General features: G+C 35.0%; 2 protein-coding genes across 2 annotated transcripts; both read left to right on the top strand.

Annotated features, from left to right (window-relative positions):
- Positions 1-8786: 8786 nt before the first annotated feature.
- LOC132553614 (neural cell adhesion molecule L1-like protein) lies at positions 8787-32547 on the top strand. The gene is given in 15 exon segments (XM_060217872.1): positions 8787-8844; positions 9314-9328; positions 12663-12764; positions 14637-14643; positions 14780-14961; positions 17431-17616; positions 18645-18779; positions 19847-19943; positions 20771-20979; positions 21636-21785; positions 26430-26579; positions 27272-27613; positions 28469-28606; positions 30263-30341; positions 32089-32547. Coding segments are annotated over 15 exon segments (2046 nt in total). The 3' UTR covers positions 32285-32547.
- Positions 32548-40841: 8294 nt separating this feature from the next.
- On the top strand, positions 40842-52149 carry LOC132553609 (polyadenylate-binding protein 4-like). The gene is made up of 11 exons (XM_060217864.1): positions 40842-41335; positions 43013-43206; positions 43412-43527; positions 44047-44206; positions 45106-45186; positions 45453-45686; positions 46544-46747; positions 47970-48147; positions 48841-49115; positions 50305-50529; positions 51053-52149. The coding sequence occupies exons 1-11, from the start codon at positions 41137-41139 to the stop codon at positions 51125-51127; spliced, it is 1941 nt and encodes a 646-aa protein (XP_060073847.1). The 5' UTR covers positions 40842-41136; the 3' UTR covers positions 51128-52149.
- Positions 52150-63092: the final 10943 nt, after the last annotated feature.

Below are 63092 nucleotides of genomic sequence, written 5' to 3' on the forward strand. Positions count from 1 at the left end.
ATTTCCGAGTTTGAATTTGCTGAAATGTAAGTACTTTGTTACCATGACAGTGTTGTTGATTGTAAGATAGGTGTTTAGAATTAAATTTCTTCTAGAAAGTTGTAGTGTTAGGTTGGAATTAGCAGTATTTTTGCATTTTTAGCATTTTTTCAGTAGGTAACTATGACAATCAAATGTTAGAAATCGCAGGAAATTTTTTTTACATAAATTTCATCTCTCTACTGTTAATGTAATTGTTATGTAGTTTATAAATATATATATAAACGTAATGATGTCTTTTTCATAACCAATCTGCTATACCTGTATATCTCAAACATGACAAATAATTTCAGGAAAAATGCAAATTAACTGTTTCCTGCTACCTTTTCTGGCCACATGAATATTCCTACCAAGAAAACAGCTGATGGCACGTAAACACAATTCACCATGCATTTTATATATAGTTTGATTTCATTTACGTCACTGGTATACACAATACAGGCATATTATCACTATTGTGGTAAATCACTTCGAAATATGAGCAGCAAACCAACTCAGACCAAACCACAAACTGCCAAGTACAGGAAGACAGTGACAATCCTGATTATTAAACTGTATTCAAATATCAATGTGCAAATTGCTGCAACTTTGGTTCGAAAGTAAGGAACCGCAATTAAGAGGCCACCTCTCTATAAAGGCCACTTTCATAATTTCCCCACAGTGGCCGTTTAATACAGGTTAGACTGTATATGTCTTTTCAGATTTATTAATTAAGAAATCGATGAATTATTCTGACCCCTGAAACTATGGTTAAAATTAACATTCAAACAATTTTGAAGTGATAAGAAAACAAAATGGGTTGATGTAGATACTAAGTTTATTGCTTAATATGGTTAGCATCCCTTATCATATTGCAGGAATAACAAAAGTATTTGAAGACATTTCCTGTTAGCCATATTTGGCACTTTATGATAGGGCTAGAGTAGTGGACATCAAAGCCATCCATTTACAATTACAGTTCTATGAAGAAGTATTGCAGGGTTGGGTTTTTTTTTAATTTGTTTGTTTTGTTTTTGTTTTAAATTTTTTTGTATATAAATTTCAACACAGTTACTATATTGAAAATAGTATATGATAAAGAAGACTTTAGATAAAGGTGCTTTAATATTAATTGTCATCCATCTATTACTAATGAATAATGGGAGTCCTCCATCACTCAGCTATAGAACATCTCGCTGTACATGAATACCATTAAGAACAATATTGTTGATGTGTATTAAACATTGGATAATCAGTCGTGTTGGCAGCTGTCCATGTCGTATAGCCTCTGGTCATCATTACAGACTTAAATGTGATTACTTCTCAATTTAGAACTAGGAAGTCCACCAAGTGTAATTATATTCCTTCAACTAGACACACTGGTCTGATAGATTTTTCACCCTCAGCTGGGGAGTGTTCATTGTATAGCACTTCAGCATTTCCAGTTTACTAAGCTAAAGGGAGGGACGATTGTACCAGATGTACTGCCTGGTCTATTTATAGAAGAGGTGACACATTTTGCTGTCAATGGAATGTCAGTGTATTGATTTTCCTGGGCCAATGACAAAATTTCTCCCCTCTTGGAGTATGGTAATGTAGAAATATGTATGTCCAAGGGTAACCATTTTGAGAACAGTGCTGTGTAATACGACGTCCACACCACACCATATTGTATTTACGAATCAATACCTGGTTAACACCAATAGAGAGACGTCCTAGATTTGTTGTGGTGAGGCGACTGGATATTTGTTAAAATTTTTGGGTTGAACAAAGCCTGATTAGAAGGGTTCACAGAGGACAACAGAACAGGTAAATCTTAGCTGTGTCTCTAGTTTTTATAGAACACATTTTTTGATGAAACTACAATGAAATTAATTATGATGGGAAAATGAATTTTTTATTTTTTGATACAGATGATGTATTGCTTAGAGTTAAACAGATATTTGTAAGGCTGTTTAGTCATGGTATAATTGAAAGAAAGAATGATATTGAATTTGATCATCAGACATGGTATATGATAATGCATGATTACCAATAGGTAATGCCAACCATTTGCCAAATGTCTCAACCTTCTATCGTTGGAGGTCATTTCTTATGCACCTGTTAGGAATTGACCCCAAAACCGTGACTGGCTTTATAAGCTTAATGTTTCAATAACTAATTTCGTACCATAAAGCTATAAGAGAACAATTTTCCTGGTGAGATCAGCGACACACACTCCCAGTCTAGGAACGTGCCAATGGTGACATTCAGCAGTAATGTTAATGTCAATGCATATTTGGAAATAAATTTAATTTGAAAAGTATTCTTGGTATTTCCAGATAGAGTGAATACATTGGTAGCACTGTTGAATTCTGTTTATATATCAGTGTTTTCTCTATATCAGATATAGAGGTGGTTTAATTCTTATGCTTTTTTGAGGAGGAAACACTACTATGTCGTAACGGTCACCTGTTCAAGCCGAAATTTTCAAGGGTGTCGTACAATAAAGATTTAGAATATTCTCGTATCGTTGTAAAGTCAAAACAGTACATTTCTGTTAAAATATCAAAACCTATCTATTGAATCATCCAATCAGAGCCAAATTGTTTTGAAAGACCGTAATGTGCACATTTTCAAGCCTATTATTTAGCTCTACAGAAAACTGCTGAATTGAGAAGGAATTTTTCGGGGATATATTGATAAGAATGGCTTAAATAGGACATTATTTCAGTTTGGAATGGGGTCTATTATAGGCTCAAAAAGCCCGGAAAAGCCCTTGTATGTAGAAAAGTGATAATTCCAGGATGTATGGTCATGGAAGCACAAAACAACTTTTGTGTCTGAATGTTTTACTCTTGGCTAGAAATCACTGTTTTATGTTACAATTGATATTGTGATGCATGTTTCATGGGGAGATAATTGTCTTCATCGAGTATTCAGATTCACACTTAACTGCAATGTTTTAAAAAGGTCATAGGGTGAACATTAAATTGTAGTGTCTGTTTTTAAGGTATTAGGTCTTTCAATTACATATGACCTTTGAAATATGTGAGCTTATAAAGTTTTAAAGGGGTCGCTGACCTACAACAACAGAACTTAGTTTTTTTTTTTTTTAAAAAAGCAATGTATGTTTACTGTTTGTATTTATTTTGTCCTTTGTCACGCAGGATATCCATTGTCTGTGTCCAAGAATCGATTTTTATTAAGTTCAATTATGGTTAATCTGGGATCTGTAAGGAATTTGACACACTAGTAATTCCAATCAGTCATGTGTATAATTATCTGCTGAACACCCAGCTGGGTACAGATTTTGTCACTCAGTGACCAAGAGAAAGAGATCACCATTCAAGCTTTTGTGTGACTAAGATTCATAGTGAAGCAGATCAAGTCGTGTTCTTCCTACTGTGTAGATAATATGCCCCGACGCGATTAATGCATGAGTAACCTGTGAAACTGACTTCAGCTTGATCAGAAGACAAGTAAGTTTACTGATGGTAAGGTAGTTTACAAATGTAGATAATAAATCGTAATTGTTTCTGAGTGGTTTGAGCGTGATGTATATATTGGTATTCATTTAAATATAACTGTTTTTCTTAAACTTCATTAAATGAGGATCGTGAATTGAGGTTACTGTCTCACATCATTAAGATATGATAAAGTATAGACTAGCGTAGGTATCTACTGGTGACAAATCTGCCTGAAGGATATCTACCATGTGTCTACCTCTTGTGTAAAGTATATGTAATATGTAACAGGTTTATGGCAAAGCTGGCTTCACATAGCAGACAATCACTCGTGCGTCTAAGTATTCAGTACTTCAAGTCACAACCACTCAGGCATAGACAAGGAACATAGTTTTTAAAGAATTAATTTTTTAACATGCATTTTTACCACATTTGTCAATGTTTTAAATTTTGCGTAGGCAATCGGCTGTGTACTGTAAAATCTAAAATGTCTCCATACAATGGGCCATCCAAAACATTTACTGACAATGGTGAGAACTATTGTATATACGTACCAAAGACAGCTCCAAGGGAAAACTGTGCATCACAATTATATTGAATTGTCATATGTAAGTCATATCATGTGATATCTTCAAGGGAAAACTGTGCATCACAATTATATTGAATTGTCATATGTAAGTCATATCATGTGATATCTTCTGAATTGTACATGTCATGTGATATTTTCTGAATTGTATATGTCATGTGATATCTTCTGAACTGTACATGTCATGTGATATCTACTGAACTGTACATGTCATGTGATATCTTCTGAACTGTACATGTCATGTGATATCTACTGAAGTGTACATGTCATGTGATATCTACTGAACTGTACATGTCATGTGATATCTACTGAACTGTACATGTCATGTGATATCTACTGAAGTGTACATGTCATGTGATATCTTCTGAACTGTACATGTCATGTGATCTATACTAAATTATGTAAATCTGTGATATTTTGTATCATCAACTGTCTCGGACAATACAGAATAATGTAGAATTATATCGGTCATGATAATTTAGAATCATAAAAATGCACCAGTTTCATGGCATGGATTTAAAATTTTAAATCCTGTGTCTACCAGCTTTTTTTAACAACATCTGAATTTCAGTAATTGATTCATGATCATACTTGAAATTGTTATGTATTTATAACTTTAAAGTTTGAAGCATATAATTAGCTGTATCTAAGTATATTATAGTCGTGGCTGACAAGTTGTAATCAAGATTACCAGTGGTTAACTTACTCATGGTTTAAATTTGAACAATATTGACATATGCGTAATCACATCCGTTTTCCGGTAAGAGTCTTGAGTCATTGATCTTGCCGACAAATAGGACAGACCTGTAAACTATAGGTAAGAGAACAAAGCAACTTGTACTTCTAGATGTACAAACAGGTATGTACAGAGCTTGTACACAATGTTATATCTTTCAGAATGATATGTTTGGAAATTTTCAGCTGGGTCCTTTGTTTCCCTAGAATTTACAGGAATGTTGATATATATTCAGATTCACACATAATGTATTTAATATTTACATTTATATCATGGCCTTTGTAATAGGCAAACAGTTGACCTGCAGGTTTTTTTCAGGTCTTAAAAATTTTTTTAGAAAATGTTATAGATCTAGATTTATTTGTGAAGAAAAAAATCCAAAATGTTTGGGACTTATTGACCAAAGATTACAAGTTATTGACTTGACTGTCAGATTGGTAGTTGGAAGATGAATGTAAATAAAGATGATAAATATCTAGATATCTGTTAAACTGATATCTTATTCACCATGGAAACATGAAATCTTGATTTAAAATAAAACTGTGTATCCACAGTAAAAGTGACAGTATATGATAAATCTTGATGTTTTGGTTGAATGCCTGTCAGACAACAGATATTCTCAAAGGTGATTTGATACATTACTATAGATAGCTTGTACAGCCCTGTATAAAGGTTATTGCCTCACAGATACTTATGTAACAGTGCCCAGGGCTTCTGTTCATTGTTGTCGATACTGACTAGGGGCCATAATGCAGACCATTATCACTAAAACTGCTATCTGTTATACGTGATCATCACATTGTTCAGTAAAACCCCCTCATCATAACCATATAATGACCTCTGTGGCCTGATAATGAAGATCCTTTGAAAATGTAGTTGTTTTCACTCGGAATGCATTGTCAGCAAAGCATTGATATTTCAACCTTGGGCAAAGAGGTGTGTAGTTTGATTTCTACTCAGACAGGATGTTTTCCACTTACTGTAGTTGGGAAAGGGCTTTTTTTAGGTCATTTTTAGAATAAAATTGATAAGTTGGGAGGGAAATTTTAAGGACTAAACTATATATATTAGGAATTCAGCTATGTTATGAAACAAATCTAATTGGAAATTTGGCCTGTAAAGCTCCTTAGAGTCCGTTGACATATCCTACAATGCTGTTGTTTCCTTTGATAAACACTAGACAAATGATTTAGATGACGTGGCGAGCCTCCCGCATGTGAGTAATTACCAGTTATTCAAGAAGTCCAAGTCTGAAAATGATTCTGGCTGTCAAGATGGGAAATAATCCCAGTCACAAATACTCTGAAGAATGAACTTGTTGGGACTTTTACAGAATTCACACACCCTGGAGTTATAATGTAAAACATATCAATACATTAACAAAATCAGGGTTATTTAAATACAGATTTGGATGTGGAAGAAAGCTGGCATTCCCAGAGAATAACCACCGTTGCCAGTACCTGACAAAATTCCCAAGTAGGCCTCGACATGTAAACCAAAGATTGAGGGAGGGTTAGTGGTAAATATGGTCGCCTATGCCACTTGGCCAGCACAGTCTTGTCTAAGCTGACACTTACTATTCCAAAATAATGTACTATCAGAAAATATAATGTCCTGGGTAATTCAGTTTGAGAGAGCATATGTTATAAATAAGATTGGTGTCTTAGGACATTTTGTATAATCGGACCAGTTGTCTCCCAAGGCTACAGAATTAGATATCACAATGTATGTACATGTATACTTCTGCAGGTCATTTCAGGTACCTCATGTTGTGTGAACAGGTTGAATGTCAAGTTGGAATGTCCAGCTTATGTCAGTGTGATGGCACTAACTCAGCCCTATCACCCAGCAGGTCAAAGGTCATATTATAAAACCCACCAGATAGGATGTTTTTTCATTGCAGAAAATGAAATTAACTTCATGAAAACATTATTTATTAAATTGATGGAATAAAACAAAAAAATTCTATTAATTTATTTAATTTATAAGAACATTAACAGTATGTTACTAAGTTTTCTCAGAAGTAACCAGGGTAATAGAGAATGTTTACAGGCAAATTTGTAATATCTGGTACAAACATTCACTTCAGTTGAGGAAGTTCTAACTTGAGCAGTTGTTTGCACTGCATTTGTCTAGGCAGATGTTTCACGGACCACCTAGAGAAAGAGTGGTAGTATACATGGACACTATGTAGCATGGCAGTCATTGATTTACCAGTATACATGTCTGGCCAGAACCGTCAGCAAACACACATCAATTATGTATAGCCTAGAGTGTATGTAATTATTGACTAATGCAGTCTGTGAAATTTTTAACTTTTTTTTTTAAATAAAAAAAACCGATTCCTAGCAACTAGCAATGGACAGATTGATTTTATTAAAGATTTAGGTGTGGTATACACACACCGAAAGCAAACAACACTCTTATATCTGTTACCTTGTGTCACAGTACATCGACCATGCAGTGAAGTTGTACATCATATCTGATGAAAACGAACATAAAATTTCAAGGCCTATTTACACAACAAGTTCTTACTCCTATGGCATTTGTGACTAACATGTTTCCAAATGTCCAAACCAAATGTTCTGCTTTTCAAATTAGGATTTTATGATATTATATGATGCTTTTACAGTCAATGATATTAAAGGGGAAATGGAGTCGTCCTCGCTTTGTTAGATAACCACAAGGCTGGTTTACAGGGTCAGTACGGTAAAGTTTTTGAATTTATAATGTAAATTAGATGGAAGGAACATGAGTCATCTACTGATTGCATACATTTAAGCGAGATAAAATTTCTGAAGTTAATGATTGTCTGAAAACGTGTTACATATGGAGGTGTTAGAATGTGTCTATAAATATCTTGCTAATGGAGCAGGTATATGCACCATTATATACATGTTTGTTAACCACAAGTGTATTGTGTTTTTGATACAAGTAATACTTTCGCAAGCAAGTGGCTGTTTGAGATGACAGATACATATTTCCTTCTATTTATGGTATTTTGAATGTGTGTCACTGAAGAGGACAGACCTATAATATTAAGTCCAGTACAGGGGATGAGGCATGCAATATTTTCTTGCTCTTCCATCCATACATGTCTTTGGTCAAACTCAGGGTAAGATGTATTTATTTTATAATCACATACAATGGATTCACCCAAAATTGGACAAATCAAATAATCAAAAGATTGCCATGTGACTCTCAGAGGTCTGTAATTTAAGGATCCATGGACACTGGTTATAAACAAGATACCAGTCTTAAATGTCTGGATGTAACATGGACTCTGATTCTGAACTGGATGTAACACAGGTCACCATAATTGCAAATGGTGAATAAAATCATTGTCAAGAGATCAAATTCTTTAAACATTTTTTTATTCAGTTGCAATATAGAAAAAAATGCATTTTCATTCATTAGTATGCCAAATAGTTATTTACTTCAGAATTAGTGGGGTTTTTTGTAAATTGTAATGACAACCTAAAACTGAAGTAGTAACAAATATTCATGGCAATATATTATTTAAATAGAATGTAATTTTTCATAATTTGACAATACTTGAGAAGGAAATAGATTTTCAAATGAACAGTCTTTGGTATCCCGTTACATCCAGGAAGTCATGTAAACAGCTTTTCTCCATCATTCAAAACAGAACTATCTTCTCCTTTACTGGTCAGGATCCAACATCCCTTGATGATGTTAAATCTACCACTCCATGGTGTTTCACCATTTTTTAAAAATGGTTGTTTCGAACATAAACAAATATTTTATGACACCAAAAACTTGCTCTTATCAAGTTTGGGCATCCATTGTCAAACTAAGGATTCAAAATTCTGACTTTATGGGATGAGAATCTTTATACTTTTTTACATGTATTGATAGTAGTGTTGTAGTATTTACTAGCTTAATTCACTGCCTAAAATTCATTACAACCAAAAATAAACTTTGCTGATTGTTGACGTGCACCTTTTGTATTTTTCAGAACAAAAGAATATCTCCTAAGATGTGGTCTCTAATCCTGCTGCTTCTGGGTAGCAGTTTATCATTAGGCCAAAATGAGTGTAAGTACAAGGCTATTATCACTTTCTTTAATCCACCAGCATATTAAACCTTCACAAGAATTGACACATGAATTGATAACCATATTGATAGAAAACAGATAATTTACATTGTACTTCTAGGCGACAGTTCAGACTTAATTCTAATGAATGCTTTACCACATATCTAAATATGATTTGTTATAAAGTTCTTTATGCATTATCACGAGTAATAATTTTACAATATTTCATGTCAGAGAGTCGGTTACCTGAGTTGAGAAAATATTTGTATATTAGGAAATTTCAGGGAGATGGTAACCTGATTTGTTAGAATTTATGTGATGGAATTTGATTTCAAAGTGATAACATACATATTTCTTTGGTACATGTGATTATACTAATATTACATATATTGTCTGTTATGATGAACTTTTGTATTTAAGTGCACAACCATGTTCACAGACAATAGGTTTGTATCTTATTATTTTTATAGGGGAATTGGAGAACTGTAAGTGAAGCACTTTCTTTTATGTTGTGACTCACAATAAAAACGATCACAAATAGATTTTGTCTCTGACATGGAGTCGACAAAGTCATAGGGCAATCTAATGTCGTGTTAGTGATGGGAAATCGGTTAAAAAGTCCATACTTTCTCCTACCATAATGAATTTTTGTGTGTTACTTTGATATAAAATACCCCACTTACATAGAATTTGCTTAGGAATGAATATCATACACAGTTTCTGTCTTTATCATGCATGATATGAAATTGCTGAAACACAAGAAAATATAGAGGTACTGATGATCAATTATGAAAAATTACAATTGATCATCTCATCAGATCAGATTAAGAAATGAGATCAATTATTATATCCAATGTCCACCTATCTATAACAAGTGTTGAACTACAGCTAGTTTTAAAGGATCTTAAAGAGAAAAAAAATTATTGACAATAGTGATCAGACTTGTCAAACTTTTGATAGACCCCTTACTGAGAGAAAAAGTGGCCACATGTTCTCAGAATTTGAATGAGTCCCAAAGGAAAAGCACAACCTGAGGACTTGAATTTCTGAGTCCCAATAATCACTTTAGATTTTTAGCTCACCTGGTCCAAAGGGCCAAGGGAGGTTATGCCATACCGCAGCATCCGTCATCCGTCTGTCCTGCGTCCGTCCACTTTTCATTTAAACAACTTCCTCTGAAATACCAAAAGGCGTAGAGTTATCATATTTGGCTGGAAGGTTCCTTTGATAATGCCCAACAAAGTTTGCAAAAAAGAAATGACCTTGACTCATATTCAAGGTCACAGAGGTCAAATGTGTTAAAACATTTAAATGACTTCTTTTTAAATACTGGAAGGCCTAGAATCATTATATATGGCTGGAAGATTCCTTTGGTGAAGTCCAACAAAGTTTGCAAAAAGAAATGACCTTGACTCATATTCAAGGTCACAAAAGGGGGAGGGGGTGACCAATAGGAGAAATGTAAGTTCTAATAATCCTTCTTAGGTTATTGTCCAAGTTTGGTCTAAAGCATTTCTTTATGAACAGTGAAGCTGACTTCTGTTCGACCACAAGGCCAGTACCCAATAGGGAAACTATTTTGAAATTATTTATTGAATGACAGAATATATAGCTGATACATAAGCCAGGTGAGCAATGCAGGTACCTGGAGCCTTCAGTTCCCTTTTCTACCTGACTTTCAATTTGGTTTGTGACCATATACCATCATCTGGGTAAATTGCCTGTTTTTCTTCAATATTCAATTTGATGTGGATGTTACTGCCTTTTCATTAGAGTACCTTGTATAAGTAAAGTAAGTATGGGCATAATCACCTGAAACCAGTATCTAAATATATTGCAATATATAAAAAAGATATTGTGATTATATCTTGTGTTTTGTTTTAACTTCATTAAATTCAACTAAATTCATTATGAAATGATCCAACTGTCGTAGGGGAGTTTTACCATTTAATTTAACCTGGGTAATAAGTTGGCAACAGCACAGGTTGAAAATTTAAATTGGAAGAAGTAGGGGGTATATTGTGTTCCCCACGTTCATGGGGATTTGGTTTCTGCACCTTAACCTTAGAATGCCAGTAAAGAATTGAATAATATTTTGCAGGTATGTTGAAATCTAAAAAATCTATGCCAAGTTCTATTTTCGCTTATTTCTGGCGATTTCTGCCAGAGTCATAACTCTTTCATGACTTAGAAATGTGAAAACTTTGGCTTCCACACCATAACTGTAGAATGCCTGAATAGAATAAAGTAGTATTTTGCATGAATATTGAAATCTAGGCCAACTTAGACTTTCACTTATTTTTCAGCAATTTTTACCAGAGTTATGACCCTTTTCTTGACTTTTGATACAACTCAGCAAGTTCCTCATTGCGATCCTTAAAAGTTAAGGTCTCTGTGCATTAACTTCCAACAGGGTTTTCTTCAATTAAATGTATATATTCACTACAAGTTGAGCTTAGTTTGAATGAGTTATGCCCCTTGCACTTAGAAAATTTCAAGCAGTGCTCATAATCTTATTCAGACATTTTTATGTGAAATTTGGTATACACATGTATTATGGGGGGAAATGGTCATGTTTTTTAGTTGGGTTGGGTTAAATGATATTAAATAGAGTTATGCCCCTTGGACTGTAAGCGTCAGATCATTGGTACAGAATGTCATATATATACAATTGTACATACATGCATCACATGTCAGTTCTGGATGAAACCGGTCAGCGATACATAATGAATATATATTACCTTACTCCTCCTAGCTTGTTGCCATTGTCATTCTACTTAGCTTATCCAAGTTTTCCAATTACCCTACATACCAGGTAGGTTTCCGAGTAAGGAGTTGAACCATTATGAAAGCAACAGTGTTGGTTTCATACCTTGAGTTGTATGTCTAGTCATCTATTTTGGAGCCCCTGCATCTACTACAGATTCTGCCGAAGGAATAACCGAGTCCAATTGGACTATTTCTTACCAACGATAATGGCAGAGAAAGACTTTTTGTTTAGATCCCTAAATGGTAACAACAAGGAGGAGAACTCTAGCCAAGAACTTAAAAACAAAGGTGGAGGAGTCTATAGAAGGTCATAGGTCACACATGTGACCCCTTTCAGTGTCATCACAATATATGTTTGTCCAAATTTTGAGTAAAATTTTCTTACTTGAGTGTCCTGATAAAGGGCATCAGTTCTTGGCGAAACCGATCAACAATGAATTTATATCAGATTACTCCAAGCTTGTTGTCCTACTTATCTAGTCCCAGCTTTTATACAGATATGTAAATTGTTTTTAGTAATCTGAATGACACATTATTGATTTGAAAAAAATCTACCCATAACATAACAAAACAGTGACATGGGTGAGATTCCCATTTTGCTGTTGACAAAGCAAGTTGCGTATGACTTGTCAGTCAAAGCAAATCAATTTTGTATAAACAGTAGGTCTTGCCTCCCCACTTAAGCAGGAGAGGTGGGTTCCAGTTTGGGAATATTAAGTTCTTCAATTTTTTTTTACAGTACAAGCATATTATTCAGTTTTAGTCTAAAGCAATAAATATTAAATCAAGCATCTGTTTGACCACAAGGCCTTGACCCAATAAGAAATTATTTAAGAAATTATTATTTCTCATATTTGAAACATTTTGTTAAATGACTGAATTAGTCAGGTGAGCAAGGCAGGCCACTTGGGCCTCATTTTCATACTGCAACATGAACTGAAAAGGGAGATAACCCCATGGAAATCACACTTAAAATTACTTTGATATAATATATTGTACAATTAACTAAATTGTAACATTAGTGATTTGATGCCTTTTTCTCTTCTTTAGTGATAAAGAAACCCCCATCAATGACCTCCAGCTTCCAACAAGAATATGCCGTTGCCGATAAAGGCAAGGTTGAGTTCATTGTGAGCTGCCAAGCTAGTGGAAGTTTACCTATCACGTAAGTAGCCTCATGTATTATCATGTGTCACACATCACATGTCATGCCAATTAATGTAAAATACTCTCCAGATCCCTAGGTATACTTACCGAATGAAAAAGTTTATAATAGTCTTACTTTTTGTTGAATTTAGACTTAGAGTATTCAAAGAGTTAAAAAAGAAAAAAATAACTGTTTAGGGATGGAAAGGTCCAATATACAGGGCTAGCTCTGGGTCAAAATTCAGTTTCGCCAAACCAAATTTTTTTTTTTATAAGCGTGCGAACAGATTCCGGAACTCACCCTCACCCGACGAGCACTTAATTTCCTCATATAATAAAAACACATATGCTAATTATATAATTACATTATTTATTCACTGTTTTAACAACAATACATCAAACATAACACAGTATATGGTAAAAGAGTTTATAAACATGGAATTATTACAGGCCTTCTGCATCTCGACAGTTTGCTGTTGTGTTGCCAAAGCAGCAGAGTGAGAGTTCTCATCTGTAAAATTGAAAATAAAATTTAGAATAGAATTGGACATTTGCAGAGAGATACAGGATTACATTGAACCTTATTTTACACCATCAAAGTATTATACTTATTACAGTAACTTCCTAAGTAATATATCTCTTAAAAACACTTCAGAGATAATAAAGACATAATCGTTAAACTAAAAGATTGTGTTTCTAATTCATGTGCCAAGCAGGCTGTAATGAGTAACTACATTGTACCATCCTCCAGGCTGTATAGTATTTCTGAATTACTTAATCTAAATTTGCATAATTTTCTGTTCATAAATGATGAATAGTTGTATATACTGATCCTTTCTCATGCTTAACCAAGCACTTCTTCTTCATGATACTGCAGCCATCAGTGAAACTATTTCTAACTAATGCCTTAATACATATGTCACAAAACATGAGCTTTTGCTCTGGGTCATATTTTAGCCATGGCCTGCCAATTTTCCAACTATCTAGAAACTTTCTTGAACTACTGCCCCTGTTAGTAACCTGATCAGGACTATCATTTTCCTTTTCAATAGATGGTGTCTTAAAACCAAATGATGACAATCTGGGTACTTTCCCATCCCTATCACTAAAGGGGAGTTTACGTTTTCCCATTTTATCTAACGATCTATCTCAGTGAAGGGCCAAATCTGATGTGACCAAAATATGTACAAAAATATAAAACAAAATCGGCAACATAGTGTAAAAACAACGAAATTATATCTTGTGTTTCTTGCTATTTTGATTGTCGATCAAAAAGCCCATTTCGGGCCCTTTCAAATACACTAGTTTACTAAGTTATGTCTGCAGAAATCACAAACTCGTGCCCAATTAACGACATCGACACACCTAATGATCCACCTACCGTAAGCCAATTCCCGATAAAACAACATCTTTCCTTCAGCTAACTTACCTTATTGTTCACGGCAGAGGCTATCTCGGATTGAGACAATGGAGACATCATTGGATAATTGGTGATTTTCTTTTCAGGCGTGTTGCTGTTTAGACAGGTAAACGTTTCTGTCAAAACACAAAAGAGTTCCGATAGCTGACCTTGCCCCAGCTGCGTGAGTCAGTCAACCGTGAACGTGTAGTACACAACGATGTCGGAGCAAAATTTACCTGTGTCACTCGTTACAAATAAGTTAAACGCCAGTGACATCGGTGACTGGAAATGTCTGTAATCGGCATTTTCGCCAATAGAAATTTGAAATCGCCAATCTCATTTCACTTTCGCCAATGGCGCCATTGGCGATCGCCAGCGCGAGCCCTGTTATTATATGTTTGTGAGGCGATGATTTAGCTGTTTAAATTTGATAGGAACAAAGGAAATGATTCAGTCTTTGTTAAAATTTAATGGAGACTGAACGTAACGATTATTAAAACAGAATTTTGAAATTAATTGTGGCAGTGACAATTTATGCTAATTGGTATCCACGTTTCTCCCCAAAGTCTTTATAGAGTACATAATAACTTCATCATATCGTACATTATGTATATTACAGATACACATGGCAAGTGGACGGCAGGGAAATTAATAACCATATGTACAGAAATTTGTATCCAAATGGCACTCTCTTTATCAGTGTTTCCAATGACACTTTTAGTCCCTACGGTGTTTATCAGTGTTTCGCTACAAACTCCTTGGGATCAGCCATGTCCACGAAGTTCACTCTCATGAAGCCTCGTAAGTATTTGATGGGTATCTGTACTATCAACAGTAAACTGTGTTTTATATAGGGTGGTGAATCTGTTACTATACCAGTGTTGTATTTTATAGAGGGAGGTGAATCTGTTACTATACCAGTGTTGTATTTTATAGGGGGTGGTGAATCTGTTACCCTACCAGTGTTGTATTTTATAGAGGGTGGTGAATCTGTTACTATACCAGTGTTGTATTTTATAGAGGGAGGTGAATCTGTTACTATACCAGTGTTGTATTTTATAGAGGGTGGTGAATCTGTTACCCTACCAGTGTTGTATTTTATAGAGGGTGGTGAATCTGTTACCCTACCAGTGTTGTATTTTATAGAGGGTGGTGTTGTATTTTATAGAGGGTGGTGAATCTGTGTACTATACCAGTGTTGTATTTTATAGAGGGTGGTGAATCTGTTACTATACCAGTGTTGTATTTTATAGAGGGTGGTGAATCTGTTACTATACCAGTGTTGTATTTTATAGAGGGTGGTGAATCTGTTACCCTACCAGTGTTGTATTTTATAGAGGGTGGTGAATCTGTTACTATACCAGTGTTGTATTTTATAGAGGGTGGTGAATCTGTTACTATACCAGTGTTGTATTTTATAGAGGGTGGTGAATCTGTTACCCTACCAGTGTTGTATTTTATAGGGGGTGGTGAATCTGTTACCCTACCAGTGTTGTATTTTATAGAGGGTGGTGAATCTGTTACCCTACCAGTGTTGTATTTTATAGGGGGTGGTGAATCTGTTACTATACCAGTGTTGTATTTTATAGAGGGTGGTGAATCTGTTACTATACCAGTGTTGTATTTTATAGAGGGAGGTGAATCTGTTACTATACCAGTGTTGTATTTTATAGAGGGTGGTGAATCTGTTACTATACCAGTGTTGTATTTTATAGAGGGTGGTGAATCTGTTACTATATTAGTGTGTGAATCTGTTACTATACCAGTGTTGTATTTTATAGAGGGAGGTGAATCTGTTACTATACCAGTGTTGTATTTTATAGAGGGTGGTGAATCTGTTACTATACCAGTGTTGTATTTTATAGGGGGAGGTGAATCTGTTACTATACCAGTGTTGTATTTTATAGAGGGTGGTGAATCTGTTACTATACCAGTGTTGTATTTTATAGAGGGAGGTGAATCTGTTACCCTACCAGTGTTGTGTTTTATAGAGGGTGGTGAATCTGTTACTATACCAGTGTTGTATTTTATAGGGGGTGGTGAATCTGTTACTATACCAGTGTTGTATTTTATAGGGGGTGGTGAATCTGTTACTATACCAGTGTTTGTATTTTATAGAGGGTGGTGAATCTGTTACTATACCAGTGTTGTATTTTATAGGGTGTGGTGAATCTGTTACCCTACCAGTGTTGTATTTTATAGGGGGTGGTGAATCTGTTACTATACCAGTGTTGTATTTTATAGAGGGTGGTGAATCTGTTACTATACCAGTGTTGTATTTTATAGAGGGTGGTGAATCTGTTACCCTAGTGTTTGTATTTTATAGGGGTGGTGAATCTGTTTATACCAGTGTTGTATTTTATAGAGGGTGGTGAATCTGTTACCCTACCAGTGTTGTATTCTACACTAGTGTTTGTATTTTATAGAGGGTGGTGAATCTGTTACTATACCAGTGTTGTATTTTATAGAGGGTGGTGAATCTGTTACTATACCAGTGTTTGTATTTTATAGGGGGTGGTGAATCTGTTACTATACCAGTGTTGTATTTTATAGGGGGTGGTGAATCTGTTACTATACCAGTGTTGTATTTTATAGGGGGTGGTGAATCTGTTACCCTACCAGTGTTGTATTTTATAGAGGGTGGTGAATCTGTTACTATACCAGTGTTGTATTTTATAGAGGGTGGTGAATCTGTTACTATACCAGTGTTGTATTTTATAGAGGGTGGTGAATCTGTTACTATACCAGTGTTGTATTTTATAGGGGGTGGTGAATCTGTTACTATACCAGTGTTGTATTTTATAGAGGGTGGTGAATCTGTTACTATACCAGTGTTGTATTTTATAGAGGGAGGTGAATCTGTTACTATACCAGTGTTGTATTTTATAGAGGGAGGTGAATCTGTTACTATACCAGTGTTGTATTTTATAGAGGGTGGTGAATCTGTTACTATACCAGTGTTGTATTTTCCTCACATGTATAATAACTCTCTCTGTATTTCTTAGTCAATTCTAAACTGTATGGATTGGTTGTCTTTACAATGTTGGCATCCATTGATTGCTTTCATTTTCTTAAATGATTTGTCTTTGTTTATTAGGTCCTTTTGGGACCGATCATTGGTCTCATTTCCTGATTGAAATCATTTGATATTTTAACCAGATTTCCAAAATTTGCAATTCATTGTTAGAATTTCCTTCTCAGTTCATTAAGTTTCTTCTGCAAGTGAAGCAAAGATCACTCCATTTTATCCATGTAATTTATTACTTGTAGGGCTGACTGTATTTGAACGCCAGAAACGTCAGGAGAAAGCTGTTACGGAGTATAATTACGGAGTGATTGAGTGTGATAGACCACCTATTTGCAAACCGGATTGGGCTTGTTCTACAAACTGGAAAATGGGCAGTGGACCAACAGACACTGTTAATATCGGTGATCGTATTGCTATTGGTAAAGATGGTGAGCAACTTCTTCTATATATTGTAACTAGTCATGAACAACTAACCCCATTTTGTCCAAATTTGATCTTAAGTGTCCTTGGGGGAAGAGGGAACAAATTTTGTATAAACATTGATCTTAGCCACCTGGGGTGGGAGGGATGGGGTCCAAAAGGGGGAAATCGAGCAATTTTTTTAAAATCCTACTCCTCCTGAAGGAATGATTGCATTGTGTCCAAATTTGGTCTGAAGATTTCTTGAATTTGGGTGAAGGGTAAAGTATTTTGTAAAAACAGTGGGTGTGAGCCCTTTGGGTTGGGAGGTTTGTGGCTAAGATATAGAGTAGATTATTTACAGTCTTTCCTCTGCTGTAGGAATGCCTGGATTTTGTCTCAGTTTGGTCTGAGGCATGCTTGGATGGTCAGGGAATGAATTTTGTATAAAAGGTAGATCAAAGCCCCTCAGGGCAAGAGGGGTGGAGCCCAATAGGAGAAATAGAACAAATTCTTTAAATCCTTCTTCTGTTGGAATAATTCTGTTTTGGCAAAATTTGATCTTAAGCATCCTCAGGTGAAAAGAACTACTTACTTTTGTATAAACTGTGCATTTTATACCCATTGGAGTCTTCAAAGGTAAAAAGATACAAGTCTTTTAAATACTTTTCCTCTAGATTTAATGAAGGAGTTTCCACAAACTATACCAGGTTAGTGATACAAGCCCCATGGGATGCTTGTTTAAAATCCTAATTCTCCAATAGAAATAATTGGAATTTGCCCAAATTGGGTCTAAAGCACTGTTGGGTAAAGACAAGTCAGGTTTGTATAAAAGGTTTTACTGATGATCTTGATAAATTGTCTATTTTATCAAAACTTTGGGTCAATATAATGGTTAAAACTTCATAAAAAACAGTGCAGCTTATCTTCCAGTGCGACAAATATGTGGATTGAATCGGAAAAATTGGTAAAAATCCGCTCTATGGCTTATATACCGCTGCTGTTTATAACCCAGAAAACATGGTATATTGCTTTAAATATTGCTTGTTGTTAACAGGTTCACTTCATTTCCTGTATCTCCTAAGAACCGATCAGCTAGATTCAGGAGAAGCTTATGCCTGTGCAACTAGGAATAATGTTATGACCTTCACTGCTGACGGTAGCCCAACTGCACTAAGCATCACCCAAGTAGGTAAGTAATTGTAAAGTTTCTCACTTGTTCTTGTTGTTATACCAAGGGGGACAACTCTCTCACACTTGTATCTGGAGTTTTATGTGATCAAGTGTAATTCAAGCAATAATTTACTGTCAGGACCATTGTTACGGCTTCATTACATATCTAGTTTAAAGGTTACTGTTGTCAGTTTTTGGTTCAAAATCATTATTATGCAACACAAAAATTCAAGTGAAGAGAAGTGGACTAATGCAAGCTCAAGTAAAGATCCAATGTGACTGGTTTTATTATCCTTATTTGGGATGCTTATGATCTTCAGGAATCTAGAGATCATTAGCCTTTCTCTGCTCTCATGGTGTTGTTTGGAGATCCCTGAGCAAGACATTTAATCCCAATTGTTTTGGATAGCACCATACAAAAAATGCCTGAAGTCTTACATGTAACCAAAAATATACAACACCTTATTTCAAAATATTTTCCACAGTTTGAGGTAATGTGTAACTGTACGTCACTATCAGTGGAATATGTAATTCAGGTATGGTTTTAACCAATTTATCTCTACATTTCTTCTAAACAAAATTATGAATTTGATGACCTCAGGGTTCCCAACTTTTCCCTTGGAAAGGGGGAAACGATTACTATTGTTTTTTTAGGAAAATTACATTATGAAGGTAATTTCTTTTTATTCAAACGAGGTTAGGATCATTAACAGGGGTAAAAGTTAAGGCTGTCCATAGTTTACATATGCAGTAATTGTACAATATAGTAATGGTAATCTTACTTTCTTAATATGTCTCTGGCATTTGATACAAGAACAACAACAGCATTTGGAGAACTTGGGTGACCTTTCAGGCCTTTAGGCCTCTTGTTTTTATTTGGCCTCCAGATGGTACAGTCTGACTTTAATTTAATTCAAAGGGTCTGTTCAACACCTGTCACAGTCAAATAATATGTTCAGATAATCAAGAAAAAGAAAAAATATCCATAGTTACAGATACATATGTATATAAATATCATTTTAGTGCCACTTGTTTTAGATTTTGTATTTAATATTGTCGTTGTTTTGAAACTTTGTATTTTCACAGAAAACAAACCATTCCATAGTTTGAAGGGACGAAATTCTTTTGGAGCAACAGGCACAATAGGGAAGTCGGCTACACTTGAGTGCATCTTTTCTGGCTAGTATGTGTTGATGTGGTCATTTTATAATGTATATCACTAAACATTGATAAGCAGTTGAAAAATACCTGAATAAGGAGAGGTTGCCAAAGGCAACAATGAGTAACCACTAGTGACCATATTTTTCTTCTTACAGTCTCACCTATTCTGGGATGAGGGATATGATGTAACCCTTATCGGTCATTCTGTCATTATTTCATTTCTGCTTGTTTATTTTTGAACAGACCTAGAAGATCTATAAGTTTGTATAAAATCTATAACAGTAATATGCATTTCAAGTTCTGATTTGGTTATGGCCAATTTTTGGGCTATTGAGCTTATGCTATCATCTCACGTCCGTCTGGCCAGTGTCAGCTTTTCCATTCAAACAACTTCTTCTGACAAACCAAAGTCAAAGAATTAACATATTTGGCAGGTAGGTTCCTAGAATGAAGCCTGACAAAGTTTGCAAAAAGAAATGACCTTGTGCCTTTTTTCAAGGTCATAGTGGTCAAATTTGTTAAAACCTTAAAACAGCTTTTTTGGGCTAACCAAAAGGGTCAGAATCATACTTGCTTGATTTGCATAATAGGTTTATGAATGAAGCCCGACAGTTTGTTTTGGTTATTTATTGTTTTTGTTCAGGTAAAAAAATCCATTATATTCATGACATGTAAATGTGAATATTACAAATGATTCAAAGTCTTGATGAAGCAAAGTGTTTTTGGCAGTTCCTTGAACTTTGAAACATTGAAGTTTGACTGTATATATGTGAAACAGACACTACAGATTTAAACGTTATGCCATTTCTCTTTCAAAATATTTCAAAGCATTAAATTTTGTTTTTACAGTCCTCTGCCTTATGCCATCAAATGGTACCGTTCTGATACTGAAGTTGTTCCTGGAAATGATGGAAAGTATGTGTTAGAGAACAGCCAAAGGCAGCTTAAGATCAACGACCTGATATCAGAGGATGAAAGTGAATACTCCTGTATAGGCTTCCAGGCAAGCACAAACGACATAATAAAAAGAACAATGAAGGTGTACCTTAACGTGACAGGTAAGCTATAGACTTTGTTCATCAGTCTCAACATAGCAGTTATACGGGTTGTACAGGTTGTTTTTGGGTTCTATTTTCCCTGGTGAATGAGATAAAATCATGTAACACAGATACCTTAGAATTAAGACTGAATTGAAAGGACATCATATGGCCTGTTTCCTGATTTATATGAAAAATACATTCATTTTGATTCAAGTTTTTTTGTCAAAATTTTCACACGTTTGGATATGCTCCCATACAACTTAGTGACATTGATGCCTAAAGTAAAACAAATATTGTACTCACACTTATGTCCTGAAGAGTAGCAAGTTCCGTCAACAATATTTTAGAATGAATACATACTCGTGAACATTCTACATTGATCTAATATTGATATCTGATAAATGTATTTAAAATCATGATGGGCCAATGACAAGCTTGTATCTTTATTAATCAGCATGGGTGCTGTAGTGATCATTTGTTATTCTTTTGGTTCCTGCCAGCCCTCCGTATAAAAATGTAAACAAACCATGGTAGATTTATGGTTAACAGACAACAGTGTACTTCATTTTAAGTTCGGTTGCCTAATTCTGTATAAATTCTCACTTTCACCTGTGCACCTGTGTAAGCAACCAACATACAGACAGTGGAAAATTAATTAACCATTGTCTTTTCAGGACCACCACAGCCGCTTCCAAATCAGATGCAAAATGTTGTGAAACCTGTGGGATCTGATATCAAGTTTTCCTGTAATACCACCTCTCTTCATAATGAGTTACCTCCTGTTGGTCCTATATGGTACTTCAACGGGAAGGAAATCCCAAACGGTAATGTAAAACTAGATTGTTAAAATTATCAAGTTTCTGGTTGACAATATCTTTGTCAAGTTTGGCAGTAAGATCTTCTAACAGACAATTGGAATACTAGTTCAAATTATTCTGACATTCTATCAGCTTTTCGGTCTGGAGTCGATGAACATCAGAACCCATTAGAAAGTAAGGGAAATATGTGACCCATGCATAAGACAGCATTCAAACAATAATTGTAGAAAGAAATTGTCATTTCCACATGCATATCGTACATGGATGAAAATGCACTTTCTGCACCTATGTGAAAAGAAGTAGTGCTATTTGCTATGAGTCCAGTATTATCCTCTGAACATTCCTGTGGAATTTCTGAAATCTAAGCATTTTTTACAGAAAGGTGTATATGGTGTAATTAAACAACATTTTGTCAGCTCATATATACTATTCTGCACCATATGTGATGGAATTAAAAAATTTGGCAATGTGGAGAATATATATACTTGTCACCACAGATTTAGTTTTCATCTGAAATGTTGTATTAAAGCAAGTATTTTTTGTTACATTTGAAATGTATAGACAAGACTTGCGCTGTCAGTCGTCATAAGCGCCAATCATGAAAATGAAAACTCTATGATGATTAAAAAATGTCAAAAGTGCAAATTGCCAAAATACACTGATATTTCTCTGTCCCAATGACAGTGAAAGGCATGTCAAGCCCTGCCCACCCAGACACCTTAGCACTGCCTTTATTATGTAAAGGGGTGTAATCATCTCACTACTTGCTATTGCCTCAGGCATGAGGCTCATGTCAAAGGTACGGGGCTGTGGGGTGCCCAGGTGTTTTGTCTGTACCCTCAGGTGATCACTCCACACACTCTTGTTAATGATCATTATTCTGTAATTACAATTAGGGACCATCCCTTCAAAAACAAACACTTTTTATAGCTGTTAACAATTCATTTATATGAGGGTGGTCTCTGGTTTACTAAAAACGTAAGCAGTCAGACTGCCTTTGTGAAAGAGGAAATACACATATGGTGCATAATAAGGAAAAGGGAAATTGGTATGAAAAATGAGGATTTTCAGCAGAAAGAATGGGAAATATCCTTAAAAAATAAAATAAAAGGCATAGCAGTATCAATGACAATAATAACTTTTTATTTTTTTAGCTGAAAAGAAAATTGAAATAATTATTATTAGGGCTTTTCACTAACTGGTGAAAAGACCTATTGTTTTTGTTATGTTTCTTATTATTCTTATTATTCTTCCAATTTTGTGGGTTCGTAATCTTTTAAATTGTAAAAGCTAGACATACAGTCTAACCTATTTGTGGAGACGTATATGAAGTTGTCGATGCCAATTTTTTAAGTAGGTCAAAAATCCAATATGGCCGCAATGACGTCATAAGTTAAAAACTTAAAAACAGCAATATCTCGAAAACCATTGATTGTACAGAGCTTGTGCATTTATATTATTTGTAGAGAATTTCCTTATCGAAATTTTTGTCATGACATGTTAACAGAAACTTTTTCGAATAAAAAAGCTCGCTGTTGGGTAAAATTTTCAAAATTTAAGAAATTTTTTTCTTTTTTTGAATTTTCTTGAAATTTTCTTCTTCAAATCGATTCAGAATGTCCTTCCGATGAATTTATTGTTTTCAGTTCTTCTGAAACGTTTACCATTTCCGCTGTACACCATTTTGAAAATTTTCTTTGATCTTTTAACAATGCCGACAAATGGGAAAAACTCATTCTAGATCTATATTGATTGGCTATATTTTATCAAATTGTTACTGAGAAGATTTCCCCAGATGTCTTCTACCATTTAGTGACATTTACAAATTCATCAGAAAAACAAAATGGCCGCCATGACGATTTTACCTAAAATGCTGTAACTCAAGAACTGTTTAAGCTAGTGACCTCAGTTTTTATCATATTATGTAAATTAAAAAGAAAACACTTTTCCCAAGAAAAAAACTGGGATCAAAGGTCAACTTCAGGTTTTCGGTAGGGGTCAAAGTTCAAAAGTGTTATTTTCAGTTACAAAGTTCTGCAAAGCCTTGAGTCTTGATATTTCATGTGTAAGATGTCTGTTTAATTATCTATCAAGTTTGTTAATATAAATGACCTTGACCCACTTTCAAGGTCACAGGGGTCAATTATGTAGAAATCATTACATGGTAATTTCTCCATTGTTAAGCTGTCCAAAGTTGAATATTCTGTGGACATTTCCTGTCGATTGATATAAGAGAAACGTACCTCAAAATTCAACTTCCGGTTTGCGGTAGGGGGTCAAAGTTGAAAAGTGCTATTAAGGGTTCCAATCTTTGAAAAACTTCTTCTCAAGTTCTGAAAGGCCTAAAGGCTCTATATTTCACCTATATGAAGCATATGTAACTGGCAACAAAGTTTGATAATATAAATGACCTTTACCCACTTTCAAGGTCACAGAAGTCAATTAACTAAAAATCGTTAAATGACAGTTTCTCATTTTCTAGAAGGCAAAGAATGATGAAAATTAATTATAAACCTTCTGTGGACACTTCCTATTGATTGTCATCAGAAAAACTTTCCCTAAATGTTCAACTTCTGGTTTTCGGTAGGGCACAAATTTGGAAAGAGCTATTTAGGGTACCAATCTTTGAAAAAACTTCTTCTCAAGTACTGGAAGGCCTAGAGGCTTGATATTTCACAAATAAGAAGCATATGTAACCGGCAACAACGTTTGATAATATAAATGACCTTGACCAACTTTCAAGGTCACAGATGTCGTTATATGACAGTTTCTCAATTTCTAGAAGGCATACAATGATGAAAATTAATTATAAACCTTCTGTGGAGACTTCCTAGTGATTGTCATAAGAAAAACTTCCCTCAAAATGTCAACTTCCGGTTTCCGAAAGGGGTCAAAGTTCAAATATACAAAATAGGGTACCAGTGTTCAACAATCTTCTTGTCAAGTTTCACAAGGTCTACAGAACTAATATTGGGGATATATTGATCATCAGATGTTACATTATAAGGCTTGCAAATATGAATAACCTTGACTGACATTCAAGGTCACAGGGGTCAAATATGTTTGAACCTTTAAAAAGTGTATTTCTTCGTTATTATGTAGTTATATCTCCTTAACGATTCAAGATTCAAAGTTCATCTTTGGATATGTTGTAGAGACTAACAAACAAGGAAACTTTCTCATATATTGTTATCAGGATAAATGTCAACTTCCGGTCAACTTGTCGCCAAAGAAGTGAAAAGCCCGAGAAATTGTTAACAACAATTTCTAGTATTCATTTTCTTTTTGTACTTCATTAATCTGAAATAATTCTTACGAGTTATAAAAGTTGTCAATAAATCATTGAACTGTATTTCTATCTGTTCACATTTATGGATTATTTATCAATTTGGTTTTTAGGTCATTTGACCCGTCGTCGTCCGCCGTGCATCTTCTGTAAAATTTTCATTCAAAAAACTTCTTCTCAAATACTAGAAAGCCTAGGGGGCTAATACTTGGCCCATAGCATGCTGGCAAGGAGCCCTACAAAGTTTGTTCAAATTAATGACGTTGACCCACTTTCAAGGTCACAGTGGTCAAATATGTTAAAATATACAAATGACTTCTTCTCAATAAGCAAAAGTCCATGAGTGCTGATATTGGGTCTGTAGGATGCTGGGATGAAGGGCTACCAAGTTTGTTCAAATGAATGACCTCGACCCACTTTCAAGGTCACAGGGGTCAAATATGATGAAATTTTTAAACAACTTCTTCTCAACAACCAAAAGGCTCAGAATGCTGATATTGGGTCTGACGCATGCTGGGATGAAGGGCTACCAAGTTTTGTTCAAATGAATGACCTTGACCCACTTTCAAGGTCACAGGGGTCAAATATGTTAAAATATACGTACAACTTCTTCTCAATAAGCAAAAGTCCATGAGTGCTGATATTGGGCCTGTAGGATGCTTGGAGGAAGTGTTACCAAAGTGAATGACCTTGACCAACTTTCAAGATCACAGTGTTCAAATATGTGGAAATCTGAAAACGACTTCTTCTCAGTAACCAAAAGGCTCAGAGTGCTGATATTGGGCCTGTAGGATGCTGGGAGGAAGGGCTACCAAGTTTATTCAAATGAATAAAGCCCACTGTTTTAACGGCAGACTCACTGTTGTTAGAGTTTGGCTTGCTTTTTGTCAGATGACCGTTAAGGCCCATGGGCTTCTTGTTTTATAAATAATTCTTTAGATAAATTCACTGTTGAGGAAATGTTTCTCATCTTTTATTCTTCTTCTCAAATTTTACATATTATTTTCAAGTTTAAGAAAAGGAAATTCTTTTAAATAAATCTTTACAACTTTAAATGAAGGTGCTATGAAAATGAATTCATAAAAATAACATGTGTTGATTAACTGTGTTAATTACTAATTGTACCCAATTGGTCGGGCTGACAGTCTAAAGAATCAATTGGCAATTGTGTTGTGTGAAACCATAACCAGTTGTCTGAAAATTCAGATTTTGGCAAATCAAATTTTTGAGCCAGAGCTAGTCCAGTATAGATAATGATACAATCTTTATTTGGATCGTTAGTTTCAACGGTAAAGGCTATTTCACTTTCAATTGGAATATGTGTATATTAATGATATATTCATGTTGGGATTTTTTATCCGCAGCTGATATTATGGGTTTCGAAATCAACTTTGAATCTGATGGCGTAGTTCTAGTCATCAAAAATATCCAGAAAAGGTATACTGGCAGTTTCCAGTGCATGTCATACAACAGTGAAGGAACTTTCATGAGGGATGCAATTCTCGTCATTATAGGTAGGTTAATTATATTAAAAAGTGCCTGTTGTTGATCAATGTGGGCCCTTGCTTTGATCACGTGAGGAAAATCGATAAAGTAAAGTCTCTAATCTGTCATGGGTCTCAGATTTGTAGGTATATATAAAAATTCTCTTTTGTTAGTGTGTAAGTACATATGAATACATTTGTATTAAAGTTTCTGTCCTTATCTATCTGTTAGTGGACATATGAGATTAACCACTTCTATCAGAAAATCAAATCCACTAGAAAATTTAGTAGTTTGTGGTGATTTCTTCACAGCAGGGTTTCTGTATCAAAAAATAATTATCTTATACATGGTAATTATTTCAAATAAGCACATTTTCTCATAATTAAGGGGGAAAAAATCTTAAGTGAGGACAGCAAGACTAGTATTACACAAATCAGCAGAAAATTGTTGATCGGTGTGTTTAAAGTCTTCAATACATGAACATAATAGTTATTCATTGATAGAGATTTAGTAAGAAGTCTACATCTATTATGATAGTACTGCTGACTTAATGATTTTCGCTTTTACATGTTTCAATTCACTATTGATATGTCTACAACAAATTCATCAAAAAAATATTTGGATGTTTGTAAATATACAAAGAAGTTTTGATTTAAGCTCAATGAATGATTGTTTGTAGCAGAAAAGTTTTGATTTAAGCTCAATGAATGATCGTTTGTAGATCCCATCACAATTGATTTGTCTCCTCCTGCCACCATGGAGATCTTACCTGAGACGGTACAATACCTGGCAGTGTCAGCCACAACAGATCCGAAGTTCACTCTCAAGTACAGCTGGTCCTTCATCAACTCCAATGGTGACTCATTCTATAACACAAATTCTGGCACCAACTTCCCAGAACAGTTGAAACTTTCCGCAGACAGACAGAATCTAACACTGGATGGCAGCAAACTAGCTAACGGAGATATCTACACAATTGTTGGTTCTTATGCTGTGCGTGTCTTCCATGAGTATGACGAAGTCATTTATACTACAGAAGTAACTACTGATGACAACATTAAAGGTTAGTGTACAAACCATCCCCTGAGTTTTAAACAACTTCTCAATAAGCAATGGACCAAATGTTTTGATATTTGGCTGATAAGTTCCTATGATGAAGCCCAACAAAACTTGCTAAACGGAAGGACCTTGACCTATATTCAAGGTCACAGTGGTCAAATTTATTAAAAGGTCAAGAGGCATGATATTTGACTGGAATGTTCCTATGATGAAGCTCAAATGAGTTTGTGAAATGGAGTTACCTTGACTTATATTCAAGGTCACAGGGGTCAAATTTATTAGAACATTTAAACAACTTATTCTCATGAACTAAAAGACCTAGACACATGATATTTGACTGGTATGTTCCTAGGAAGAAGCCCAACAAAGTTTATGAAAAGAAGTGGCCTTGACTGATATTTAAGGTCACAGGGATCAAATTTGTTAAAAGTATTTAAACAACTTCTTCTTGTGAACTAAAAGGCCTAGAGCTATATTTGGCTGGAATATATATACCAGGTGAGTGCTACAGGCCCATTGGGCCTTGTGTTTATGGTTGTCCTGGGTTGGGCAAGTTCATGGTTTAAAATTTTATGCATGTCTCTGAGCTGATATCTTTATATATAGGCATGATATAAATATTGAAATTAAATCCCTCTGTAGTATTACCTACTACACAATGAGTGGGATAGTAAAATTATATTCCAATGTCTGTTCTGTCTTATCCTGTCCAAATTTGGTGCAATCTTACACACTGTGATATGGTATATTACTGGATGTTTTAACAGATTGCTGCTAATTTTAACTTTATCCATAATTCCTATCAGTTTGAAAGGGTGTTACTAATTCCTACAATCAGTGACATGTCATTCTTTTGTAGCCGCTCCTGTTGAGACAAGTTCTGCCGGAGGTTTCAATCCCATCATCATTGCTATCATCCTTGGAGTAATCGTCCTATTCATTGTTATCTTCCTCATTGTCTGCCTTCTCTACAGAAATAGAGGCGGTACCTACCCACGTAAGTAAAAACACTCAGCTGTACTGCAATCCTTTTATTTTCCAGGATGGAACAACATCATGGGATAGAAATTTTGTAAAATCACAATTCACTATTCCTTGAGAAGTAGGGAGTGGATCTTTTTCAGATTTCGTATGTAGGTTCCCATTTGGCCCTAGTTGTGCCCTTTTGATTTTACGTCCATTGGTTCATCCGTCAACAGATGTGGTTATTGCTATTTCCTGAGCAGTACTCAATAGATCTTTCTCAAAATTCATATGTGGGTTCCCCTTTGTCTCTAGTTGTGCCCGTTTGATTTTGGGACTGATAAAAAAACCAAAATGGCCGACAAACACTTCAGATTTTTGCAGTGAAGTTTGTTAACAATCTTTCTTGAGAAGTACTGGATGGATCTCTCTCAAATTTCATATGTAAAGTCCCCTTGGTCCCTAGTTGTGAGAGTCTGAAACTCTGGGTCTGATCAGAAACAAAATGGCCGACAGGTGGCCATCTTGGATTTTGCCAAGTAAAGTTTGTTATCACTATTTCTTATAAAGTACTCAATGAATATCTCTCAAATTTCTTGTATAGGTTTCCTTTGGTCCCTCCTCGTTGTTTATTTTTAGAGTGATCAGAAAAAAAACAAATTAGTGATTATCTTGGACTTGGCATTTAAAGATTATTATCACTATTTCTGCAAAGGATGAAAGTTTAAATTTCTTAACATTAAGAGCAAAAACAGAGAAGAGAAAAGAAGGGAGAAGATCCAACTTTTAACTTTCAAAGAACAGATAAAGATCAAACAATGGTTGACACCAGGATCCCTTTGAGATCTCTTATAATTACAGTTACAAATTTTGTAGTTTTTCCTTAAATTTTTATTTTTTAAATGTGGACATTTATACTTGTGGATAAGTATTGCTCAATGAATCAACTTATACTACTTTTAACAGTTCATGGACATCTGAATTAAGTGTACTCGCACAAAATTAACACAAATAGAAAGTGGAGTTCTCAGGATTCTGACAAAATATGTAAATTCATTTTGGAAAGGGAGTCAGACCAGCCATTGATACAAAATTGAACCCCTTTCACCCAAGAATTTCATGTGTTCTTCACCTACTATCTATTGAGGAAAATGCCATACATTTGGTGTTGGGGTCATAGGAAACTTGGGTTTTCTGTCTTACTTACCTTGTCTCTCACAGTACTTCGAACAATCAAGAGGTTATCTTCCTTGTCCTCCATTAGCAAATGTATTGAGCATTAAGCATATTATAAGCTCACCTGGCCCAAAAGGTATGATTAATTAAATCCATGAGAATGTTATTTTTATTTCAATCTTAATATCATCCTGTAAAAGATTGCAAATGACAGTTCTTGACAATCTGTTTCAGTTCAGCTCCCCACCCCCCTCGTTATTTGGATCAGAGGGGTGCGGCCAGATAGTGGACACAGAGAAAATTCTTTAAAATCTTTATTATGTTGAAAACTTAGTGATTTTCAAACATCTGCATCTAACCCCCTTTTAAAGGAGGGTTGAGTCTGTTATAGGGAATTAGATACAAGTGTCTTAAATACTTTTCACTTAGTTAAAATAAATCAATTTCAGTCCTATGGGCCTCTTGTTTCACCTTGTGAGCAACTTCATGTATGTTAATATCTTAACATTTTCAGTGGATAAGAAAGAGTTGGCTGCTGGACATGACCCAGAGAAGGAGTTGGCCGACAGTGGTTTCCATGACCTCTCCAGAGCGTAAGTTTAGGCAACGTTGGATTTTTGACTCATTACAAGCACAATTGAACTTGAGGCTAGAAATTATACTAGGCAACCTTTTCCAGTTGAAGTTCTCATTTGATCAGATGTCGTGAGTTTTGTTGGATTCATTAGTTTCAGTGTACATTGATTATATCATATTCAGAAAATTATTAATTAATTCAGTTAATGAAAATTATTTTCAACTGATCTCTCAGGAGTGTTGGTTTTGATTTTAACACATGCCACTTTATGGTGTGGCATATCTGATGTCTATCTGTCCATCTCATCGATGTTATGTCCTATATGTTTTTACCTTTTGGACCCGATTTAGTTGATATTTACAGCATTATACATGGGGGTGTGGCTATTTATATCTTAGATATTAGTTGGCAAAGCATGTTTTGAGATACGTGCATCTTTGGGTCTTTTCGTTTATGTGGACAAACCGGTTTATTGGCATATTAAATGTAATATTTCAGGCACAAATTGGGCCAGAAAGACATGAATGGCTCTGTTGAAGCTTGTCAGAATACAAAATACAATCAGTAAATTCAACCCAACTGGTCAAACAGACAAAGGAAAGTGTCCCCGTTACATTAAGACAAACCCACTGGTCAAACAGACAAAGGAAAGTGTCCCCGTTACATTAACGCAAACCCACTGGTCAAACAGACAAAGGAAAGTGTCCCCGTTACATTAAGACAAACCCACTGGTCAAACAGACAAAGGAAAGGGTCCCCGTTACATTAAGGCAAACCCACTGGTCAAACAGACAAAGGAAAGGGTCCCCGTTACATTAAGGCAAACCCACTGGTCAAACAGACAAAGGAAAGGGTCCCCGTTACATTAAGGCAAACCCACTGGTCAAACAGACAAAGGAAAGGGTCCCCGTTACATTAAGGCAAACCCACTGGTCAAACAGACAAAGGAAAGGGTCCCCGTTACATTAAGGCAAACCCACTGGTCAAACAGACAAAGGAAAGGGTCCCCGTTACATTAAGACAAACCCACTGGTCAAACAGACAAAGGAAAGTGTCCCCGTTACATTAAGACAAACCCACTGGTCAAACAGACAAAGGAAAGGGTCCCCGTTACATTAAGACAAACCCACTGGTCAAACAGACAAAGGAAAGTGTCCCCGTTACATTAAGGCAAACCCACTGGTCAAACAGACAAAGGAAAGGGTCCCCGTTACATTAACGCAAACCCACTGGTCAAACAGACAAAGGAAAGTGTCCCCGTTACATTAAGACAAACCCACTGGTCAAACAGACAAAGGAAAGGGTCCCCGTTACATTAAGACAAACCCACTGGTCAAACAGACAAAGGAAAGGGTCCCCGTTACATTAACGCAAACCCACTGGTCAAACAGACAAAGGAAAGGGTCCCCATTACATTAAGACAAACCCACTGGTCAAACAGACAAAGGAAAGGGTCCCCGTTACATTAAGACAAACCAACTGGTCAAACAGACAAAGGAAAGGGTCCCCGTTACATTAACGCAAACCCACTGGTCAAACAGACAAAGGAAAGGGTCCCCGTTACATTAAGGCAAACCCACTGGTCAAACAGACAAAGGAAAGGGTTCCCGTTACATTAAGGCAAACCCACTGGTCAAACAGACAAAGGAAAGGGTCCCCGTTACATTAAGACAAACCCACTGGTCAAACAGACAAAGTAAAGCATCCTTGACCTTGTTACATACATGAGCTAGTTGAACATGCATTATATTCTTTGTTTACAGGGATGGTTTTGATGATGTGAAGCCTATAAACGATAGAATGTCCCTTAACGACAGTGATAAGGACTACGATAGTGACGATGACCTGGACCAGGAATACGGCATGGACTTTGATACATCAAAGTTCAACGAGGACGGCTCTTTCATCGGCCAGTACACAGATAGTAAACGCCATCCTACTAACCAGTCAGTTGTTTAAGAGAGGACACTGAATAGGGAATCCTACCTATGTTTACATACCTGACATTTTGCCTATTTGGAGAAGAATTGGACAAGTATAATGGCAATTTTTACTAGGTCTTTGGAAAAAAAGATGTTAGGAAGAGTCATCTCCAGTCATCGCACTGATCTGAACATATCTTAGAAGATGTTAACTGGTGCAAGACAGATTTATTTTTCTAAACAGAATAACATTTTGAGTTTCAACGATAATGTGTTCATTTCTTTCTGTAGTCACGTCGATCTAGGCCTGTAGTCAGTAATTGTACCAGACATATTGTTTAAGCTAGAATTCTTAATTTGCTCACTTTACATTGCTTGATTGATGGAAAAATTCTACCTAAAATGTTTTATGATTTTTAGGTCATCTGACCGAAGGGTCTGATGACCTATTGGGATCGCCTTTTGTCCAGCGTCGTCCGTAGTAAACACTTTTCTACTTCTTCTCAAGTTTTACATGTTTCATTGAGCTGAAACTTACCTGAAATGATCATGACATGATCCTGACCAAAGTCTGTTAATTTCGGGTTGGTCCGAAATCCAACATGGCCGCCATCTTGAAAACACAATTTCAACTTCTTCTCAAGTTCAAAATTTGAAATCTTGTATTTTATGTCAGACCCATGGGCCTCTTGTTATAATATTATTGTACAATAAGTTAATAAAGGATGGTAGGGGATTTTTACAAAATGAGTTTAAAGAATAAATACAAGTCCAAGATGGGACTTTTTGTCTGTTGATGTTTTGTATAAAATCTCATTTCCAAATTTAGAATTTGGTGGTTAAAAACAGACCAGGTTAAATGAAGTACCTTTTGTGATTCAATAAATATGATACTAAAAAAGACATCATTCCAAGATTTTAGTACAAACATTCCAAACTTAATATATCAATATATAATCAACGAAGTAAGGGTGATTTGGATTACTTTTTTGGGGCGGGGTGGGGGGGAGATATTATTATTAGCATAGTGTTGATAAAGCTAGATTTTATTTTTTTTCTTTATATTTTATTAACATGCAAAAATAAGTAAAAGAGCATGAACATACAAAGAAGCATTCCAATGTGTAAGTAATGTTCTGACTGTTGAATTATCTTATTGCTCTGTGTAACCATGCCAATGTTACGAGTACATTCCACACAAAATATATCATTTCATGTGAGGACTACAATATTCCTATCCTTATTACTTACCTGGAAAAAAATAATATTGATGTTGAGAGACAAATCAAAATTCTTTTCTTGTGGTACCTTTCATTTTTTGTTGGGAAAAAAGTGTGCAAGTGATTTTAGAAATGTTCATAAAGTTTTCTTTGTCAAAGCATGAATACCTGGATTTACAGGTGTTTTTGCTTTTTTAACCAAATGTGAATGTTTCTTTAGTGTTATATGTTTTTTTCGTCCTTGTTTATGGTGTCGAGTCCTTTAGTAATATTGGCCAAGTTGTATCATTCTCAGGTTTCATTTTTACACAACTGAATTACTTTACAAATTAGATCAAGATGATTTTTTCACATTACATCTTCATCTATCTATTAAAAAAATTTACTGTATTTTCGGGGCTATAAGTATATAGGACGCAGAGCCAATTTTTTTTTGGTTTTTTTAATTATTCAGTATACATATTATCCACAACAAAACTCACACCCTTTTCTGATGAAATGATACGGTAACCGCAGTATTGACCAAAGTTTGTTGATATAACGGACAACAGAAGGCAATTTATCCAGATTGTGAGTGGAAAATTTAATAAAGTTTGAGGGAAAATGCATGTGATTTCATTAATAATGTATAAGTGTAGTATTTAATGAAGATAGTCTAAAAAAATTTCAAAATACTACACAAATATCAGATAGTGATTGATTTTATTTTCTATAGTGATAAAAGTCAACGGTTTGGTCGACACGTTGATTGATACTTAATGGTTTGATAAAATTCCCTGAAAATCGGCTTTTTATCCACTTTGGCTTACAAGGTTTAGTCTTACAGATGTTGAATCTCGACATTGAATCCTTTTTGTGCCACAAAATGTGTAAATTAATCGATAGGATGTGTGACAAATGTCTCTGAACGATTTTGAGAGTGATAACTTGCATGAGATCAAAGCATTTGTCATGTTTTTTCTAAAGCTATTAAGGCATGAATTAGGTAGGAGATTCATATTGTAGTTCTATATCAAACATTTTTTAATTTGAGATTAACAAGTGTGGCTGGAATATTAATTAACAAGTGTGGCTGGAATATTAATTAACGAGTGTGGCTGGAATAAAAAAATCAACTCCAAATACTGTACCGAAAATAGACCGAAGATGTGGGATCTAAACGTTATATCTGAATATTCAAAGGTGCCATATGCTTTATAGTATGATAAAGGACATAAGTTTTTTTAGATAGTAATAGTGCCAGCCTTAGCAGAAACAAGCACAACACTGTACATAAACTGACATGATTGTATTAATTACTACTTTTGAACGAGTATTTTATTTTTCGTTAAAATTTGGTGATTTTAATTATGGCAGAATTATGATTTTTTTTATAAGTTTTGATTCTAGTGACAACAACCAAAGCACACCACCAAAATACCTGAGCTGAAATTGAAGCTTCAATTTCATATACTCATATTGTTTATATCTTATTTCCAACTTTTGAAGTCATTCAAAGTCTGTTGTCACATGATCACAAATTTTATGTCACATGATCACAAGGTTGATATTCACTCCTGTGGGTTGTAATTGCACAATTATCAATGGCATAGTTAAAGCTTATATACTTTCTTGTGTAGATATATTGTATGATCACTCTGTAGTGTATTATTCAAATCTCATTTTCGGTGAAAAATTGTTTGTCAAAGCACAGACTTGTACAATTGAAATTTGACATGGACAGTATTTTTTCCATGGTATGGTGATCTGTTAACATGTAAATGGATGTAGTGACCATCAACCGAAAATGATTTCTCGAAATGTATGCTCTGTAACTGTGTTTATTTTTCTTTGCATTTGATTATATATATATTTTAGTAATATGTGAAGTTAATGCTAGATTTACCTTGTAAGGAAATAAGATCAGTCCAGTATTATACATAGGACACCATTCCTGTGCAATCGTTTGTTAAATTGTTATATTTTTATACAAACATGGGTTCCGCAGGTCTAGGTGTTTTTACAGCAGCCTCTGGTTGTCTGACATTAGTGCCCTAATCAGTGAGTTTTGCTGATTTGCTAGGTCGGTCACATGACCAGAGGACTCAGGTTGCTATGCCAATAGTACCCACTAGTTGTCAGAGTAACAGTTATTGAACGCCATGACATGCCATGTTTTCTTGACATCTGTGACAAAATCCAGTTACATCAACAGTGGGGTGGACAGTCTCCTTAAATCTATTGTCTGTTATTCAGACAGTGTAATTTCAAGTCAATCAGAGGGATTTGTTCACATATATCAGAGGAAACATGGCTTTCTGTTGTTTAGCAACAAGAGTTACCTTAGCAACTGGTTGCCAGGTCAGTCATAGCAACTTGGGTTATGCAGGCCCAGGGCCAGGAACTTTTTTTGTTGACATTTTGTAATATTTTGTATTTCTGTCGATGAGTAGACATAATATAGATGTTTATATAGTGATGAGATGAGATTCTTCGACCTGCCCTTCATACTTAAACTTGATGGTAAGTGCTGAGAAAGATGTCACACCATACTTCCAATGACGTCCTAAAAATTTGGTTTTATTAAAAATATTTTTTGTTCTGTTTTTATTTTGCCTGACCGAAAATGTTTTTGAATTGCATTCAACATAATTCAAGCGAAATTAATAAGAATATTGAATAAGCATTTTTAAAATGTATTATTTGCACTTTCCATGGAAATATTGCAAAATTGGTGGGAGATCACATTCATATGTCAAATTGTGGTACATGGACGGCACAGAGGTAACTTGCACCTGTATACCTTGTTTTGAGAGTAGTACATTTATCTACACTTCTAGAAAAAGAGACAACTTCTGGTTAATTATACTCTATATCTATCTAAATAATATTTGTGATTTCAAATAAATTTGTGATACAGACTAATTAATTTCTGTGCATTTCATGTTTCCATGGTAACAGTCCACCCCCTGACTGTATGGCTGTGGTCCCCACAGGAGTGGTGATTGTCCAGAAGGGCATGGTGTTTTCATTCCTCATACACTTCTAACTAATAAAGGCTTTGATATCAATAACTTGTCTCTTTTTGTCTTTCTACTGACAGTGTGAATTGAAGGGCAGTAACAGATTGAACCTCTGTTGAAGAGCATTACTTTTCATGGGAAATTATCAGTATCGCCAACCTTTAGCAGTCTATTATCTGGTCATAGTCCAAAAAGTGATGGATGCATTAAACGGTCATCAAGGGAAAAAACCTTATAATCATTTACATTGTACAATTATCAGCCGCTTAGGAATGAACAAGCTTTAATCATATTTTAGTCACAAGTGTGAAATGTGTCAGAATTGACTTGTGGCCTCAGAACATGACAAATTGTTAACCAGATGACCATGATTGTGGAAGTTAAATACATGTGACATGTTTAAAAACATTTCTTCTATATCTCGAAAAATTTTGGAAATGATATACAAGCTTACAATCAATGACTACTGAAATGTTATTGAGGGTGGTAGAACTGTGCAGGTAAGTACTTAGCTAGATCAATATGTTATTATGATGTTTGCCTTCTAAACTTTGGAGTTAAGAGACAGTGCAATAATCAATCGATAACAGCATTCATTAATAAAGATATATGTTGCTATAAAGAGACAGTTCAATAATTAATTGATAATTAACACGAAGATCCCCAAAAGGTAAAAAAAATTGTTTAACAGACCTCATTGCCTTTGTCCAGATAAATATGCGTTCACAACAGAATGTAGTATTTAGTAGGGTCAAGCCATGTAAATGTCGATTCTGTAGACTTGTTACCATTTCCTTGGCTTTTTAACATTACTGAGCAGTGGTTAAATTTTAGTATCAAATGCACATATTCTATATGTGCTGGTTTAATTAATTTTATGAATGTTGATGAGATATTGATGCAAGGCATGCTTGATACTTATGATAAATGATTTGAACAATTGCAACAATTTTGATAAGTAGAAAAATCTAATGAATCAGAAATCAATTAAATGTGCTATGAATCTAAGGAAAGATTAAGATATTTTCTGACTTGTACAAAAGTGAAGACTACAGCCACGTCGCACACACTTCATCCTCGGTACTCCAGAGGTTATGCTCACTATCACTCTCTTCACCCTTGGAACATTTCATGGCAAAATTGAAGATTCTATATGTGACTCTTGTGGATAAGACGAGACTAGCTTAATACAAGCTCATACATATTCCTGTTTTGTAAATCATATTCTTCATCCAGCAGGATCTGTCTCCAACAGATTTAGATTAGCATGCAACAAAGTCCTCCAGATGTGCTTCTGATCAACTGTCAGAAGTCTTGGTACCCAACTAGCTAAAAACTTTCTCATTGCAAGATCTGAAGTAAGAATGGATTGCATCCTTTCATGTAAAATCCCCACTGTATTGGCTATATATCTCTCTGTAATTCACAACAGTAACAGGCCTTCCAGGACGGGCGTCATCCACAAGGCTCTGTCTGCCACGCTTAGATTCCAGCACCCACCTTTTCAGTAACAGATGAAAGGGCACCATTCCCTAGTGTTGTTACCATATCAGTATGGATATCCTTAGGGGCTAGGCTTTTCTCATGCAAATATTGAATCACTGCTCTTTCGGCGATTTTGTCCATCTTGCAAAATTTAAGAGTGCCACCTACTTGACATAAACTGACCAAATGACACCAGTCTTCGCATACACAGCCTTAAATACCTGGTAGTCAGGGAATATCAGCGCTGAAAAAGGACATTCCTGCTTAACTTCCAAAATTCTAAGACTCACAACTTGCCAATCGGCCATCGTAAGTTGGATATAGGCGGTATAAAAGTGGTGAACCAAACTTTGAGTTTTTCACTCACGGCGTTCCGATAACTTATTGCTCAATTTGAAATTCAATACGATTAAACATTGTACTTCAGTTACCATTTAAATTTTATCCTTTCATAATTACCAAGTCTATAAATGCAGTAGATTTTTTTTCAGCTCTTGCGAAGGGTCGTTTGATAACTTTTGAGAAAATGTTTGTATGTTAAGTTCTTTCCTTAATAAGGGCAATCGTTAAACAAATGTATTCCATATTTTCCCCATGCGATTTTTTACGTTGTGTGATATTTTGCAGAGCCAGTTTTATCGATTTTTCACCTTCAAGCGTTGGCAGTTTCGAACTTTTAAATATAGCGTCCTTTTTTAAGACTTCACTATTTAGAAACGAAATTTGACAATTTCACGCATGCTCAAATACCTGGTACACCTTAAACCTCTGGTTGCTGGCTCATGATACAGTATCGTCCCATCTTGATCGACAGCGACATGCATCATGAAGTCACATGGAACTTCCCCAGAAACCATAACGCCGTCTCAATATTTTTTTTGTTTGTCTCCTAGGCTACCGTTAGAGACCCGAAGCAAAATTAATTCCAACAAATTACGGAAAAAAAGGAAAATAGACATTGCTTGACGGTGATATGCCTTTTATATAATATTGGAGACCAACTTGGCATTAGATAAAAACGTAATGATAGATACAGTTTACTTATTGTGACTATTTCTGTTACCACCTGACGCCAGGTGCGATGATGAATTTCTTGAAAGATCAAGAGATTCACATGAAACAAATTTCAGTGTTATTAATATTAAATATATGCTAGCTCTTAGCATAGTCGTTATTATAAATCATATTCTTAAGAAAATGACAACCAAAATAGCATCATTAATACATATCACTAAATGAGAAGTTTGAATAACTAACATGCATCAGGATGTTTACAAATGTAAATGGTATTTACAAGTTTAAAACATATTTTGTTGTCGTTAAGCAAAAGGATTGGGCACAACTGAGTTACAATAAAGTTATTAACACTCTTTCCTTTAGAAGAAAAACATTTGCATAAATACATTTCAAGATGGCTCAAAATAATTATATACATATCATTTTTAATTAAGAGAGAGAGACTTACTCGAAGTTCATGGCTGAATAAATATATTCTTACAAAATACATTATATATATATACTCCTTACACTATATCATGTATCTGCAAGTTGGACAACTGGCGGTATAAAATCATGTCAAAGAAACGTATAGGGATTTCTTATATCACCATATTATTTATTTAGTTATTTATTTATTTTCATTTAAAAAGAAAATGAGGTATTCACTAGGCATCAGGATTATGCAAAAAGATGAATCCAATTTAGTTTATATGTTCACTGGGTAATTTTGTCCGCTCTCCGGTAAAACATCAACAAATTATCGTACATACTTGACGGTAATCCACGAGCGACAAGTTAGTAACTACCAAGGATAGCACTGTGAACACGTTCACGTATGAAGACCGTGAAATATTACAGGCACGAGTCATATCAAGGAGAAATGGGATTATAGTTTATCTAATGATCGTCGAGAAAATCTTTCGAAAAATACCAGATCTTGATTCCCAGTATAGTATTGTGAATAGCCATTGTCAGTGCCGTTACTGATAGTTTGAGATTCAATGCATAAATGACGTCTCCATGTGTTGGATATCGGAGGATAAAAGCTGTGAAACAAAATCCCGAATCGTAGGAAATACTCTCTTAAATTTCTTTTTAAAAAAATCGTCTATGTTTAGATAAATTATTGCACAGCGAAATTGTATATATTTACGACCAATTACTTTGCTGATTCGGTTAAATCTTCAACATTATATCAATGAACAGAGTTAATTAAGTTTCTATCCCCCAGATAAATGTACTTTAAGTAATAAAGTTAACCGATAAAAGTAAGTATATATGACTGACGTTCAATATTTACAAGTATATGGATTGGAGTGAGCAAAATGAAATAGGGCTACTTAAGTGTTATTGGAAATATATCTTATTTTAAAATGTGGTTTATTTATTTGCCTTTTTCTTGTCAAAGGGAAGTAACCTTTTGACTGGAATTCAGAATATGGATCAATATTTTGGTGATAGCATGAACTTAAAAGTTAATGTCTATGCATAATTGAAAAACATTTTTTGGATAAGAATGAAATTATATTGAGTAGCATTTGTATGTGCAGTTGATAATTCTGAAACCGATTTCGTCATCTGTCGTGTTTGGGCATAAGCTTATATCACTTCGGATATTACGCACGTGTTCCTTGTGCGGAGGAATATAACTACTTTTTTGGTGACGTCATTTCAAACAAATATGTGAAAGGAATGTAAAGTTATCTTCGGTTATCGCAAGGATCATAGTGATAGTCGTTATCATTTTATCTTAGTGTATATATATTAACCTTAAAATTTTCAATATTTCACTAAGATATCATGTAAAAATACAAAACATGGAACTATTTTTTTTCTCGCAGACTTATCCTGTTCAGATTGTATATAAAGGTTCAGTGGCTCCCTCTACCATCCCTCTTCTCAAATCGTGAAGTCGGTGATAGGTTTGTGTGAGGACTTTATCCGAAGCACAACACCGAAAACTGTATATTTTAAGTTTAATACCCAATTGAAAAAACACAAAAAAATCTGAAAAACTTAAAAACTACAAAAAAATCGTGGAACGGTAGGTTTTTGTTGTAAGAATATTCCGTTTTCAGCACTTTGAGATCAGCAACAGTTGGTGGACGCCATTTTAGTCGTTAAAACATCACAGGAGGTAAAAGATTGAACACTTGTAGAACGTCTTAGACAAGTCAGCGAAGATGGCAATGAATCCAGCAGGTCCAAGCTACCCAATGGCGTCCCTTTATGTGGGTGATCTTCAAGCAGACATCACTGAAGCTATGTTATTCGAGAAATTCTCGACGGCAGGACCAGTATTGAGCATTCGTGTTTGTCGAGACATGATAACCAGACGATCGCTTGGTTATGCATACGTTAACTTTCAACAACCAGCAGATGGTAAGAATCATGAATGAAAAACAAATATTGATTTTAAGGAAAGTAACTTCTTGATCTTGAAAATATACAACTTTATTCCGTGAGAATATGCCTTGGGCGAAACTGACACATCATCACATGATATGCAGTTCCAATAAATTTGTTGGGTGGCACTTTATATTTGTCAATTGATTTGAGTCTGATTACATATTTTTGAAAGTGGGGTAGATATATATAACATTGATGATTTTTTTTATCCTCATTTTATTTTTTTCAGGAACATCGTGATTTTTTAAGTTACAATTAATGTCTTCATTTTATTGCAAGCCTAGTGATTTATTAACATTTCACATGAATTTTATTCTTCAATATTATTAACAAATACCTATGATTTTGGGGTAGCAGATATTTGAATATTGGACGGGTAATTCTACTGTAGAGCTTCACTCAAATTTTAAGGACCCACCACATCTCTTCTTCCTGGTCTTGGATTTTCAATATTGATTTCCTTAAACATGGATTGTGTACACTCGGAATGTTATGAGATCCACACTATCTTTCAATACTAATAGATATGGGATGGATGATATCTTCATAAAGTTTTATATTCAGCAATTGATAAAAATGTAGCAGATTGTATGTAGATAATATGTAATTTACTGATGTGCTCCCCATTTTATTTGGGTTACTGGAGAAAATGGTAAATAAGATAGCAATGTTTCAAACCCACAACAATGCTGAATGGTCTAGATATTTTATACAAAGACAAAAATATGACGCCTACATCCTTCCCATAGACATCCTGAAGACACAAAGTTTATGTGCTCAAATTTGGTAACCACAGAAGAAGGGGATCAGGAATGGGAAATGGATGATAGAGATTTAGAATTTTTGGAATTCACAAAGAACTAATTATTTTGTTTTACATTATATGCTACATCAAATTATTTTTTATCTGAATGTAACTTATCCAGGAAATATGTTGAGACACCTTTCTTTTACCATTTTGGTCCACTGCTTGGCCCTGCTAAAACTCTATGAAGCTATTTTTCCATCAGACTGGTAGTACTCTTCCATAAAAGAAATTTACTAGTATGAAAGTTTTACAGTAGAAATTTTCAAAGCCTTTCATAGATGCTTACACCATCTGCATCAGTCAGGTTCAGTTGTGAATCAGCCACAAGATATCTGGAGAGCTGCTTAAACTGTCACCTCCAACAAATATTCATAGTTGGTACCTACTTGGCTATTTTACATGCTTCAATTTTATGATTGTACACATCTTTCAAAATGAAAACATAATGACCAATAGAAGTAGTCCGTTTTGATTTTATTAGTACATTTGTTAACATGAGAAAAAAATCATATGTGTCTGACAGGCTAGTTGCCAATAAAAATTGCTCATCTGTCTGCAAAATTCACTTGTCCTGAGGAGAGAATGGGTGCTTTTGCCAGACCTTGTACTGATATTAAAAGAAGCCAATTCTGTTCATGTACAGTATTTACACATAAAATAGTATTAACTATTCAAAATCCTGATTGGGGATCACAGTGCTTGCTTAAAAAGAGTTGATGACAAAAAGAAATGGTTGGTTGTCTTATAATTGTACTAACTTGGATACCTTGTAAATGACCAGCATAGTAATTAATGGAGTTTGAATGAAAATTTATCAACAATTCTGTTAATTTGGATTTCAGCTGAGAGAGCACTTGACACCATGAACTTTGACACCATCAAGGGTAGACCAATCAGAATCATGTGGTCCCAGAGAGATCCCTCCTTAAGAAAATCAGGTGTTGGCAATGTATTCATCAAGAATCTGGACAAAAGTATTGACAACAAAGCTCTGTATGATACTTTCTCTGCCTTTGGAAACATCTTGTCTTGTAAGGTAACTAGAACACAAATCAAAATAATCTCAAAGCTTTCTCTATCGAGTTCTCATTGATGTGTATACAAATTAAAACTATGTATACAGCGAAAAAGGGAACCATTGATTTCATTTCAATTTAGGAGAAAATTCCTTTTTGGGGGGGAAAATGAACAAAAAATTCTTTCTAATCAGTAGTACATATTGTTAACATTACGTCTTGCAGATAGTGACGGATGAAAATGGTTCCCGTGGTTATGGATTTGTACATTTTGAGACCGAGGAAGCAGCCAGAAATGCTATTGACAAAGTGAATGGCATGTTGCTCAATGGCAAGAAAGTGTAAGTGAAGCTAATCATATTGCAGAACTTTTCCCATCCTCTTTGGTGGTTTTAACTCGAGGAAGCCATGGAATTGATAATGAACACATTTTACTTAAAATGTTTATAAGAGGCCTTAGGGAAGAATTTTTTAAAATGTTTGGTGACAGAAGACCTGTATTAGTTGTAACAAATTTGGAAAGCAAAATATTAAAGAGTTGCAAAATGTATTCCACAATAGTCTAATAAACAGAAGATATATTGTGCATGGTTTCTGGTTCAATTTTTAAAATGATCATTTTGATGTGAATTTATACTGAGAAATAGAACAGATTTGTAGGGGGGTTGCTAGACAGAGGAGGGAAATTTTTAATAATGTTTTTACCAGTCTTAACTAATAACCTGTAAAACTTGTGGTTCATTTCCCTAGGATGGCAGAGGTAAAGATCATATTCATTTCATGAAGTGGTGTGTTCTTTTTGTACCATTTGATATCTGGCTGCTTTTTTGATATTTTATGAAATGTTTCCCTGTCTTCAGATTTGTGGGAAAATTTATGAACCGTCGTGAGCGACTGGAGCAACTTGGTGACAAGATGAAGCGATTCAACAATGTTTATGTCAAGAATTTTGGAGATGAACTTGATGATGATAAGCTGCGTGATATGTTTGAGCCATATGGAAAGATCATAAGTGCAAAGGTGAGGAATGCATTACTGTATTTTCTGGGTTATAAGCTGCAACTTATTATATATTGTTACTGCTTATATATAAAAAAAAATCGCGAGGATGAACAAAAATGTAGCATGCTGGTACCACATTTTTTATGAGTACCTGCCAACCTGGTGTTTGTGTTTGTCAATCGTTATACATGATGATTTGAAAATTGCCATAAAAACCTGCCTTTTGATATAAATCCCTATAATCTTTTCTTGATTTATGGTTACTTCTCTGCTATTGCGAGAAGGTGGAAGTTTACAATAGAATATTTCACCCTGGTATTAATAGGTCATCAAGTGATATATCAAATTCTATAATGGCTGCGATGCATGTTAATGATTTGAATTACTTTGATGCAGCTTAAAAGAAATACAAGTTTCACAGACATTCATGGTAAACTGCCTTTCATTGTCTGTCATATCATCAACATTAGGTCAATAGTACCATATAGTAAGGAAAGGACACAGCCAATATTGTGGCTAATATGTGTATCAAATAAAAGAAAAAGTAAAAATTGACTGCTGTCTTTATACTGGTACAACTTATAACCCATAAAACAAAATAGAAGTGATTCCAATGTCGTGTAGAGTGTATATGACAAGGACTAGGAGTAATTGTTTTATTAAAAATGTTACAGATTTCTATAGGCTGACTGTTTGTCATTTCAAAAATGTTAGCTTCTGAGGGTCTTTTATGTGGGCCCCCACCTGGTCAATGTTATGTCCATAACCAGTGTAAGTTGTTAAAGTGTGGAGTTGACTTTGGTGACTTGTAAGGGAACTAATGAAGAAAACACAGTATTGCCTATTTGAGGGTAGAATAATCACTTAGTATGAGGAAGTGCCTTGACTGCTTACTCACTGTTTGTGATGTGTTTCAGGTGATGAGTGAGGAAGGTCCTAACATGAAGCCAAGGGGATTCGGCTTCGTCAGTTATGAGGATCCAGAGTCTGCTGAGAAGGTAAAAAGTGTATTATGTGAATCTGTTGTGACATAGATAGTTGTACTTATTTAACTTTGCAATCAGTTGTCCGTTATGTTATTAATATTTACAACAAGAATAACAAATACAGAAAATAATCTTGAAAAATTTTATTAAGGTAATCATAAACAACACAACTTCAATTTCAGAAGTTTAACATCATCATGACTTACTTGAAGGGAAGTAGTTGTCTTGTGTCAAACTGAAATTCCTGTATCAACTTTATAATTATTTACCATTCACAGGCTGTTGAAGAACTAAATGGCTTGGACATCAATGGTAAGACACTGTATGCAGGTCGTGCCCAGAAAAAGGCAGAAAGACAGGCTGAACTCAAAGATAAGTTTGAGAAAATCCGTATGGAAAGAATCAATCGATACCAGGGTGTCAACCTCTATGTCAAGAACTTGGATGACAACATTGATGATGAGCGTCTTCGCAAGGAGTTTTCACAGTTTGGTACCATCACAAGTGCCAGGGTGAGTTAAAAAAGATTGAATGATCAGTAACAGTTGGTGCACTGTAAAAACAGAATTATTAATGCATACTTTGTTTCCCAATATACAATTGACAATATAGTGAAGTTTGTTTCCCGATATATTTAAGAAAATTAACTAAGTAAAGTTCAAGGCAAAGAACGATTCTTTAATTGTAATTCAAATTACTTCAATCTTGGTATGGGAATAACTATTGGACTGGAAAAAGTGATTTCACCCATACACCCTGGAGTTTACCATATATGGTTGGTTAACTGCCTTCCTTAAATGGGAAAGATAATGTTGTATCTCCATGTCTGGGCTGGTTCAAGATGTAGCTTTGCCCCTATGGGGATGCTCCACACTGTTGAATCACAGTTGTGTTTATATTGTCACACTGTCAGAGGAAAAAAAGATTTCCTGATTAAAGTTTTTGAGGTTACTCTTTCATCTGAGAAGAAATCTTCAGGCCAAGATTTCTAAAGACTGCCGAATATCTGGTGTTGGTAAGTGTTATAGTATGTGGTTCACAGAAGTGCTGTAGCTGAAGCTGACATGATTATGTGTCGCTGTCAGATACACTGTTGTTGTGTTTATTTCTTTGTCTATGTGTGTTAATTCTAAGTAGGATAATGTTTTTGAAAACATTTATTGTAATGCTGCCATGCAAGTTTATGTCATTGATAGTAGAAATGACATATTTAAGACCTACACTAGAACATGAACGGTGGAAGTGAAATATGTTAAATAATACAAGTATTTTGAATTAGATTACACATAACAAATTGTACAGTGTGTTTTAGATAAAGTCGTAGTACATAATAAATGATTTTTCATATCACTACTGTTTCAATTTGTAGGTGATGTCAGAACAAGGCCGCACCAAGGGCTTCGGCTTTGTGTGTTTTAGCTCTCCAGAAGAAGCCACCAAGGCAGTAACAGAAATGAATGGACGTATTGTGGTGGCTAAGCCTCTTTATGTGGCTCTCGCCCAGCGAAAGGAGGACAGGAAGGCCCATCTGGCGTCCCAGTATATGCAGCGCATTGCAAGCATGAGGATGCAGGTATATTATTCTTGACCACAAACTTTGATCAGCAATTATTTGATTATACAATTAGTAAAGTGTTACATAGCTCAAGTAGGAAAATCATATGTAATATATTTGCAAGTTCCAGCAAGCTAAGGTGTTTGTGACTTTGAGCTTTCCTTGAGACTTGCTATAAAAATTTGTGGAAGAAAAGTTTGAACTTTCTCTTCTTTTTGAAGATTTTGTTTAGGACCTTCCAAACAACTGCTTTTATTTTGCATTCTATTCAGTCTTCAGACTTTGTGCTGGAACATTCTGGCAGTTTATTTGATGTAGATTTAAGGTGTTTTTTCTGGCAGCCCAATTTTGATGCTAAGAAAATGAGAAATGTTAGATAATAAGTAGTAAAGGAGACTTTACTTTATGTTCATGATATATAAGAATAACCAATCAAGAATCCTTCTAATAAAAACTAGATTTCATAATAAATTAAGTTCATGAAATTTAGATCAAGCAGTTACTCAAAGCCATTTTCCGGATATTCTTCACTCATATAGAATTACTCCTGAATAGAAGGGAGATTGAATATGAAGTAGACTGATGCATATTAAATTTCAAAGTTACCAGAATCATTCTGATAGAGCTGTAAGAGATGTATGCAGCTGTGATGACTGTCCTTGTCAAAGCATCTGCAACTTGATGTATTGGCTGATGCAATATAATGAAAGGAGCTTAGTATGTGAATGTGTTTAATTATCATGTGAAGACTGGAAGATTGCCTTGGCTGGGCTTTTGAAGTTAGAAGAGTAGGACAGATATCTACTGCAATTGTGATCTTTCAAAATGTGTATTATACAAAATTCGCTTTTCACAAATTTTTGTAACCTGAATAGTTTTCCTAGGGCTTGGACCCTCATATGCTCCTTTCGTTGAAAGGAAATCATTGACTTCTGCAGGTTCCAGCTAGCTCCTGTTTTTATGACTTTGAGCTTTCCTTGAGGCCTGCAATAAAAAATTGGAAGAAAAGTTTGAACTTTCTCTTCTTTATGAAGATTTTGTTTAGGACCTTCCAAACAGTTTATCATTTTATCATACCGCTAATGTATTCCAATAGAATTTTCCACAGAATACCAAAATGAAATGCAATTTGTGCAGTGAAGAAAATGTAATTTTATTGTTTGATTCTGTTTGCACTGAAATAGACCCAGTTTGTAAATAAAGTAGATTGTACTTCATACTTGTACTATTGTGAACACAGGGTCAGCAAATGGGACAGATGGGCCAGATGAGTCAGATGTTCCAGCCAGGTGGAGGTGCTGGTTACTTTGTACCACAGATGCCACAGACCCAGAGAAGCTTCTTTGCTCCCCAGCAGATGCAACAGATGCGTGCCAGTCCAAGGTGGCAGACTGTCCGCCAACCAAATCCTGCTGGAGGTAGGTCAAGAGGAAAAGATAAAGTAGTTGTGGTTAATCATTGAACTGGCATAGGAGCTAGGTATTCAGGACATTTACTGTTGTGTTTAATCATTTAACTGGCACAGGAGCTAGGTATTCAGGACATTTACTGTTGTGTTTAATCATTTAACTGGCATAGGAGCTAGGTATTCAGGACATTTACTGTTGTGTTGTGTTTAATCATTTAACTGGCATAGGAGCTAGGTATTCAGGACATTTACTGTTGTGTTTAATCATTTAACTGGCATAGGAGCTAGGTATTCAGGACATTTACTGTTGTGTTTAATCATTTAACTGGCATAGGAGCTAGGTATTCAGGACATTTACTGTTGTGTTTAATCATTTAACTGGCATAGGAGCTAGGTATTCAGGACATTTACTGTTGTGTTTAATCATTTAACTGGCATAGGAGCTAGGTATTCAGGACATTTACTGTTGTGTTTAATCATTTAACTGGCATAGGAGCTAGGTATTCAGGACATTTACTGTTGTGTTTAATCATTCTACTGGCATAAGAGCTAGGTATTCAGGACATTTACTATTAAAAGTCCATTTTGTTTTAAGATCTATACATATTAAGAAGTTAAACACTTCTAGTATCATATGTAACATGAAATATATTGCTTATAATAAACATTCAGTTTATATGGTTGCTGATTTCTCATGCTACAGGCTTCCAGACCATGCCAGCTGGACCCCAAATGCGTCAATCACGTCCCACAGGCCAGGCAACTGTGCGCAGCAACCTAAATGCTCGTCCAATCACAGGACAGACTGGTGCACCACAGCAAAGGATGACCATGAACCAACAGCCAATGCCTGGCCGTGCACCACCAAATGTAGGGGCACCAAATGTCCAGACACCGGCCAACAGAGGTGCTTACAAATTCACCACTCAGATGCGCAATCCTCCACAAGCAGTCCAGTCTAACCAGCCCATGCAACAGGTATGTTACAGGGTTTTTAGGTCACCTGAGCTGAAGGCTCATGGTGACCTATTGCCATCATGATTTGTCTGTCGTCGTGCATTGTTAACTTTTCAAATATTCAACTTCTTCTCAGGAACCACTGAATAGATTTTGACCAAACTTGGCATAAAGCATCCCCATGGGAAGCCGCTTCAAGTTTGCGAAGAAAAAGGGCATGGCCTCAATAGGGGCCCCAGGAAGGGGGGAAAAGGGTGTAGAATTAGGTAAATCTTCTTCTCATGAACCAACAGTCAGATTAAATTCATATTTGATATTTAGGGTCCTTATGGCATAGTCTACAAAGTTTGCGAATGAAAAAAAAATGGGTCAAAAACGGCCCCACTAGGGGGGCGCTCAAAAGGGTCAAAAATTCAACTTTGACTGATTTCAACCAAATTTGGTAGAAAGCATCCCTTAGTGAAGGATATATGAAATTATGTTGAAAAAAGTGATTATGGCCCCTTTAGGGCCCATAAATGGTGTAAAAGGGGAAAGGGGCCACATGTAAAAACCTTCTTTAAATGACTTCTTCTCAAGAACCATTGGATGGATATTGACCAAACTTGGCACAAAGCATTCCCATGGGAAGCTGCTTCAAGTTTGCGAAGAAAAAGGGCGTGGCTCCAGGAGGGGGAAAAGGGGGAATCTTGATACGAATGTTCTACACAAGGTACTGGCAAGTGTTTTAACTTTTTGGGGCGATTCAAAATCCAAGATGGCCTCTGTTTGGCTAAGACATTATGGACTTCCTCTCAAGAACCATTGGGTGGGTCATGTTCAAACTTGGTACAGATGTTTTACACATGGTCCTGCACAAGTGTTGTTACATTTTTGCAACATTTTAAAATCCCCAGATTATTGACATATTCCTCAGGTGACCATTAAGGCCCCTTGGGCCTCTTGTTTAAGATAGTTTACAGAGGATTACGTAATGATTTGCAGGTAAAAAATATTTAACAAGTATGGAAAACATCTTTACTGTAATAATGTAACGAGTTTACATTGAACATCCTTGTTACTAGGTTTCTAGTTCCTTGTGTTTAGGAGTGAGAATGGTTATTTTGATGGCATAAATATGTATTATGATTTATTAGTAATGAACTAAACATGTATTGTCTATTTCTTTTTTGTGTACCTGATGTTGTATCTGATTGTTTTCCTGTTGCAGCAACCCCAGCAGGCTGTGCTTGTACAGGGCCAGGAACCTCTGACAGCATCCATGTTGGCAGCTGCCCCACCCCAGGAACAGAAACAGATGCTGGGAGAACGTCTTTTCCCACTCATCCAGAGAATGTATCCCGAACTGGCAGGCAAGATAACAGGAATGTTGCTGGAAATCGACAACTCCGAATTGCTTCACATGTTGGAGTCTCACGAATCCCTCGAGGCTAAGGTTGGTACTGACAAAATATATTTTTAACTGGAGTAATTTGGCATGCCTTTACAACTGCCTAGGAAAAACGTAGAAATGCTATTTTGGAAAAAATGCTTGGAATCGTCCTTCATTGCTTTAGGGTTCAATTTGTTTTATTGAAATTGCTTAAGAAAATAAAATACAATACAATAAGTATAGAAAAAAAATCTCCATTTTAAAGAAATAACTGCATAACTTTTAAAAGTATAAAAATTTCCTGGCGAACCATTTAAATTGAAGATTATGATTAATATTCATTCACAAGGGAAATGAAAATTGACTTCAGAGGATGCAAGACTTTAAACAATGTTTCTTGACAGGACATCAAACCCAAACATTTCATTGATGCCAAATAGCAATGTTTAAATGCAATGCCTGATGTAAACATAATGATTATAATAAAAATTATGATAAACATTAAGTCATTTTGATGAAGAAAAATAAGAGACTTGCTTCTCTTGGCGTTTGTGATTTTCAGTTAAATTTAATGTGTCTGTTACAGGTGAAGGAAGCTGTTGCTGTACTGCAGGCTCACCAGGCCAAGGAGACATCTGGCGGCAAACCAGGCTCTGACTAGGACATAACACCCTAACACCTCCTCTTCCTCATCACAGCAAGGCTACAGGTCATCAGAACCATTACATCTACCTGCTAGTTATCTCCAGTGTACTTCTGTAGTGATTTTATACCTCATGGAAACTTGTGGCATTGTACCTACATTTGTTTGATTATAGCTTGTGATCAAACATGAAAGTTTGTCATATTTTCTGACATAAATATTGAACATGGCACACTTTCAGAACTGTTGTGCCTCCGACACAGTATTAATTAAGGTTATCCAGGTATTTTTCATCCTATATTACATGTAGCCAGTTTTATTAATTATGGAAATGAATTCTGCTGATGTGTTTAAATCAATCCATCTTGTTTTTTCTGATGCTGTATATAGTGAATGAAGACTAGTCATGAGAATAGCTGTACTTGGAACATTCTGCTGTGACAAAAGATCCATCAAATGTTACCATTTTGTAATATTTTTGACAAGTGTTGTAGATATCTGTGGATAGGTGATGTGGTTTACTGTACAAATGTTGATGAAGGTGGAGGGGCGACTCACGATTTGTTATATCTTGGAGCGGTGGAGGTGCTGGAGTTGGTGTCATTGTTTGTCACCTGTATACAACTTAATCAAGTTCCCCAACTCCAGTACAACTGCCAGACTTCAAGCAGAAAAAAAAAAACTTCAAAAAAAATCGCAAAAACTTGTAAAAAAAATTCACATAAAGAAAATGGATTATTAACTTCATCTTTTTTTTTTAAGAAAACAGAAAAAACTATATATATATAAAATATGTATGAAAAAACGAACAAAAAAATTGAAAAACATGATAAATGCCTATGTATAAACATGTTGTAACCCTTGTTAATTTTAGAACTAGTTTGACGTGAAGAAGCACAAACACCTGTTACAAACTGACAAAAACTTAGAGAAGAGGGAGCGTTATTTTATGAGTATGAGGGATTTAGTTAATAATCCTTTTTATTCTGTTCATTTTTTTCTTTTCAGAAATTTTTAGTTCAAATAAAACTTCCGTTTCATATATGTGTTACTTTATTATTGTTACAACTCTGGTCTCCTCCCTTTCATCAGCCTATCACTTTTTTCACTCCTAACTGGAGAAGTGACATGATGTGTATATACGTTTTCGGGGTTAAGCTGTGATAGCTTGGTCAGTAAAACATCAGACTTCAACTTGAGGCTATGATCTGGTTTGTTGTTTGATCCCAACTCTGGGCCAAATTTTTGTCTGCGGGGAAGCCGTCATATTTGGTGTCCTTGGGCAAGGCATTTGACCCTTGTTGCTTCTGATAGTAAGTCCCATGCTCCTGATGCTGTATTACACAAAACTGGTCCGTTCATGGTATAAACCTTGGATAGTAAGTCCCATGCTCCTGATGCTGTATTACACAAAACTGGTCCGTTCATGGTATAAAACTTGGATAGTAAGTCCCATGCTCCTGATGCTGTATTACACAAAACTGGTCCGTTCATGGTATAAACCTATTGCACAAAACTGGTCCGTTCATGGTATAAACCTCGGATAGTAAGTCCCATGCTCCTGATGCTGTATTACACAAAACTGGTCCGTTGATGGTATAAAGCTTGGACCTTATTTCAAGGGTATAAACTTTCTTGGATACCACTAAGTGAATTGTTTATTCTTAAACTGTGTGATTTGTTTACTGCCACAAAAGCGACAAAGGTTTATCCTACAAATTTTGAGCTTACCTGGCCTGAAGATGAATTTTAACAAATAGCAATAACTATCATTAAGGGATTGAAGGCCCTAAATTTGGCGTCGTGGTATGATCAATATTGACAAAGATTCATTATCCTAGTTTGAATGCTAGCAAAATTATGCTCTGAACATAACAAAGGGCAATAACTTTGTAATTTAGTGGTCCTGAATTAGGTACCCTGCACATCGCTATAGTATAACCAATGTACACACCAAGGTTTATAATCTTTTGTTCCACTGTGGGCAAAGTTAAACTTTGACAAGATTGGACAGACATTTAAAAAGCTGTGTAAAATTTTCTGGGAGCATAAAAATTCATTAAATAGTTGCACCTCGTCTGATGTGGGTACCAAGCGTAGATCTTCATTTACCTACTGAGCACCATAAACATGGGCAGGCCTTTTTGCCCTTTTGGAGAAAATGCGACTTGAATTACCTTAAAATTGGATCAAGGTCAATCATATGAAATATTTGCATAGTTTCACTTTTTGTTGAAACAGGCCTTTAGTTACTAGTATGCTATTTGGGCCGAAGAGTGCTGGAGGAAAGTTCATCGAGATAATTTCAAATGAATTATTGTGACCGACTTGTAAAGTCAAAGTGTGGTTATAAGAAATCTTTTAAAATATTTTCTCAGAATGACATATAGGTGGAGGGAAATGGTATACACACATACAGCACAGGTAGTCTTATTTGGTTTCTTGGTACTACTAACAAGGTTTAGCCGCCAGCCTGTCGATTGTGTACATTTCATTAAGAAATCTGTTATAATAGGACTTGCTGGTGAAACAGTCCATACACCATACATAAACTTATAAACCAATAATATGCATTGTCCTGTAATGACCCCTGACTTAAAGTAAGGAGTAAAGTTTTTTTCTACAATATCTGTCATAGGAAGGAGTAATAAAAAACATCCTGTTATCATGGGGATTCAATGCTTCGGTCTCAAGCAGGACAGTCTACTGCTCAATCATGGGAAATTCCCACAAGCTAAGGCTAGTAAGGCAACCTGTACACCATGCCTTCATACCAACATAATCAAAAATAAAAGCAAAAACTGACGATTTTGTCGATTTTGTAATCAAGTTTAAACAAAAATATATCCCTTATATAAATATGCTAATTCCAAAATATAGTTCTGATTAAAATCAATTACTGTATAACAGTTTTCATGGAAAAAAATCTGAAAATAAATCCTAAACATATAAATACCTGTACTTTGTACAGCAGTCTAACACATTTGAATCGCCTCATATATATGATTTAAAATAGCATTGTATATCAGTAATGGCACGATATCCATGAATGAGTATTTATATGTCGCCATAAGGACTTTTAATACAAGAAACAAATGGTTCTGAAAGGTCAGGTGTTTGTAAAGATCTTTGATATAACAGTAGTAATGATAGTGGGTACAATAACTGAATGCTTAAAACGATTCTAAATACCTTGGATTTACTCTCTTCATTTCACTTTCTCAATATTCATACAAAATACTTACTCAATGGCACAAGTTGAAATGGATAAGAATAAAATGTTTTTAGAGACGACAGTCATACTGGATTTTGGACTTGCCAAGAAAATATTCACACTTGGTGAGGACCATCTCACGGAAGGCAAGTATGAACCACTTCCAAATGGGGGACTTGAGAAGAATATCAAAATATGAAGTTTATTAATGGCACCTGATGGACAAAACACAAGTGCTATCCTAACCCTGATAAAAAACAACCTACCATTTGTGGCTCATTTTGTTAACAATTGAGCACAGTAACAAGTGCAAGTACCCCTCATTAGATATAATTTAAGATGGAAGTCTGACCACAAACCCAATTTTTTTTATATTAAATATGTCTCTTCGAACAGTTTAAAACGAACACACCAATTCTAATAGTTCTGTGAGTTTGAAAAAAAGCTCAAATTTGTTGTAAATCAAAGGAAAAAATGAATTCATTTGATTGTTTATCTGGTAAATCTTTGATAAATCATGATTCAGTACAGGTACTATTGTCAAAATGTTAGCAACACAAAATATGCAGTATGTATAACAGGTGTATATTTTTCTCGATAAGGAAATAATAGTAAAATTGTTTAGTAATTGTTTCATGTATAATATCATAATTCTATATAAATGTATATCAACTGTATACATCCTTACAATATTTATTTTTCATTGATCCAAAGTGATACAAAATAATGACAGTAATTTACAAAGGATATCATTGCTAATGTTTGCATTGATTAATAAGATAGATAAATTTAGGATAGAATTTCCAACAAATAAAACATGAAAAAAAAAAGATGAAAAATGGATATGTTACTGATGCGTTCAGACACAATGTACTTGACATGGCATAGAACTTCTATATAGAATATCTTTCGACAGAAAGTTGCAAAATTCTGTATCTGTAAAATGATAAACACTTCAACAGTACTATTTGCAAAAATTTCAATGTGATTGTCAGAAGTTTACTGAAAGATCAGGTACTGCAAAAACATGAAATGAGTCATTCACACAAAGCTTGTTGAGTGTTTGCCAACATAATCTTTCACCAAGGACTAAAATTTTCCATCCAAAAGGGGTAGAATGGAAAGTTTTTGTCTTCTTTTAAGGCCATCTCCATGCAAGGCAATGCTGTATGTTGAACAGAGTCACAACTTTTAAACCCTCCGTTGAGACATTTTAGGAAATTTCACATCAGCCAAAGTCTGGATAATCCTGTCCAGGGTTAGGGTAAGCGTTTAATTGCTCTTGATGGTTACAGGAAATGATGTTAGATTTCTGGATAAAAATGATTTTCGTGTCCATCCATGGACAATATCTTGTCTCCAGAGCCTGTAGTAGTCTGACCTGTAATTGAATAAAATATATTAATGTTTACCAACAACCACACAGGTACGATCGCACGTTGATTAAAACACCCAAGTCTTATTTTATTAATATTTGTTCCTGGTCTTTATAGTTTCATTTTAATATCAGAAATTCTATTTACAGTAGTCCTACATGCGTGATCACTCTGCTCTTTGAATCATGTGTTATTCATTATCATTACTGTGTGCTAGTATACTTTGAATACTTTGACAACCTCTAAAAATCTCTCCGCAAACGCGGGCAATACCCCACAGCCTTATTATAAAGTTGGATGCAGGGCTGAGATTGTGAAGAACCTCAATAGGCTGTGTAAGTCCATAGGCCCAACATGCCCAGCAAAAATGGTGATCGCTAGTGATGTTGTTCTTGAGATAATAAGCGGAATGCAAATTCAAGATGGCGGCAGTAACCGCCATATTGGATATTGGGGGGAGGAAGAAAAACAATAGGGTCGTATAGGTCAATAGGCTTAACATCCTCAGTAAAAATGGTGACCACCGGTGTTGTCGTTCTTGAGATAAGGAGCGGAATGCAAATTAAAGATGGGGCCGTAACCACCATATTGGATATCGTGCGGTGACAAAAAACAATAGGGTTGTTTAGGTTCATAGGCCCAACATCCCCAGAGAAAATGGTGATGACTAGTGACGTAGTTTTTGAGATAATAAGCGGTATGCAATGGTGGATGGACGGACAGACGCTGTGTGTGATTGCAATACTCCACACCCTTTCGGGCTGTTGGGTAAAAATTGTTGAATCTACTTACATTTGTCATAACTGCACCTGTTTCTACTCAACATGGATAGCCATAGCTTTGGCCATGAGTCGGTCAGTCAGGGGTGCATTCTGTTTTAGTGCTTTTCGTTCCGTCAGCAGTGATCTATAGAAAATGAAAAATGTAAGTATAAATGTAAAATCTAGATCAGTATTTTGATAAACAAGAGGCCCATTGGGCCTGTATCGTTCACCCAGATCTTAAAGCCCAGCAATGTTTTACATGCCTATAGGTTGGATATTTTAAATATTTCTGAAACAAAGCTCAGTCACTTAACCTCTTTGATGGGGCAAGAACGAAGGGTAAATTCTCATATCATAACTGTCTTCTCTTTTGATTCCCAGTAAGAGTTTATAAGGTTATCGGGTTGGGATCTCAACTATATCAATAATATGACCCAGAAATAATATCCCTTGAGGTTTGCCACACCCAGGGGTCATCAATGTGTTTATCCCTTGACGCCAAGCATATGGTTATGGAGTTAGGGATTTCAACTGTTCCAAAGATAGCACCTAGAAATTAAGTCCAGAGGGGTGGGGCCATACTCAATGGCCAGTCCTTACATTGTGAATGTGTTTATCTCTTGATGCCCAGCATTTTCCATGTATGGTTTAGGGGGATCTCAACTGTTTCAAAGATATTACCATAAAATTGAGTTTCCATGACTACACTGTTACCTTATATTTCTTATAACACAACAAAGAGATGATCTGAGAGTGACATTTCAATGATTAAATAGTCACCTTCACCAGACAAATGACCAGTGTGGAGCATCCCAGCACTGAAATACGTAGTGTACGAGATCTACACGGTCACCTTCATCAGACAAATGACCAGTGTGGAGCATCCCAGCACTGAAGTACGTAGTGTATGAGATCTACATGGTCACCTTCATCAGACAAATGACCAGTGTGGAGTGTACTAACACTGAAGTACGTAGTGTACAAGATCTACATGGTCACCTTCATCAGACAAATGACAAGTGTGGAGCATCCTGGTGCTGAAGTACGTAGTGTACGAGATCTACACGGTCACCTTCATCAGACAAATGACAAGTGTGGAGCATCCTAGCGCTGAAGTACGTAGTGTACGAGATCTACATGGTCACCTTCATCAGACAAATGACCAGTGTGGAGTGTACTAACACTGAAGTACGTAGTGTACGAGATCTACACGGTCACCTTCATCAGACAAATGACAAGTGTGGAGCATCCTAGCACTGAAGTACGTAGTGTACGAGATCTACATGGTCACCTTCATCAGACAAATGACAAGTGTGGAGCATCCTAGCGCTGAAGTACGTAGTGTATGAGATGGTACAGAATCAACGAACTTTTTTGGCTGTACAAAATACACTAAGGTCGAAAATAGTGTTGAACAAAGCGTAGCTAAATCGACTACAATACATTGTTACCATCTAGGTGTATATTTTTTGGCCTTTAATCTGTTCACCATCTCATCACACTATTGTCATCCTTATTGTGCCAATCCTATTTTTTTTAAAAATATTTACTGCATTTTAATCTTATACTGGTTTCACAAACACAGGAATATAACAGATTTGTTTTGTTAATATTAGATTTCCCAAGTTTCTTAATGTCTGTTTGCTTCGTGTCAGTCATTTTGTGTCAGGCTCTCTTAATAGTAGTTGGTGACTACCTCATTGAACAACAAAATCTGTTGTCATTTAGACGAAGTAGGGAAAAATGTTTTTGCCCAAAGACACAAACCAAGACAGCAGAGGGCAGTCCATTTCTGACCTTCCTGAGATAGGATAGGGATCCGTAGATAGGGAGACCTGTAGGTCAGTGCTCTACTTACTGAACTATCACACCACCTTTACACCTAACACTATAAAATCTAATTGTTTTACACAAAATGTACAGAACATAACACACAAAAGCAAATTAAAGGAGATTTGTCTGTGATAGAGACACCCAGACCCACAGGTGTGAAATTCCACCCTGTAGGCTCTGATAAAAACAGACTTACAGACTGAAGACTGAGTGCAAACCTATAGTCTCATTTGCTGGTAATGTTACACTCTGTTTGATACAAAGACCCCCAAACCATACTGATGGAATATCAACAGCTCACAGGTAAAGTTCTTACCTTGCTAGCTTACAGTGATCCTTCTTAGTGGACTTCAGAGCAGCCTGGATGAGAAGTTGGTTGAAGACATCCCTCTACAGTAAAGATACAACATAGTCAAACACACAAAATTTATTTTTATAGGTAAAAAATAATTATTTGAAAATTTACTGAAAGATAAAAAATATAATTATTTGGAAATTCAAATTTGACTAATTGCTAAAAACTAATTAATTGTCGATATACCTGAAACATTAAAATGATATATATATTTTATAAAAAAAATGCAAAGTAGCATTATAGAGATGAATGTCAGAAGTCCAATTATACAAGTTGGTAGAATCAATTTCCTGTAATTGTATGAGACAGATTCATTTCAGTCTAGGGCTGACAGTCTGTAAAATATCATTCAAGGTGAAGCTGAGAATGTGATATTGCAGAATGTCAAGGTTGATTTCGAACATAAACAAATAATAGATTTTTTTTTCTCACACATGTAAAAAATGATATAAACCTTTCTGAACAAGTATCATTTCTAAATGTCTCTAGTTGATTAGATTATCTCCCTTTGTATTTATGCACAACAATTGATTATGATGTCATTCTAATTATCACATCACCAGGCAGCAAATACATTAAAGGTACCATACAGATCTGAGAAAACAGAAAAATTCAGTGCTAGGTAGTGTGTTAGACTTTGTGTGAGAAAATGTACAGTTTGTGTATGACCTTGACATCTTATGTCAACGTATTACATAATAAGGTTATACAATATGTCTACCTGTGCGTGGCTGCCCCCTATTGTTATGATTCTGTATCGTATTGGGTACATCAGATCCACTGCCCGTGCATAATCTCCATTCTCATACGCTATTATTCCCTCACATAGAGGCACACCAACTTCCTCTGATATACGACAGTTATCTCCCTTAGCATTCCTACAATAACGAGAATGTTACAGAAAAAGAAAACAAAAAAACTAAATGACCATCAATTTATTCAGAAGAAATTTAACCATATCAACCTCAACAACCTACAAATTATTCAGAAGGAAATGTTTGAAGATTTTTTTTACACTTTAGTGGGCGACACAGCCCTTGACCTTTGTTACCTCAGTTACAGTGAAAATTTTGAGAGCTTCTTATTTTCAATATTCATGTGGATGGAAGTTCTTATAATCTGTTACCTATACTCCATAATCTGTTACCTATACTCCATAATCTGTTACCTATACTCCATAATCTGTTACCTATACTCTATAATCTGTTACCTATATCTGTTACCTATACTCTATAATCTGTTACCTATATAATCTGTTACTCTATATCTGTTACCTATATAATCTAATCTTACTATATACTCTATAATCTGTTACCTATAATCTGTTATAATCTGTTACCTATACTCTATAATCTGTTACCTATACTCTATAATCTGTTACCTATACTCTATAATCTGTTACCTATACTCTATAATCTGTTACCTATACTCTATAATCTGTTACCTATACTCTATAATCTGTTACCTATACTCTATAATCTGTTACCTATACTATAATCTGTATACCTATATCTCTATAATCTGTTACCTATAATCTGTTACCTATACTCTATAATCTGTTACCTATACTCTATAATCTGTTACCTATACTCTATAATCTCTATAATCTGTTACCTATACTCTATAATCTGTTACCTATACTCCATAATCTGTTACCTATACTCCATAATCTGTTACCTATACTCCATAATCTGTACCTCTACTATACTATAATCTGTTACCTATATATAATCTGTTACCTATATCTGTTCTATAATCTGTTACCTATACTCTATAATCTGTTACCTAAATCTGTTACCTATATCTGTTACCTATACTCAATAATCTGTTACCTATAATCTATAATCTGTTACCTATACTCTATAATCTGTTACCTATACTCTATAATCTGTTTCCTATACTCTATAATCTGTTACCTATACTCTATAATCTGTTACCTATACTATAATCTGTTATAATCTAATCTGTTACCTATACTCTATATCTGTTACCTATACTCCATAATCTGTTACCTATACTCTATAATCTGTTACCTATATCTGTTACCTATACTCTATAATCTGTTACCTATACTCTATAATCTGTTACCTATACTCTATAATCTGTTACCTATATCTGTTACCTATACTCTATAATCTGTTACCTATACTCTATAATCTGTTACCTATACTCTATAATCTGTTACCTATACTCTATCATCTGTTACCTATACTCTATAATCTGTTACCTATATACTATAATCTATAATCTGTTACCTATACTCTATAATCTGTTACCTATACTCTATAATCTGTTACCTATACTCTATAATCTGTTACCTATACTCTATAATCTCTATAATCTGTTACCTATACTCTATAATCTGTTACCTATATCTGTTACCTATACTCTATAATCTGTTACCTATACTCTATAATCTGTTACCTATATCTGTTACCTATACTCTATAATCTGTTACCTATACTCTATAATCTGTTACCTATACTCTATAATCTGTTACCTATACTCTATAATCTGTTACCTATACTCTATAATCTGTTACCTATACTCTATAATCTCTATAATCTGTTACCTATACTCTATAATCTGTTACCTATACTCTATAATCTGTTACCTATATCTGTTACCTATACTCTATAATCTGTTACCTATACTCTATAATCTGTTACCTATACTATAATCTGTTATATATCTGTTACCTATACTCTATAATCTGTTACCTATACTCTATAATCTGTTACCTATACTCTATAATCTGTTACCTATACTCTATAATCTGTTACTATACTATATAATCTATAATCTGTTTACTCTATACTCTATAATCTGTTACCTATACTCTATAATCTGTTACCTATACTCTATAATCTGTTACCTATACTCTATAATCTACTATAATCTGTTTATCCTATAATCTGTTACCTATACTCTATATACCTATATCTGTTATCTGTTACCTATACTCTATAATCTGTTACCTATACTCTATAATCTGTTGTACTCTATAATCTGTTACCTATACTCTATAATCTGTTACCTATACTCTATAATCTGTTACCTATACTCTATAATCTGTTACCTCTATAATCTGTTACCTATACTCTATAATCTGTTACCTATACTCCATAATCTGTTACCTATACTCCATAATCTGTTACCTATACTCTATAATCTGTTACCTATACTCCATAATCTGTTACCTATACTCTATAATCTGTTACCTATACTCTATAATCTGTTACCTATACTATAATCTGTTTACCTATAATCTGTTACCTCTATAATCTGTTACCTATACTCTATAATCTGTTACCTATACTCTATAATCTGTTACCTATACTCTATAATCTGTTACCTATATCTCTATAATCTGTTACTCTATAATCTACTCTATAATCTGTTACCTATACTCTATAATCTGTTACCTATACTCCATAATCTGTTACCTATACTCCATAATCTGTTACCTATACTCTATAATCTGTTACCTATATCTGTTACCTATACTCTATAATCTGTTACCTATACTCTATAATCTGTTACCTATACTGTTACCTATACTCTATAATCTGTTACCTATACTCCATAATCTGTTACCTATACTCTATAATCTGTTACCTATACTCTATAATCTGTTACCTATACTCCATAATCTGTTACCTATATCTGTTACCTATACTCTATAATCTGTTACCTATATCTACCTATATCTGTTACCTATACTCTATAATCTGTTACCTATACTCCATAATCTGTTACCTATACTCTATAATCTCTATAATCTGTTACCTATACTCTATAATCTGTTACCTATACTATAATCTGTCTATATCTACCTATAATCTGTTACCTATACTCTATAATCTGTTACCTATACTCTATAATCTATATCTGTTACCTATAATCTGTTAATCTGTTACCTATATACTCTATAATCTGTTACTCTATAATCTGTTACCTATACTCCATAATCTCCATAATCTGTTACCTATACTCTATAATCTGTTACCTATACTCTATAATCTGTTACCTATACTCATAATCTGTTACCTATACTCTATAATCTGTTATGTTAACTATACTCTATAATCTGTTACCTATACTATAATCTGTATACTCTATAATCTGTTATCTGTTACCTATACTCTATAATCTGTTACCTATACTCTATACCTATACTCTATAATCTGTTACCTATACTCTATAATCTGTTACCTATACTCTATAATCTGTTACTCTATAATCTACCTATAATCTGTTACCTATATACTCTATAATCTGTTACCTATACTCTGTTACCTATACTCTATAATCTGTTACTCTATAATCTGTTATATATCTGTTACCTATACTCTATAATCTGTTACCTATACTCTATAATCTGTTACCTATACTCTATAATCTGTTACCTATACTCTATAATCTGTTACCTTTACTCTAT

The sequence above is a fragment of the Ylistrum balloti genome, unplaced genomic scaffold (genome assembly GCF_031769215.1).
Source record: "Ylistrum balloti isolate Yb309-2 unplaced genomic scaffold, AGI_CSIRO_Ybal_v1 Utg370340, whole genome shotgun sequence".
NCBI classification, from domain to species: domain Eukaryota; kingdom Metazoa; phylum Mollusca; class Bivalvia; order Pectinida; family Pectinidae; genus Ylistrum; species Ylistrum balloti.

Excerpts from the sequence above, each read along its gene's own strand:
- LOC132553609 (XM_060217864.1), top strand. The coding sequence starts at position 41,137 with ATGGCAATGAATCCAGCAGGTCCAAGCTACCCAATGGCGTCCCTTTAT. Across the intron at positions 41,336-43,012 it reads CTTTCAACAACCAGCAGATG|CTGAGAGAGCACTTGACACC; the intron begins GTAAGAATCATG and ends TTTGGATTTCAG. Across the intron at positions 50,530-51,052 it reads ACGAATCCCTCGAGGCTAAG|GTGAAGGAAGCTGTTGCTGT; the intron begins GTTGGTACTGAC and ends TGTCTGTTACAG.